This window comes from Podarcis melisellensis (genome assembly GCF_964234715.1).
Source record: "Podarcis melisellensis genome assembly, chromosome: 2".
Classification (NCBI taxonomy): Eukaryota; Metazoa; Chordata; class Lepidosauria; order Squamata; family Lacertidae; genus Podarcis; species Podarcis melisellensis.
In genome coordinates, this window is record NC_138529.1 from 84,620,922 (window position 1) to 84,693,010 (window position 72,089).

General features: G+C 42.1%; 2 long non-coding RNA genes across 2 annotated transcripts; one reads left to right on the forward strand and one right to left on the reverse strand.

Moving 5' to 3' along the window:
• The first annotated feature begins 17,282 nt into the window (after nucleotides 1-17,282).
• On the forward strand, nucleotides 17,283-34,383 carry LOC309363671. The gene is made up of 6 exons (XR_014165528.1): nucleotides 17,283-17,437; nucleotides 21,350-21,407; nucleotides 23,592-23,774; nucleotides 26,362-26,603; nucleotides 28,430-29,597; nucleotides 33,649-34,383. It is a non-coding gene; the product is annotated as an uncharacterized lncRNA (long non-coding RNA).
• On the reverse strand, nucleotides 34,321-50,647 carry LOC309363672. Its single transcript, XR_014165529.1, has 3 exons — nucleotides 50,401-50,647; nucleotides 47,700-47,806; nucleotides 34,321-34,355 (listed from the first exon to the last, which is right to left on the reverse strand). It is a non-coding gene; the product is annotated as an uncharacterized lncRNA (long non-coding RNA).
• Nucleotides 50,648-72,089: the final 21,442 nt, after the last annotated feature.

Consider the following 72,089-nt stretch of genomic DNA (forward strand, 5'->3'; position numbering starts at 1 on the left):
TATTTATGGCATTTACATACCCTATCCTTTAGCCTAAAAGGCTCTCAGAGTGGTTTACAAAAATCAGTACTGATCTTAGGAAAATACAGTAGATATACTATATGCAAATATTGGTGATGGTGCTCACCATATGTGGGGATGTCAGGGAACTGACATCAGAGCGAGAGGTGGAGGCAGGGCTCCAGAGCGATGCCGGAGAGGGGACCAGCAGGGGGGAAGGAATTCAGCGCAACACCAGTAGAGAAGGGAGGGAGATGGAGGAATTGGAGACTGGTCTCCAAGACCCTGCATCAGAGACTAGTGGAGAGAGCGCTGGCACACCCCTGCCTTCCCCTTACTTGCGCAGACGAGTTCCGCGCAGGGAAAGTAGGAGGAGACTTGGCGTCAAACAGCTCTTATGCTGGAAAAGGTTCAAGAAACGCCCACTGACAGATTCTGCAAGCGACTGATCGGCCACGGAGTGTGGGCTGTCAGCCAAGGCATGGTGAACCAGGCAATCGGACACAACTAGCAGGCAACTTACGCACAAGTAACCCCTTACAACCATTACAGGGGATGTGACAAAATTTAAAGATTGGGGTGAGAGGGAGCAGCTGCATGTTATGCTGATCACCAGGGCCTACCGAATACATTTTAGCATCTGAGGCGAACCACAAAATGGCACCTCCATCCCCACCAGAGAAGAAGGTGTGGGCAAAAATCTACACCGGGAACAAGGGAACAAAGATTTACATCGAGATCTGCTGACTCTGTGGATCCTGCTGCCTGAGTTGCTCACCTCACTTTGCCTTGTGCGTGGGCCAGCTCTGCCGATCACAATTCTGTTAAAGTCAATGCTTTTTTGATTCAGACATTTTTAAATGTTACAAGCCCTCTTCAGGCATTCTGTTTGAATGTGCAATGGGGGAATGCATGAGGTCAGCCTAACCCATCAATGGCACTATGTGTTCCAGAAACACTCCCCAGCTGATGCTTAGTCAATGTTATCCGAAAGGGGGCTGCCTTATTTGTGCGCCAGGTTTCTGACACAGCAGCAGAAAACTCGGATATTATTCTCACAAAACCTAGCCATTGTGCTGTGAAACGGAGTATAGCATTAAACTTTGTCACCAACATTTTTGGCTTAATTGTACCTGAATTTCATTCCGTATAATTTGTGCTGTGATATCTTGCATCGGTTTTGCACATGTCCAACCTCTGTTACATACACATGTTCATCGTATTTGGACACATCTAAGGAAGCACATGATTCCTTTCCTTTGAGAATGGCATTATGTTATTAAAATTAAAGTGTCCAGGGTATGAGATCCAATGCCAACATATGCTTAAAAAATTAAAGATAATGTCTTCCTTGTGACTACCAGAAAAAAACCCAGGCTTTTGACTCCGAGAATAATTACCATGAGACCCGAACAGCTTAATTCACTAGGTAATTACATGCTTATTTTTTTTTTGTTCTAGAAAAGGTAAAGAGGTAACATTTAATTTACAAGGTACTGGATAATCCTCTAATTACTCAGTAATTTCCATGTCATCACACAATAAAAGCAAGGTCTTTTCCATGGCCCAGATATGACATGATGAGAATCTAACTTCCATCAAACGTTGTCATAAAATTAACCAAGGGGGTGGATTTTATCTTCTTCATACTGACATGGAGTTCTAGGGAAAGAGGTTTTCGAAGGCTGAAATTCTGTGACCATTGTTGGTCATCTGCTTGCCAAAGGATAATGATTAAAGACGTGAGCTCAATGTGTCAGAAAAATGAGAAACCAGAAAAAACAGATACAGCAATCTCATTAAGAAATGTGTTTATTGAATTACATTTTCAAGTCATGTCAACTGCAGTTCTGGATGGACAGTATAAGAAAGTGCTAAGGGAACAGATATTAGGTATTGGTAGCCAAAACCAAGTGGCGGAGGTTCTCAAACTATTATCCATGAGCTGCATTCACCTCTGCCCTCTGTATGTAGTTTCCAGAGAGATTTTTAAAAAACTTTTGCTGACTTAAGGGAGTGTTTCCTTACAGAAACTGGCATCAATAAGAAACTGGATGAAATTTCTGTAAACTGCTGCAAAGATACAAAATAAAAAAAATCCTTCCAGTAGCACCTTAAAGACCAACTAAGTTAGTTCTTGGTATGAGCTTTCGTGTGCATGCACACTTCTTCAGATACACACGAAAGCTCATACCAAGAACTAACTTAGTTGGTCTTTAAGGTGCTACTGGAAGGAATTTTTTTATTTTGTTTTGACTATGGCAGACCAACACGGCTACCTATCTGTAACTGCAAAGATACAGAAATTGAATCTGAATAAAATTTAGTTCCTTGAGTAACCCTCAATTCCTATGATGTGGGCTTTGAAATTTTTTACTTGACTCACTTGATTGCTTGCTGCATATATTTGTCAAACCTTGGGCTAGAACAATAAAATGTGGTGGTGTTGTTTTTAGAATAGATATCCCTTGTCACTTCCAAACTTATATGGGGATTTCATAATCTCCAGATATCTGAGATTGGCAATAATGAGTGTTGCTATTTCCATCCGAAGAAGTATGCATGCACATGAAAGCTTATACCCAGAACAAACTTAGTTGGTCTCTAAGGTGCTACTGGACAATTGTTTATTTATTTATTTCGGCTATTTCCATCTTTCTTCAAATATGCTGGGCCTGAGCCTCCTGTTTTCCTCATTTTTCCTTTCCTAGCTTGCATCCTGAATATTTCAACAAGAGGGCAGATGATTTTTTAAGGTCTGTAGAGCTCCTTACCATTCCACACTGGTGTACAAAGGGGGGCGGAGTGCACTGCCCTGGGCACCATTTGGGGAAAGGGTGCCATCATGGCTGCCCCCCTGGATGCGCTCCGCACCCTCCCGGGACGCATGCCACACACTGAGCAACCCTGCGCCACTCACCACGCCCCCACAGACAACGCACCATACCCCCGTGCTGCTCGCCATGCCCCAGCCCCCCCGTTCTCTGCTTCAGGGGCCGCAGCATGTTGCTCCGCTACTGCCATTCCATTGTATATAGTACTGATAAAATAAGCCGTGCATTCCTTCAGCAAGCTGTAGACAATCACTCAAATTGCCTTTGACATCATAGCTCATCATAGGTGTAGTTTGGACACATTACTAACCCACGAGGCAAGGTCTCAGAATGCCCATGGTCATGTCAGCTACTAAGGTTCACCATTCCAATAATAAAAAAACACACAGTATTAAATATGTGATGGTTGTTCCTAGATGGGGTTCTAAGCCATGGTCACTTCACAAGACCCTGTCCTGCTCCCAAGACTGTTCTTTAGCCTGACCTTTCAATTTAGCCAGCTTGAGTAACCATATCCCTTTTCCCTACCTATTTCCCCTTCCATGCATAGTGTGTTAAATACACACACACACACACACTAGGCCTGATTTGCATTCAGTTTTGCAACTGTTGAAAAATACCTTCCATTTTCAGCAGTGGTTGATGCTTATTGTAGAACATTCACAGTGCCGCTGAAGACAACCATGGCTGGTGAAGCTCCTTGGAGAAAAGAGGGGCAGAAGGGTGAAAAGGGAGGGGGGAATCTTCCCTCAATGAACTCGTTTCTAAAGTAAGGCCACCCAACTCTCATCCTCCCAAATTCGCAGAAATATACCCTACTCCGAGATGCTCCTCTCCACGGATCATTCTATATGTATGCATGGTATTTACAAAACAGTAATTCAGTGAATGTTGCTTACAAATAATTGTTAAGTCTTTAGGAAGCTAGCAAAAAAATCCTCACATTTATGGAAGAATGGTACACTCCTTCTATCTGGGATGGTCATCCTCTTTGACTGAGTGTGCAGCTTCAGGAGGGATGCACATGGAGGGGTGAGGAAGGGACACCCACCAGCTAGATGAGCTGAATGAACCCTGGAAATCAATGCAGTGACAAATGTCACAGCCAGATCACCCTCCCCTGCCAATAAGGTTGACAGGTATCATACATCAGCACCCATTTGCAGGGTACCTTTTGTTGCTCACAGCATTGGAACATTGAAGGGCTCACACACGATCATGTTTTGAACAAATGGATGCAGTACAATGATGGAATCAGGTAGATTCTATGGCATCCCAGTTCAAGAGAGATTGTGTATTTGTGGGAAACCTGTCTCGAAGGATTTGGCACATATCCTTGAATGTATATCCTTGATTATACACAGACACCAAAGATCATTACTTAGATCCTTTTCTAAAGAACATGAAATTTTGGTATGCTAAATATAAATTAGCTTTTCTGCTACAAGAAACACTAAAAAGAAGCTGGGTGTTTTGCTATAGTGGGCCTTTGCAGGAAAGGCGGCCAGGTGTTGGAAAAAGCAAGTAGACATAATTGCTGTAAATTGGAGATTTGAAAGCATGAGAAATGCACCTCAATATAAGTTTATAATGTTTTGCACTAGGTAAGTAATGTGTGTTATTTTAAGAAAATGTTTTGATATGGTTTATCCCATAACAAATATGTTTTAGCATTATTTATCCTAATCACTAATTTTACTAATGAAATTACTATTAAATTTTAAATAGCAAGCAGTGATTTTTCCATGTAAGTTTATCTGGTTTAAATTTTGTCATCTCACTGTGCAGCTATAATCTAAGGGCTAATGCAATAAAGTTATTCTGCTCTATTTAGCAGTAAATTGGAAGAAGTGTGGTTTTGACTCAGAGAGACCACCTACAACATAGGCTGAGACCTTCCTTGCATAGCCTCTGTGATCAAGTTTTAGTCTACCTGACCTGACCAAGTTTTAGTCTACCTGATCCTCATTCAAAGTATATTAAAACTTTACAGTCTCAATGAATTTAACAGGAATATTAATAAGAAAAGGAATGTAATCATTTAGACCTTAGCCTTTGCAATATGTGATTTCTGCAACTTCAGTTGGGGTACCTGCCAATCATGAGTCTTGGGTGGACTCCCAATTTATGGCTTTAATACCGCAGAGGCCCCTTGCATTATTTATCTTTTTGTCAATTTTCACAATTAATTATGAATGCTGTAATCAAGGCCTTACCCATATTATGTATTTTCCAATAGCACAGGTCATTGGTCACTTCCCTAGGGTGTTGTGTCATCCGAGCCACCATAAATATTCTTGACAAGGTTCTCCTTTTGTTCCAGTGGGGCAAGTTAATTAACAGGGAAAATGATGAAACTTCATGATGCTCCCTAGAGAGATTTCATTGTTTTGCAGTGTTATAACATCATCACCATCATCATCACTGAAGAACATTAAATGAACCCAATAGCATCAGACTAAGGATTTTATCTAGCCTGGCATCTTTTCTTTTCAACAGAGGTCTATCAGCTTCCAGAATGGCAATGATGCAAATGACCAGCCCAATTACAATGTGTGATACAACTGCAGAAGAATTTTATTAAACACATTTTCATCATTTAAATAAGAGTTACTTTTTGGAAATATATGCAAGGTCAGGCCTTCTATTTGTGCCCAGCTTTTGAGACATTTGCATTGTTTTTGGAATCCAACAATAAACAGTATAGCTGCAAAACCTCTGTTTCTCAGACTTCACTGACATGCCAGATGAAAATATGTTGGAGATTTGACCTTTCTTTGTGGTAAAAATTTAGACCATTACCTCCTTCTCTTCCAACTCCTCTTCCCTCCCCCAGGTGATGCTTTTATATGTCCAAATATAAGGTTAAATCCAGACTAAGTTAGATCGATCAGTGAGGACAGTGGTATCAGTCACTTCTGTTTGCCTGTGAATCACCTGCATTTTGTGCCCAACAACATGATCTGCTTATGAGGCATACGAAGGAGTCAGAACTGGCAAAGGAAGGAGTCTCTTTATAACCTCTGCCCCACATATTCAACTCAGCTTGAATGATCATCAGTCCCTATTTGCCTGTTCTGTTTCTCTGTTAATAGGTCTTTTAATAGTTCACAATAGAAGTCTCTCCACACATTCAAAATGCACTCGCTTTGCACTTAATTTCAAATGATAGGTGTGATAGCACATTTTGTATTAACTCCAAGTAACGTATAAGGGTCAATTCCAAGCTCTGTTGCAGCTCAATTTCCATTTACACCACCCCCTCCCATAGTTAAAACCAGGTTTGGGGTTTTTGGTTTTTTTTTGAAAAATGGAAGCATGGAGAAACATCTGGAAGCGTTATGACTGGATCTGTTTCCCAAAAAACACTGAGTGTCCTTTTCCCTGCTTTTGTTCTGTTTTTTCCCCCTCAAGCTACTTCCAGTAATAAGACAGTAGCAACTAATGCAAACAATAACAAATGTGAGGCTTCATATCTCCTTGGTGCTTTAAATTGATCTCAGGCTGTACTAGTTATTTAAACTCATACAGGTTGCCAAGAAATTTACCAGAGAGCCACCTAACCAGAGAATGGCAGAGATGGGAGGGATAAAAAGCCAGGGTCATGCTGTGGTTAGAGTGCTGGACCTGAGAGGTTCAAATGCCCACTCACCTTGCTCTAGTCACATTTTCTCAGCCTAACCAACCTCACAATGTTGCTGGGAAGCTATAATGAAGAGGGAGAGTACTATGTATGCCATCTTGAGCTCCTTTGGAGTTTGATTTTCCTCCCAGATTTGTTTCTGAGCTATAGATATAAGGAGGCAAAGATTTCTAGCCCATCCTGGTTTCATCACAACCTCTGTTTTCTCCATTCTGCCACCGGAGGCATAGTTGTTGAAGATGCATTGCACAGCCTTCTCCACCTAGGTGCCCAGGCTTTGGAATCAGGGAGGTACAATTGGCTCTTTTCCTAATGGCCTCCAAACATATATGTTGGCTGTCTCTTCAATCTTGGCTCCAAAATTATAAATTAGGTTGTGCTACTTTCTTGTCGTGTTAGTTTTGTTGTTTTTAGACTATGGGCATGCGGGTGGCACTGTGGGTTAAACCACAGATCCTAGGACTTGCCAATCAGAATGTCGGTGGTTCGAATCCCCGCGACGGGGTGAGCTCCTGTTGCTCGGTCCCTGCTCCTGCCAACCTAGCAGTTCGAAAGCACGTCAAAGTGCAAGTAGATAAATAGGTACCCTCCAGCGGGAAGATAAACAGCATTACCATATGCTGCTCTGGTTCACTAGAAGCGGCTTGGTCATGCTGGCCACATGACCCGGAAGCTGTACGCCGGCTCCCTTGGCCAATAAAGCGAGATGAGCGCCGCAACCCCAGAGTCGGTCACGACTGGACCTAATGGTCAGGGGTCCATTTACCTTTTAGGCTTGTTTTAATTATACCATTGTTAGCCACCCTGAAACTCTCTATATGACTTGGAACGGTGGTATTTAAATGTTTTAATAAACAAGTAATAAATAGATGTCAGAGCAAATCCATATGCTGCCAAGTAAAGCAAAGTAAGTTTGGCATCATCACTATGACCTGTGGACCAATTTCCTCCCCAGCTCCATTCATAGTAGTCAGATCTAAGCACCAATAAAATCCACCCACCGAGTCATCAACAAGAAATTTTATTAAGTGTGCTTCTGTGCCTTTTGACAGCCTGACTGCACTACTTCCTGAGAACAGAAAGTTGGCTTAGCTTTCCTGAGCTCAGGCTGCAATCCTCCAAGAATGTACCTAACTTTGAAATAATCAGCCAATACTGTTTTGTTTTGGGTTGGGTTTTTTTAACCAAGCTCAGTTTGGCTCTTTTGGAAACTTTCATAGGATCAGAATCAAAATGACACTACCCCAGCCAATTAAGCCAATTAAGAAGGCAATATCATGCTGTGTGTTATTAACCAATCATGCAGCGTTTCCCAGCACAATTCAAAGTATTGGTGCTGATTCTTAAAGCCCTAAACAGCCTCAGTCCAGTATACCTGAAGGAGCGTCTCCACCCCCATTGTCCAGCCCGGACACTGAGGTCCAGTGCCGAGGGCCTTCTGGTAGTTCCCTTGCTGTGAGAAGCCAAGTTACAGGGAACCGGGCAGTGGGCCTTCTTGGTAGTGGCATCCGCCCTGTGGAACGCCCTCCCACTAGATGTCAAAGAGAAGAAAAACTACCAGACATCTGAAGGCAGCCCTGTTTAGGGAAGCTTTCAATGTTTAACAAACCACTGTATTTTAATACTTTGTTGGAAGCAGCCCAGAGTGGCTGGGGAAACCTAGCCAGATGGGCGGGGTATAAATAATGAATTATTATTATTATTATTATTATTATTATTATTATTATTATTACCCACGCATCAAACATCCCATACTTCACTCTTTCACACACACTTACCTTTTCATCATTTGGCTTAACTGCCAATGAATAATAATATTGGTCCCCAGAGCAGCAAGACACAGCAAAGTATGAAAGCTGGTGCTGTCCTTAGTGCTGAAACTGGAAACTGCTCAGCAAGCTTTAGCTATGCCGTTTTAGGAGTACTCAGTGAATAGGACAGAAATATAATATTCATGGTTTTCCTGATTTACTACAACAAGCGTGGTTTTTATGAGATATTTTCTTAATGTCTGAGGCATGAACCACATCACGTGTTCTGCAGGTTCCACTCCCCCTCTGGGTTCTTTTTATTCCCAGATGCCCAACGGGACTTTGGTTTAGACACTGGAAAGGGAAATGCAACTTGTATCTTCTTTAATATGGTCCAGACGGGATCATAAATCAGGCAAAGCCTCATTTTTTGTTCCATGTGGGTGAATGTCTGCAGCACCTGAGTAGCTGCTTGGCAGCTCTGCTGTTCCATTGATTTTATCTCATTTCTTACATCTCACTGCATACAGGGCCCCTGTAGGTACCCCACAGGCATACACCTCATGGCGGTCAGCTAGTCTGTGCCTGAACCTGCAAATGAATCGGGTGATTGTACACTTCCCAATGCATTAACAGCAACAACAGCCGAAAGGGGCCCACATATCGACTGTCTGGTTTGCATGAAGAATTTCTGATCAGATGGAGAGAAGAAGTCTGCCTGCTTAGCCAAGTGTGAGGCTGAGCAGACAAGGCCAGTCAATGCAAAGTTTCATTTAAAATAATAATAATAATAACCAGCCCAAACGTCAGGGCCCCTTAAATGAAAAAAATGCAGTAATGCGCTCCTTGTCGATAAATGCGACACCTGGCTCAAAAGAAACTTAAATATTTCAGCACTTTCAGGATCGACCCACAGTGAGCCTGAAATTCCAGGCTTTGCTTTGAAAACTCCACTCCAGCTATGTCAAAGCTTAATGAGAAATGCCACAGATTGGCTCCTCAGGAGCAGTATTAGCTTCGGCAGCCACCAGATTAATTTTACAGCATTGCTCAGGGGAGGAAGAAAAATGAAACCAACACAACTGGATACTAGTATGGAGCTCAGAAGGCAGGGCAAAAAAATATATGGGGCCTTCTTGCTGTGTTTCTCAACATTAAAACTATCAAGGACAGTTCTGGACATGCATATATACTAAGCTTGAACTTGGCATAAACACTTACTTGACAGTCAGGGCAATTCATACTTTATAGCCCACACATGGAGGCCATAAGGGAAATTGATTCCACATAGTGGCGTTCATGTTGTATGTGGTAAGCTTTATGAGGATCTTGCCTCACACACTGGATAACATTAGGCTGCATATTCCTGCCTAACTTTGCACATCTCAGCCCCTGCGGAAAACCAGTTTCAAACTATCATGACCTGGCCTCATCCAATTTATCTTGGATGGGGAGGAATCAAGCCAATCCTCAGTGTGTTGCACCAATGCTTTCTTTTGGGCTCAAGCTAGGCCATAACATTCTAGAACAGCATTGCCTTGATCACTTGCAGGAATAGCAAGTAATAAGAAGATCTGACCAAGGGCCCATCTAGTCCAACATACTGCTTCCAGCGGTGGTGAGCCAGGATGGACTGCCTGAAACCCTGGGATGCCACTGCCAATCAGTCTTTATCATAACAAACTGGATGCATCAATGTTCTGATGTGGTGTAGGGCGGCCTTGTGCTGTATGGCTCTTTTGAGTAGCTAGGTCAGGGAAATTTTGACGTCATTGGGAGATGAAGGTCACTGATTTCCAAGAAGGGTGGAAACATCAGGCTTTTGCCTTCCTTTCTGGAATCTCCTGGAGAAGAGGTGGAGGAAACCCAACCTTCAAAGCTCCACCCATCTTGGACTCCTTCCTTCCTTCCTTCCTTCCTTCCTTCCTTCCTTCCTTCCTTCCTTCCTTCCTTCCTTCCTTCCTTCCTTCAGCTCCTAGCACCTAGCGTGCTTCCTTTTCTATCCAGCAACGCTGCTTCTGCCTTTCCTTACTGAGTCCTAGTATTCAGCATGTTCTGGGACTGTGAGCTATGCTACAATAGAGAGGTGAGGTCAGTGGTGGAGCAAGCCGATTGGGCACCTGGGGCGGTGTGTGTGCCCTGCGTGTGGGGGTGGGGCCAGCCAGGGCAGGACACTCCATGGGGCCTCTAAGGGGTCTGCCTGCCTCCTCCTACTCAGCTGCTCTACAGCTGAGGGGGAGGCGGTGGGCAGACCATTTGGGGAGAGACACGTGGATTGGGTGCTCTGCAGACCCCGCGGTGTGTCGCCCAGCATTTTGTCAACCCCCTCCCAGTGGTGACACCCAGGGTGGCCTGTCCCCCCCACCTTCCTCTGCTACTGGGTGAGGTTGCCTGGGAACACATGAGCTGCACAAGTCAGTAGCTGCATTTCCAAACCAGCAGGAACATAGATATCATGAGTCAGGTTCAGAAGGGCGCTCATTATTGTTGGTAAAGCTCCAGTCAAAATAAAATAAATAGCCCTGACAGTGTTAGAGAAGCCAAGATTCTCTAAACTGCACCAAACTGTCAGCCAAAATTACTGTCAGTTCCCTGTCTCAGCCTTACCTTACCTTTCAGATAAAATCAGCACTAAGGAGATGGCAGTGGAAGCATGAATGCAAAGATGGGGGGGGGGTGAGAAAAGGCAAACTTGGAGAGAATCTCTTCCCTTTGGGTGCTGGAGTATTCCAACATCAAACCTTCTGTCCTCATTAAGAAGCGCTGTGTGTGCAGTTGTGACATCTTTATTCACACACCCCAAGACTTCAAAGCCTTCAGGAGATTTCCTTGGTGGATTTAACATAAAAAAAATATCAGGAGATGAAACGGAGCAAAAGGCAGCCCAGTGCATTCTTGCTCTAATTAGAACTTGGGTGAAAGGAAAACAGAATCAGGCAGGAACCAATGACATGAGCATTTGCTCAGGCATATCATGCAAAAAACAAACAAAAACAAAAAAAAACCTGTAACATGTGAATATCCACAATCTCTCATCCTATTTCCCCCCACCCTTGTGCATACATAAATTTAAAATATGTTGTACAGATCATGCATCTCACAGTATGGATTTTTTATTTTATTTTAAAATGAATGCATATATCAAGCAAACCTTATGGATGTAAGACCACCAAAGGTGAAATACATGCTAATATTATGCATTAAGCATTTTCTAAAATGAAGAAAATCTATAAGAAAGGAGCAAAAGAGAGAAAGATCAAACAACGCATTCCTGAAACAACACAGGAATGAAATTTGGTAACAGAAAATAGTACTGGATAAACTATTTGCCGTGAATCATTTATTTACATGAATTTAACCTCTTTTTGCTGCTTGTTTTTCATCCGAAGTTCACAATGTATGTGTGTTTAAGCACTGCTTATTCATTAGTTTAAATCATTTCTGAGTTAATTTATGTAAATGCACTTGGTCTGTAGCTTTTTCATCGCATGAAATTGCATTTGAATTAAGTGCATTTGAAATGTGCAGTTCGAGGAGCCTTGATTGGATGCACAGGTCACACTGTATGCCCTCAACTTCTGATCAGGTAATAAAGATTACTCACTGCTTACTTTAGTGCAACCCCACTGAGGTCAGTGGGAATACATTAATGCTCATGGCTAGGACGCTGGTTGCTATTCCAGGCAGATCACAGTGGGACTGGAAAAACAGACGTCTTAGGAGACTATTACATCTCAATGGCCATCAGTGGTGATAGCAAACACAAAAGAATGCAGTGATGAGGCACAGAATGTGCTCTTTACTTTAATATAGTATTATTGAGGTTTTTGAACAGAACATTATTACCAAAGATAGCTCTCTATTCCTCTTGTTCCTTTACAGAGTACCTGATTGCCAGCTTCCAGTGAACATTCGCCCCAGCTCCTGGTAATCTTTACCAGCAGAACCTTCAGGGAAAGAGAGATGCAGCACAAACAGAGGCTGGAAGTTTTCTCCACTTTTGTGGTTCAAAACATTTCCATTCTCCTTGCCATGAGACCCTTCTGCCCTGGGATAGACTTTGAGGTCAGCATTTGGACTTAGGCCAAAGAGACAAATCGACAAGGCCACTTTGGGTTCAAGTGCAGACAGCGATAACAACATAATTAATGGTGGTAATTCACAAAACAAGAAAGGACCTACCAATAAGATCCTCATCTTTGTCTGGTCTGAGCTTCATTTATTGGTCCTCATTCTATGCATTACCATACACAGGCTGTGGTTTAGCACCATCACTGCCTCACCCGAACTGGATGAAAAAGTTGGGCTTCATTTGCAATTTTTTTTTAAAAAAAGAACACTTGCCTCATGATTTATAGACCCAAGAGCCACTGTTCCAAATTGAAACACACTCAAATATAGTAACAGGAAGAGAAATTACCGTACATGGCATCCACACAGAACCAGGATTGTTCAAACTGCATTTCCTGTCCACATCTCTGTTCTTCTCAGCTGTTGGACTAGGCAGTAGCTCCCACCAAGGGAGCTCTGGGTCAAAGGAGTAGAACTGAGAAGCTGGATCTCAGTCCACAATGGAAGCAGTTGGCAGTTGGTGCAAAATGATTTGGGGGACTTAAATTGAACCAGTAGAACTTGGTGAGAACTCATAGGACAATGGTCAGGGAGCTGAAAAACATCTCCCCACCAAAAAACAGCAACTCCTGGGGTGTCAAGAGGTTGTCTAATAGGAATGGAACCATCTTAACATGATATCTCAAGTGCCCAACCCAGAAGGAAAGTACAGTATTGGAGGCAGTGAATTTCAATTGCTGGGAATCATAAGTGGGGAGAGTGCTGTTGTTCCAGTCCTGCTTGCAGGCTTCTCATAGGCATTGTTTGAGAACAAGATTCTGGAATAGATGGGCCATTGGCCTGATCCAGCAGGGCTTCTCTTACTCTTATGCAGATGGCATTGAAAGCCTGAGGAATAAACATGGTCGTATTCCCCTCTCTCTTTTCAGACATACACGTAGGTAATTCATCTTTATTAAGAACCTTGAACAGTTCAAAGAGTTTTAAAACTGGATTAGCCAACACTCTCTTTGATGGATTCCCAGATTTAATTCTTGGAACAAGTTCCCAGCAGAGTGTTCCATTATTGCCATGTTGTAATCTTCCTCCATAACATGTGAAAGTGGCCGTTGTCAGAAAAAAAAGTTAAGTGGTTCTTAAATTGTGATCTACCAGTGGACTCTGGTGCACTTTCAAGGGAACTCTCTGGAGGCTACCAGGAAAAGAAGGGAGAATGCTACCAAAATACAAGCAGCTTCTTGATATTTCCATTCCTTGCTGAATAAGCACACCACTTTCGATTCTGATTTATTACAACTGAAATGGGGGGGAAAACCAACACCTTTCTTTTCAGCAGCCTGCTCACTTCACCCTGCCATTCTGATCTTTCTACTTCTATGGTCAAGTTGCACTCTTCCTGAAGGAACAGGTTCACAATATGGCACAATATGTTGTCCCTGGAGGTTCAGGTAGCCTCTGTGTCTAGAAGTGTATTTTTCCAATTGCAATTGGTATGACAGTTATGATCTTTCCTGGGATGGGAAAGCTTGGCCATAGTTCATGCACTGCTTACTTCAGGACTGGATTATTGCATTGTGCTGTATGCAGGGCTTCCTTTGCACATGATCTGGAAGCTGCAGTAAGTGCCTAATGCTGCAGCACATTTGCTGACAGCAGTGAGACCTTGTTAGCACATAACACCTGTGCTGAGGTTACCAGCACATGAATGACAGTGGTCAAGCTATCCTGGTGCAGAAACAGCTGTAGTTGACTTACCAGCCCAAGCTGGTAAAAAGCATTCCTCAACCACTGAGGTTACCTATACCTCTAGTAACAAAGATTGCTCCAGGAGCACCACCAGACTATGAACCTGCTCTTTCAGGGGTAGCATAATCTCTTCCAAAGCAGGCAATTGACCAGTTCTCCAGACTTGGTAACTACCCACCCACCCATAGTGCCTCTGTCTTGCCAGGATTCAGAGTGAGTTGTCATGTCTTCACCCAAATAATTATTGCAACTGTAGTTTACCCCTTAAAGGTAAAGGTAGAGGTACCCCTGATTGTTAGGTCCAGTCGTGGCCGACTCTGGGGTTGCGGCGCTCATCTCGCTTTATTGGCCGAGGGAGCCGGCATGCAGCTTCCTGGTCATGTGGCCAGCATAACTAAGCCGCTTCTGGTGAACCAGAGCAGTGCACAGAAACACAGTTTACCTTCCTGCTGGAAGGTATTTCCACTGCTGCTACCTATTTATCTACTTGCACTGCATGCTTTCGAACTGCTAGGTTGGCAGGAGCAGGGACCGAGCAACAGGAGCTCATCCGGTTGTGGGGATTCGAACCACCGACCTTCTGATCGGTAAGTCCTAGGCTCTGTGGTTTAACCCACAGCACTACCTGCGTCTCTAGTTTACCCCTTGTTGTTGTTGTTGTTTAGTCATTTAGGCGTGTCCGACTCTTCATGACCCCATGGACCAAAGCATGCCAGGCACTCCTGTCTTCCACTGCCTCCCGCAGTTTGGTCAAACTCATGCTGCTAGCTTCGAGAACACTATCCAACCATCTCGTCCTCTGTCGTCCCCTTCTCCTTGTGCCCTCCATCTTTCCCAACATCAGGGTCTTTTCCAGGGAGTTTACCCCTTACATAGCTTCAATTCCTAGTACCCTCAACAAACGACAGTTCCCAGGATTATTTCGGGGGGAGACACACACTCTAACTGCATGGCTAGCTCAGTGGATAGAGCATGAGACTCTTAATCTCAGGGCTGTAGGTTTAGCCTGAAGTTGGACAAAGGATTCCTGCATTGCAGGGGGTAGTATTAGATGACTCTTGTGGTCCGTTCCAACTCTACAATTCTATAATTTTATTAAATTCAAGATGTGGATGTGAATCCTGCATGATGGGTTTGGCTTGAGGAAGATGAAATGCTACTCTAAGGAAACCTGCCTCAAGGGATACCAAAAGCATGAAGTGGTTATTCCCCTTGCACAAAATAGGATTTAAATTCAAGAAATGGCATGGTTCTTCATCAAGAGTGGATTCAACTTAATAATATAACCACTTGGCAGCTAATAGGAATTTAATTGGATTCACGTGTATGTCTACAACATAGCCTATGGCATCAAGCCAATACAAGAGCGTGTGTATTGATTTGATTATCCTGTATGTCCACACAGATTTAATATTTTCAGTTGTTTTTCCCTGATCAAATGAAGTGTTTTCCACTGATTAATTAATTTTAATTTGTTTTCACTTCAAGCACAAGATTTGTTTTTTATTGATAGTAAAGTATCCATACTTGTGATATGCTGCAATTAACTTGCTCTCCCTTGCCGTTAAAACCTAAAGTGCTCCAGCTTCAATAAAATAATTTATGCCCATTGACCCATTGACTTGAATCTTTCTTATTAAAATGTTGGTTTGACTTGGAAAACAAAAACAAAAAATGCTGCATTAGCTTCATATCCTAAGTTATATACCATTATTTGGTTTCTAATTAAGAAACCCCTTGCCATATGCTTGCTTTTGCTCCCTGCACAAAGCATTTTCAAGAAACATCAGCTCCTATAAAGATAAAAGAAAGTGAAGCTTCCCCAAATATATCCCCCAGAGTCTTACAGCTGTGAATAATTGGTTCCCACAACTATGAATAATTGGTTCCTACTTATGGAGAACCATTTTGCTCCGTTGCACCCAAATGGAGATGTATTGCTTTGCAGCTCAGGACAATAGTTTGCAGCTAGTTTGGAAAATAGACTGTCCTTTCACTTCCCAGGAAAGCATATCAAGGTCTGACTGTATCATTAGTGCAACTACAGCTGTATTTAGTGTAACAATTGAGTGTTATCAAAAATTGATCTGAGTGAACTTGGAACTCCTGCTATACATCAAGCTTAGTTGGGCCCACCAAACTTCTCACGCCCAGTCTGGTTGTGTCTTTTTAAATCAGGGCTGAGCCACAGCCACACTTTCCACCTCCTCGGGAATTTTATCCAAGTAGTACAGAACCAACCAGGTAAAGGGTTATGTGGATCTAAACCAACTTTATTTGCCAGAGTCAAACGGGGTGGGGGTGGGGAGGGGGGTTCCTTAAGCCATTTCCCACCAATGGGACTACAAATGAACAAGCCATTTGCCCCTTTTACAGACTAGTTCACAACTGCACTATACATTTAAAACAATCCCATTCCACTTTAAGAGGTATGGCTTCCCACAAGGAATTCTGAGAACTGTAGTTTGTTAGGGGAATGGAGAGTTGTTGGGAGACCATCAACAAACTACAGCTTCCCAGGATTCTTTGCAGGAAGCCATAACTGAGACCTGGGAGACCAGGGTTCAATGTCCAATCAAGAGTGAAATTCACTGGGTGACCTTGGGCCAGGCGCTGTCTCTCAGCCTAACCTACCACACAGGCTTGTTACGAGGATATGATTTGGAGGGGAATAACAATGTGGGCTTCTTGGAAGAAAGGTGGGCTATAATAAATGTAATCAACAAAAATTGCCAGGGGGATCTGCCAGAGCAAACAAGAACAGAGGCACTGTAGGGACAACAAACCATCCGTTTCTGAGGTCCAGTCGTTAGGACATCAGAGGCTGGAGAAAATACAATTTCCCAGATTTTGGGGGCATTACAGTTTCATTTAGGGTTTAAGCCTTGATCCCTACCCTGAAACTAGTTAGACACATAACTCCTCAGGCCAGCTCTGAAAATATTCCTTAGCTCTTGCCAGAGTTTTTTTTTTCCTTTTTCCTTTAATGACCTAGTAATTTTCTCTTCTTTGAGCACTAGATGTTGTATCCAAGGTGAGAAAGCACCATGTTACACACAAGAGGAAAGGCTCCCAATAATTCCAGGCACACCTTTTTAACGTGCTCATTTGAAGTTCTTTCATGAACTCTGTCGCTTAGAGGTCACACTGATGCCATTTCGGAATAATCTTCAGAGAAGCGCCTCTCTCTGAACAAAGCCCCCTCAGATGGCTCAGCTTCCCACCAAGTCCTGCTTACGGTGGAATCTAGCTATGGCCTTGCTGTGTGGTAAGCCCACATTGCCATAGCAACCCAGTGTTGCTCCACACCTTCAGAACAGACTACCGTGGCTTGCAAAGCACAGTGAGATGAATGAAGCCTGTTTAAAAGAAGGAAAGAGGAGAAGGGCAGGGTAAGACACAAGTCAGATTAATGGCTGGAATACAATCAAAAACAAAAGTTAAAATGAAAATGTTAATCATTTAAAAGAGGGCCTTGGTGGAATTGCTTGCTTTATGGCTTAGAATAAAAAATAGAAGCAGGGAAAGAAGTAGAAGTCTCTATAAGAATAATTTAGTGTCTGGTGTAATGAGCTTCCTTCTTCTTTGGTAGTTCACTGTGCTGCCTTATCACTTACCCGGTGATTGACTGAGTCCTCTCCTTGCTTGTTCCTGCTAAGCAGCAATTCACCATCTGGCAGTCATAATTTCTTTTTTATCCTATATTCTTTTGTAATTAGGAAATAAGTTACGTCCCACCCTGCTTGGGAAGGAAGAAACATGTCTGGCATATTATTTACAGATGACACTCTAAGGAGGTGGAGCCATTTTGATAATGATGGGTGGCAGTGCTCTTTTTCTAGAAAAAGAGGTGCCAGAACTCACCGTGAACATCTCCCTTGTTCTGTTAGAATGGCAATGGTGACCACCTGAGAGGTGACAGAACCCATCTGAGAGGTGCCGGATCTGAGTTTCTGCAAGTTCTAGCTGAAAAAAGCCCTGATTTGTGGGGAGTTTGAGCCCTGTCCTCAACAATGACCCATACCCTAAAGAAACATACATTCCTATCTAGCTTCTAGGAAAAGTATTTATATGTGATTTTAATTAACACCTAAGTTTTGATTAATTGTTACTGCTTTTTTTTTTAAAAAGGTACAGTGTGGTTTTAATCTGTGCTTTTATATGGCATTATATTTTGCTGTTATTCTCTTACACACTGCCATGTGAGGGTGACATTCCATGAAGAGCAGTTTTGAAATAGTTTAATAAATTAATTTATTTCTCCTTATTTAAAACAATTATACGGGTCACCTTTAGGAGTGAAATTAACACAAAGGATATCTTCTCAAGTGGCCCCCAAAGTTACGAATTGATGCTACTGCTACTTACTATAAGTATTTAACATTTAATAATAATAAAAAATGCATGCAGCTGAATAAAACATGGAAGCAGAAGAGGGCTATAACTCAGTGGCAGAGGACATCCTTTGCAGGCAACAGGCTTCAGTTTCAAATTTTGGCATCTCCAGGCATGGCAGAAGAACTCTGGAGACGCACTGCCAGTCAGTTTAGGCAAGGCCAGCCAAAGATATTGGCACCTGAGATGGACCCCAACATGGTGACCCCTTCCCCACGGGGTGAGGAAAGAACTACATCAGGAACAAGGGGGAAAGAAAGTTTGATATTGGGATCTGCTGTCCTAGTGGATCCTGCCACCTGATGCAGCTGCCTCACTTGGCCTCATGGGTGGGCCGGCCCTGAGTGTAGGCAACACTGTGTTAGATGGATCAAAGGTCTGACTCAGTATAATACAGCTTCTTACATTCCTACTAATCATGGTCTCTGCTCCTTGTATGATTGTTATCAGAGGTTCTTCACACATTATAGGAGATAAAAGCATATTATTAAACATTACTTGTTTATTTATAAGATTTCTTACCTGCCCTTCACCATAACGTCCCAAGGTGGATTACAGTCATAAAATAGACAACAGGAAGAACCGATAAAGGTGTTAGCAATTATGAAACAAGTATAACACCATTTGAAATGGAACAGAACAGTATGAATTTTACCAAAAGAAGTGGGTCCCACAAAATAAAAGACATTAACTGTCAACAGGGCTGTCTTAAGCATATGTGGCGCCAGGGTGCAAAGATCCATCTGGCGCCCCCCCAAGTTGCCCAATCCCAGCCGTGCAGGAGGGGGGAGCTGGCCGGCCACCTCAGCGTCTCGCTGGCTCAGTCACCCCTGAACTTGTGGCGCAGAGCCGCCCACAGAAGAGCCGCCTGCCACAGCGCTCCAACCAACGGGCAGGCACTTCCCCGGACACAACTCTCAGCTCCGGACTCTCGGCCTGGCGCCCCTGAGAGCCCAGTGCCCGGGTACCCCGCACCCCTAGCATCTATGCGTAAGACAGCCCTGACTGTCAAAGGCCAGCATGTGGTGAAAACTGTACAAGGAAGGTGCAAGATGCAACTGTGTGGGTTGGGGGGAGTTGCACAATTTAGCAGCTGCCACAGAGAAAGCCCTTTCCTGAGCCATTGTTCCCCACATTTGTGAGGGTGGCGGAATACCAAGAGAGCCCCTTTGCAGATCTTAACATCCAAGAAAGCCAATAGGGATGGAGATGATCTTTCAGACATGAGAATGTGGCAGAACTAACTAGTGGACTCTTGAAGCACATGCAGAACTCATGTTCTACCATATATTTCTCCCCATCTAGAAATACCGATTGATGCACCCTTTCTTCTGTCACCTCTTTTGCTGAAATTTGTCAGTGGCAGCACCCATGATATGGAATTCCCTTCCCAGAGACATCTCTTTGGCTCCTTCGCTTGCTATTTCACAAAGAATTAAAGATACTTTTTTCAGGTGGCCTTTTCTCCTGCCAAACAACTTTTTTGTGTACATATTTTGAAATCTTGGCAGATGGTTTTTAATTGGTTTTAACTGTTGCAATGTTGCTTTTTGCACACTTTGTATTCCCCCCCGTGTTTTCAGCGTTTCTCACTTGTTCTACCATGAGGTTTTACAGTTTTATTCTTGTTCAATCATATGTTGTCTTGAATATACTGTTGAAAAATATATCAATAGGTGAAATCAGTGTACTTGCACACATGTTTTCTTCCCTTTTATAGACGTGTAATGTGGAGGTGGAAGAAAGGATTTGAAAAAGGAACAGAGATGAATGGGTTAATTACAGCATGGTTAACTGTGCTGACAGGTATGGCTAAAGCAAAGTAAAAAAAAAGAAGTGAGTGAAACTCAAGAAGGAAGATTTTAAAAGAGGTATCCTAAGGGATAAAGATGAGGAGGCCATTGTAGGCATAGAGAACAGTGGCAGAAGACAAAAATCAAAAGTAAAAGCAGGAAGCAAGGGAGGTGGTGGCTAATTAATTCCTGGGCTTATCTTGGGCCCTAAAAGAAGCCAAACTCAGAACACCAGAAGCTCTTCTCTGGATATGTCCTGAATTATAATGCTGTGATTTGTGGCGCATATGTAATGCGGCTGAGAATCCATTTATTTGGGGTATGAGCTCAAGAGACTCACATTGAAGTTAAATTTCAGAGGCAATTCTCAACAAGTTAAGAACCAAACTATAAGTGACTTATTGGTAAATATGAGTAAATATTAGGAATGTTGGAAAATTACTATGAGAACAGAAACAGGAGTGGAAATTGATGGTATTCCCTTGTTCGTCCCATCTCCGAAATGGAAATCAGTCCAGTGAATACAACTGGCGTTTGTTGCTGCTGTTGCTTCTAGTGTACAAATGATACACAACTAATTATGTTTGCCTCCCATTGGCTTTGCATGGAAATGAATGGGGCGGAATCACATAATGACCCAAGGTATGACATCAGTGTAAATTATGAAATAGATTACGTAAATTACATTATTTTGTCACGGTGGAAAGCGAGATGAATAACATAGCTTCTGAAGTAAGGCCCCTAGTAAATGTAAATGCAAAAGTCTTAACTGTTAAAAGCATACTGTGCATTAGCCTTACATAAAGGAACAGCAACAAGGTCAGGATATCTGCCTGGAGATATTCAGACTATTTTAGAATCAGAAGTGGTCCAAGGTGAAGCAGGCTAGCTCTGAGCGTTGAAGCTGCTTTAGCACTTGGGAGGACTTTGGTACCTGTTCCCCCCCAACCACCACCACTGTTTATACATTTTTGCAACATCCCCCCAATTCTCCATAAATAGAAATTTCCAGGCAGAGAGGAAAGGGGAATCCTGAAGAGGAGTATGGTTCTTTGATGGACAACTCTGACGGACAGGATTACTTCATTAAGACTGCCCTTTTGTTTCAAATCACAGTGCTTTGGGGAGGATGTAGAAAGACTTTGAATTCAGTACAGACTGAGCAGAAAACAAAGTAAGTTTTTTTCAAAAGCTTCAATTACACTTTTTAAAATTTACCACTCCCTAAACCCTGCTTCTACCCTCCTGAAATTTTGCACAGAACCTACCTAAAGGCACCTCTGTATTGTATGTCCCTACTCATGCAAATTCTGAGAGCTCCCATGCAGAGCTACAATTCCAACAGTTCCTTGGGTAGAACAATTAATAGATAAAATACTTTGAGAAGTGTCGCTGTGTGAGGGGACTTGGAGTCTCCTAATAACTCTAAGCACCCTTAACAAACTACAGTTCCAATGATTCTTTTGTCATGCACGACTGTTAGAGGTAGAATAGCGCTTTGAAGGTTTGGTGCGGTTGTAGCCTAAGAGTGCGGAATAAATTTGTGACCCACCACATTAGGATGTGAGTTTGGTGGGAACAGAGGACAGGCCTTTGTCTGTAGGAGCCCTGCCCTCCATTGCTGCCTACTTTTAGAACAGCAGTAAAAATGCTTGGCTCTGCATATCTTTCAATCATTTCAACGATTCTTTTAATTTTGCTCCTCCTGGCTCTAAGATATTTTCCGGTCTGTCCTTTATCTGGCTTATTGTGTAAAAATGGCTTTCTTCTTCAAGTATTTCAACTATTTATGTTCAACTTTTCATTGGGGGGAAAACCCACCCAAGTAGTTTACAAGCAAATCAAAAGTAAACACTGTGTAGAAAACAATAAAACTGATAGTGTATCAAAATCCATACAATGGGATTCTATTCTTCAATACCTGCACAAGTTCAACACCTACTAAGGCACCCATCCCTCAATCAGGCTACACCTGCGCACATTCATCCACTTAAACCCACCCACACCCATAAACACAATTTCCCTCACTCTTAACAGTTGCCTTTAACGTCTTCACTTTTACGCATTGCCTTGAGGGGCTTTGTTAAGACCAAAAGATGGTTTATAAATATTTTTTTATAAACGAATAAATGCATTTAAAAAACTAAAGCAAGGATGACAAGAAATGTAATACATTTAAGAACACACACACACCCGTTTTAAGCTACCTTCTCTCAGAGAACAAAGCAACTCCCTAGAAATTCATGGCTTTTGTGACAGAAACTGTAAGTAGGTGGCAGGGGAGGGGGAAAAAAGAATTCTAAAGAGGGAAATAGCTTTGTCTTGTCTCTTCAGTTACTGCAGAAAGAAACATTTCAGAGTCGGATCTCTGTTACACGTAGCTCACAGAACCAAAATTCCTGGATAGCTGAAATTTCCTACGTGACCTCTACATCCTTCCATGATCAATGTTAGCCTATCTTGGCATCTGATTATCCAAATGTTTTGGCTCTCCCTAGGGCCGTTTAGTTAAATGAGGCAGCACAGTATTTAAAAATGTACAACAGTGGAAGGAAATGCCAAACTGGTTAAAAAAAGCTAATAAACACCCACTCAACCATCCCACATCATCATCTTCTGCTACACTTCACCTCCAGTCATAACAGTGTGTTTTACGCTTACGCCTACAGCTCCCAGTTGGGGACACCAGCTGTAGCTTGCGTGCGCTCCTCTAAGCCACAAAGCAGAGAGGCCCCGGCACAGCCGCGCAGAGCGCATTCTCCATAGCCCCGAGAATTACAACTGCCAATCTGTGACAGAACGGGGTTCGTGCGCCGTGAAGAATAAATGAAATAATTACAAGGCACCCACAGCACGGGAGGATTCCCAACTGTTAAGTCACTGTACAAACGAGCTGTTTGGGGCTCACTGCTTTCCAGCAAGCCTTCAGTGTGTGGGGCAGGGATTATGTTCTTGTTGAAATCTCTGCAGTACAGTAGGGAACCCATAAGGTGTGTGGTGTATAGAGGCTCTAGACCACCCACCAAATCTGCAATACCATCCTATACGATAATTTTGTCATGCATTCTGTTTTCTCTGACAGATATGTGCCATGTCTGAATTTCCCAGAGACACACACTGACATAGTGTTATCGGTTTTGCATGTCCTATGCATCCTGACTTCCTGCTATGTTTGGAGTGCTTCTGGCTGCTTCGCCATGAAGAGCCCTCATCGCCAGTTGTAGACTTTCCTGTGCTAGCTACTGTTTGTTCTCCCTCCCTCCCTCCCTCCCTCAGCACTTCAGTTGTTTATGTTTAAGAGAAGAGTGGTAATGTAAAGGCTCTCCTACTGCTGGTGTGCACTTTTGGTTTATTACAGTTTGTCGAATGATTGCTCTCCAAAGTGGAACTTTGTGGATGTTTCCAGAAACATGGGCTTGCCATATATAAATGTCACTGTTAGGAGAGCGGACCAAGGTGACAGATGGAATTGCTTTGCTTTGTGTGCGCTCCCTCTCGTCCACATCTGTTTGGGATATTCGCTGGATGTAAGATTTAAGTGGTAAGCTTACATAAGGAACTGCATCATATGGCATTATTACTAGCTTTTTAATTTTTTTTTATCTTGCTGCATTATGGCAGGTAATGTAAAAAAGCATGTGTGGGAGCAGGGCCACAAAGCATAAAAAGAAAGCAGAGACTGAAAGGCAAATGGCTAAACTGGGAGAGCCCCACAAAATGTATTTTGCACAAGGCCCTACAACGAAGAATGGCTGCCATTGCTGCATTGGGTGTTAATGGATCATTCAGGCACTCCTGTTGTAAGCCACATCTGAACCAGAAATTTAAAGCACTATTATGCCACTTCAACAGTCATGGCTCCCTCCAATGAATCTTGGGAACTGTAGTTTGGGAAGAGTGTCGAGATTTGTTAGGAGGCCCCTATTCCCCTCACAAAGCTGCAAAGCTGGGTTTCCTGTGAAAAGAGAGTTACTATTGAACCACTGTGAGAGCTATATAGTGCGGATGTGGCCTTAGAAAGGAAGAGAAAGTATTTTCTCTCAGAAGCGGCTGCGTGTTGTCCGGGGCCTTACACTGAAGCACCTTAAACTTAGGTGATGGAGTGACGGTTGAAGCTGGTTGGAGCAGTGAGGAACAGCAGCGTGCACACAGCACTTGCACACAACGCCACTCGAGAAAGCGCACACACAGACATAGAGGTTGGGTTCTTGCATTGATAATTGTCATACTGTGTCACATAGGTGCCAACTCCCTGGGTAAGCACCCACAAAATTCTCCAAGAAGAGGCTGGGCACCCACAAATTTCAGTGCCAGAGACACGGCCCTAGGCACCCATGGTTGCGGGGACAAGCTGGCACTCCTGCTGTGTCATTTTGTAATGGGTGGAGGTAAATACTTCCAGAGCTACTGTTTGGCTTAGAAGGGGAACTGCTAGCTATAGCCCTCCACAACTTCCCTCCTGAGGAAATAGCAGCTTTAGGGAGGGGAGGGGTGTTGGAAAAACAGTTTGAAGAGAAAAGTCAATCCCACTTCCCTGTGCTGTAGTCTCAAACTGGATAGGGAGCTCCTGGAATCCACCCCCCCCCCCAAAAAAAAAATTAAATGAATCCAAATGTGATCATGCATTTCACATGTTGCCCTTAAAGTAAATCATCTCAGATGTAGGAGTGAAGTGTGCCTCTGGGAAAGAAATGTGCTTCACCCAACACTATCTCTGAACAAGGAAGACAGAAAGCTGTTAGCTAGAGTAACTGGAATGCTACTCTTTAATGTGGACAAATGCTCTTTTGCCTTTAATGGCTCACTGGCCCAGGAGTATAGCCTTTTCTGTCCATTGATAAGTACAACCAGTGTGACGTCCAACCTGGACTGGCAGGAGAGAGAAGCCAGTGTGACGTCCAACCTGGACTGGCAGGAGAGAGAAGCCATGCCATGAAGCTCTGTAAGCAACCTTGGAGCAGAAACCACTTCATTTCCTAGCAGAGCATTCCCAAATAAAGGAAGCTGGTCAAGTTTACACCAGTTTAAGTTGCAGTGATGTAAATTACCCTATTCCAAACTCCATTTGGGAGCAGTGTACTGCTTGCTGAGGCAACCTGAGCCTGGCAGAAGGGAAGCAAGGCTCTGAAACAGAATTTGACTTACACCACCTTTTTTTACTAGCATAAATTCCCCCGAGTTACCAGGTCATGTGCCTGAACTGAAATTGGTTTGGAATAGGTGTACATCTCCTACCTCCTGCATACCCAGCTTCTGGACTTAAGTGAAAGTTCTTCTGGGTGAGACAGCATAACCCGGTTGAGATAGCTACACTGGTCTAGCCCCAGCTGAACCAAGACAACCCAAGACCTGCCTATTCCAAGCTCTCTCACCCCAGTGATTCTTTGGTTTGAATTGTGCTGTAACCTACTTCAAAAAAACACTGTTAAGATAACAGCATAATTTCCACATGTACCACCCAAGAACCTTGGATGCAAATATGATAGATAAATAAAACATACACCTCCTGTATTTATTCCATCAAATAACTAGTAGAAGAGAGTCTTTCCCACTTGGAACGATACAAAAAAATTGCCCATGTGCAAAAATTGTGCATTTTCTTTTTCCTGCTTCTGCGTCCTGTTTCCAGATTAATTTTATGCAGAGTTAATTGAAATTAGTGGGCTTAGGTGCACCTAATTCTCCATAGGATGGCAGCCTTAATAGGGTATTTATGAGCATCAGTTCATCTGCACTTTCTGAAAGAGCAAATGAAAGAGTTATTTCTACATATAAGTGTGTGCATATCATTTTTTTGATCTATGAAAGGACAAGTAGCATATCATAGGAAGCAGGGCATCTGCTTGATATGGGGACCAAATAAGAATATGCAGAGACATAGAGAGAATTTATTACAGAGTTAAAATGAGAAAGTGTCAAAATAAAGAAAGGAAAGAAATCCATATTTTGAATCTGAGAACATTTGAGTTCTGACTGAGTTTGTTTTAGGGGGGGTGTTTTAACCGTTGTGTGTAACACACACACTCATACCAGTCAACCTTTGAAAAATCAAATGCATAAATTTTGAATTCTGCAATCTGATATGCTAATCTGACATGCTCAGTGCTCTTCCTTGCCTCTTTTAACAGGCAGCAGCCTATAGGACACCAGCCATTTACCAGCAACCGAACCAAGGAGTAACGGATTCATAGGACCGATCAAATCATAATAATCCCATCACAGTTAAGAATCTAAGCGCCCTGCTGGATGAGACCCAAGGGCTATCTAGTTCAGCATCCTATTTCCCATAGTGGCCTCTGAAAGAACCAAGCAAGATAGGAAGGCAATAGCCCTTCTGCTGCTCTCATTTCCCAACAGATGGCATTGAGAGGTATGTGGCCCCTGATCCTGGCCATTGAGGGGTATATCCTGGGGAGAGGTGGTGTGATTGGCATATAGCCTGGGGAGAGTCTCAAAGGCCAGTCAAGGAGACCTGGAGGCCAATAGACCCCTCCAGGTCTCTGAGGTTCCTCACCCCTTGAACGATGTGGTGTATGAAGAAGTACTTCCTTCCCTCTGTCCTGAACCTCCCATCAATCATCTTTATTGGATGAGCTCAGCTTCCAGTACTATGAGAGAGGGAGAAAAACCTCTCTGGAGGAAATGAAATAGGTTCATTCACACCATTAAGGAATATTTTCAAGCTGATGTCAAGTTGTAGACTAGCACAACTTTAGCAAAGTGTTACTGGAATTAGATTTGCATGATTTGGTATATTTATATTTTAAAACTAGTATTATATTACTTCATAGAAACAGTACATTGAACCATTTAGGTATACACAATCATTTATTTATATTATTATTATTATTATTATTATTATTATTATTATTATTATTAATAATAATAATTGATAATAATAAAAATTTATTATTTATACCCCACCTATCTGGCTGCGTTTCCCATATAAATGCCTGTCCCATATCTGTTTCTACAGGCCCAGCAGGTGCTGTAACTCCCTAATGGTGAGAAACTCTGGAAACTCTGTGACATCCCTAGTTGTTTTATTTCAAACGTTTATGAGCAGTTTTGTCAATAAAAATAATATACCAAGTGACATACCCAAAATAACAAATAAAGGTAGCAGGAACGAGAAATAATTACCACCTCGTAAAATGTCATAAAATTTAAGAGCAGAAGTAAAACACATTTTAAAATAATAAAATACAATTAAATAGCGCTAAGACAATAAAATTAAAGAACTATTAAGAGCCATTTAAGGCACCAGTGAGCAAATCCGTTTTATGAAAGTCTATGGAATGCTGAATGAGTTGGTGTCTCCCAGGACACTCTTCAAAGAGTGACAAGGTCTTCTCTTTGGTCACCACCTGCCTGGTTTCACCTGACAAAGGAAACCTGAAGGATCTCTGGTGCAGATCTTAAACTCCAAGCAAGTTCATAGAGGAGAATGCTGTGTTCCAAGGTCTGCAAATCTTAGCAGGATCTGGACTCACACTACACTTAGTAGAGCTATAGGTTTATTTCAGAGTTTCTTCCTTGCATAGGAGTACTCTTTTAAGTTTTTCTGTACAGTCATATTTATACAGTCTAACACTTTCTCCCAAAACTTAGTGAGAATTGGACACTGTAAGAATGTATGTTTCAAAGAGGCATCATCCTTATTACATCTCCAACAATGAGCTGCGTTAGACAGTCCTTCTCTATACAAATTCAAAGGAGTTGTCCAATAGATTCCAAATATTATTTTCTGTTGTGTAAGTCTTAGTTTGAGATCCATTGATACCTTTGCTACGGAAGCTAAGAGACTGTTCCACTGTCTAGGTAGTAGAGAACATCCAATTCTTTATTCCAGTCCTTTCTTAAAGTTTGCATATCAAAGTTACTAATTAATAACAAATAGGAAATGATTGCTTTTTTTTCTTTCCAAAGATTTGACCAATTGTTCTAATATCTCCTGTGTCTCAGAAGCTGAGAATGTAGGAAAAGCATGGAAGCCAAATTTGATTAATAGAATACCTGGCCTCTAGTGGGCGGGGCTTTTATGCTGTACTCTAGAATTGGCCCCTCCCTTCAGGTTGTCAGTTAAAAAAGGATAACTGTCACTCAAGATGTTTCATTTCTCTTAGTATGTTACTATGTTACATTTTTCTACTATTAAAGCTTTGGTGTGTGTGTGTGTGTGTGTTTACTTCACAGGATGAAAAGACAAACTCTGCTAAAGAAGGAGAAGGTGGAATATCTTACACTGGATCAGTGAGGAGATATTTCCCTGACAGGAGGACTGATTTTTAGTCACCCCCCCACCCACAAGAGAGAAAGTTGCTGGTCCAAACACTGTTGTTACAAGATGTTGTAGCTGCAGTTATTGCCATTGGGATGCATCTGATCATGATATTTATTTCTTAAAACACTGTACATATAAAATTCATCTTCCTCATTTATCAGTTGATCCAAAGTCAATATGCCTGCTTCCACCCAATTTTTCCATATTACCATCTTTTCCCGCAGTTTTAAAAATTGGATTTCTCCACTAAGTTAATTTAGTGTGGGGAAATGATTCAAATTTGTTTCTATTAGGCATTATATTCCATATCTTTCTAATGGACTTGTTTCAAGAGTCTCCCAAATTCTCAAATATTTTGATCCTAATCTTTGGTCCAACCAACCAAAGGTGTTGTATGTGTATATTCTAAAGTTGCCCAAGTTGGATAGTTAGCATCAGATATAGGTTTCCAATATTTTATACTTGACAATAAGTAAACATGATGGTTTGGCTCAAAATTTGAAATACCAAATTCATCTTCATTCATTTGTAGTTGCATTTTTTTAGCAGGGTATTTTTGGAGTCATTGAACGCCAAAGAAATTTCCTGAACAAACAAACAATATTTTTTTTTTAAAAAATGCTTTTTTGCAATGCTGCCTTTAATTACAATGACAATATTATAAAATAATTAGAAGAATAAAACCCAGCAGCCCAGTTTATTCATTATAAATTAGGAGGAATAATAAGCCCTCTGACTAGACAGCATCTCAGTACTATAGGTTGAGGAGTATGACTTGTAAGCCATGCATGTGGTCTGAGCCGAGAGCAATCAAGTCCTGACCTCCATTACACAAAGATTTCACACAGTAGACTAAGTGTTTCCAAATTATTTGTATAGAAACACAAATATGGATTTGCTAAAGCCACACTTGGAGCAATCTCCCAGACATCCTTCCTGCTTGGTTACATGGTGGAAAAGAGAGAGAGTTTTTATATAACTCGCTTGCTGGATGAACTCAGAGGTGTGAAAACGAACGAAGGATTAACATTGGATTGATTTATGGGAACCACCTGGAATGATTAAGAAAGCAGTGCAAATGTGAGATTATGGCGATCCTCCGACCTCAGAGCATGGGAAGTCAAATAAAGATTTATGATTTGGCTTAATATTTGGACTGTTTGATTATTTTACAATTCAGAATGTCTTTAATGTGGCCTTTATTGGATTGTTAAACTGGAAAACTTAATAAATATTATTTTTTAAAAAAAGAAAAGGAGAGAGAGAGAGAGAGGAGAAGCAAAGAAACTTCCTTCCTTCCTTCTAAGGTGAGGGATGTGACCTAGTTAAGTCTAGGAAAACAGCTTCTCTATGGTCTTAACTCCTTCATGCATTAACTAGAACTAAGCATGCTGGTTATATGAGGCTGATTTATCTCACAACTAAGTGGTGACATGATAGAAGTGCATAACATGCATAGCACAGAGAAAGTGGATAGAGAGAAGTTATGCTCTCTTATAACTCATGGACATCCAATGAAGCTGAATATTGGAAGATTCAGGATAGATAAAAGAAAGCATTTCTTCATGTAGTGCAGGCTTCCTCAAACTCAGCCCTCCAGATGTTTTGAGACTACAGTTCCCACCATCCCTGACCACTGGTCCTGCTAGCTAGGGTGATGATGGCTGTGTTCTGCCTCCACTATCAGAGACAATATGGTTCTGAATACTAGTTGCTGGAAACCCTGGGAGGGCAGAGTGCCCTTACACTCAGGTTGTGCTAGTGGACTTCTCTAGGAACTAGATGGGTCATTGTCCTGATCCAGTAGGCTCTTCTTATGTTTTTATGTGTGTATTGTGTATGTCTTCCAACTTGGATATCTTCATACCACAATAACTTTGCAAATATATGCACAGCTTCAAATTTCTGATTATTGCATTTTGAAAGTGGATCTGTGTCGTACAGTGGTACCTCAGGTTAAGTACTTAATTCGTTCTGGAGGTCCGTTCTTAACCTGAAACTGTTCTTAGCCTGAAGCACCACTTTAGTTAATGGGGCCTCCTGCTGCTGCCTGTTGGAATTCTGCCTCGGTCAGAGGTACGTGCCACAACGTAGGCACCGGCAGGAATTCCTTGTTGACCTCCCCGCTGCGACTCCCGGCAGATAAACAGGCGAGGTCTCGGCAATCCTTCCCAGATGTGAGAAGAACACACCGTTCCTTCTCTCTCCCCTTTGGTATCCCCAGGGAGGGGAAAGAAGCAGACAGAAATCTATTTACATTCTTTTATTTCTCTCTCTTACAGCAGTACAGAGAAACATGTCTGCACTCAACAGCAGTAAGAATAAACTCTACCCATGTACTTCCAGTACGGGTCACATGACACACACTGAGCTAACATCCGGTGCTCAGTACAGAATGGACTGCCCCTTTCTTCCCATGGCAACAGTCACAAACATCCTGTCTGGCTTTCCAGCCACCAGCAGCTGACGAAGCTGCTAAAGCCTTTGCTTGCTGCCGTATTGGTCCTTTTTGGTAACACTGCCATGCCACCAGAGCACGATTTCTGTTCTCATCCTGAAGCAAAGTTCTTAACCCGAGGTACTATTTCTGGGTTAGCGGAGTCTGTAACCTGAAGTGTATGTAACCTGAAGTGTATGTAACCTGAGGTACCACTGTACTCTGCAAAATACCCAAGTGCGGGGCATTTGTGGAGGGCAGTTGGCTGGCCACCAAATCCTATATAAACAGCTGGTCCCCCCTCTCCCTGCTTGCTTTCTGCAGTATTCTGAGGAACTGATCTTTCATGAAGAAGCAAAGCACATGTCAAAGGTTGTGTAACTGTACATGTAGGGCATCGTGATATTGTTTACGATTTAGCTGGCATCTTTATAGATCAGAAATATGGCTGGTCTTTCATACCCTTCATGAAGCAGAAGCCAGAAGACGTATGATGCTTTTAGAACGATGACAATGAGAAGGCATCTGTAAGAAGATTCACAGACAGGAAAAACAAGCAACAGGCAACCAGCCCCAGCATGGAGTCTCTAGATAAGTAGTTTAATTGCCAGACTGCATTGCTTGGAAGGAGAAGGAAATCTAAGCTAAATTAAAAGATTAGAGAGAGACATTTTTTTCATCAAGTGGCAACAAATAGAAGAAATGGTCGTCTGCTCAGGAGAAAATAAGAAGAAAGGAGCTGTGAATGTTGCAAAAATACATCCATTAGGCCTGTGTTATCAAAACGTGCCTGTGCCCCTGTATCCAGCCGTACATTTCCATAGCAACAAGGCCTTGTCAACGGAGAAGAAAGTGTTTTTGTCAGGGATAGGCCCAAACGCATAAAAGCCATTTCTATCTGGGAGCAGTACAATCCTCTTAAATCAATACAGCACACGTAGTAATTGCACTCACCATTTCTCCCATAAATCTTCACTTTTACCCCTTTCATTTCCTGCAACTTGTCATCATATGAACTGGAGCTGGTTTTACCTGCTTTCTGCAGTTTTGATTGCCCCTTACCATCTTCCATAGAAAACAGGTTCTACATTTGGAAGATAAGCCATTTCCTCCATGCCTAGATAGAAATGTTGTGTAGAATAGTTCCAAGCTGGAGGTCTTCACTTTATTGTCTTCCTGGTGTTTCTTTCAAGACCAATGGCACCATTCTAGCTACTAAAAGTGCTAGTGGTGGAACTCTTCTCTAGGGAAATCAATAACTGAAAATTCAAAAACAAGGAGAACCCGTCTCCTGTGTAGATGCAATGGATGATACTTGAAAACGTTTGCTCCTTTCATTGGACCACAAACTCAACCTGTACTGGAATGCAAGTACCGACTTGGGGATGCCACAGGGGGACACCACAATGATGATCTAGAATAGAGCATGAGAGGCAGAGGGGCACTGAATTTTGGTGCCACACAGATTCCAAGGTCTGCCACAGTCCTCTGACCAAAAAGGTACAATTTAGTTTCCAATGAAGGTTTCAGATGAAGGTTTCTTGAGAAACATATCCTATTGATATGAAAACCAGTAATAAGACACTTCTTACTTTGAGGGCCCTAATATATATATAGGAAATTTCTGATGTGTTGCAAATAACATAAATACCATAAGATCCAAACCTGGTTGCTTCCGCTGGGAGCTTAAAAAGTCTGTTTTGAAGTATCTGATATTTAATCAGATTTCCCCTAGAATGGTGGCTGTTGTTTTGAGACTTGGATCAGTTATTATCAGCTTTTCAGCATTCAGTACCATTGGCAGCTTGTAAAGGGTAAGAATTAGAGGAGATATAATGATTATGACAGGAACACTAACAAGACAATATCTTGCATCTCAGAGAGCCCCACATTTTGACAGATGGAAATGAAAATGTTAATTTGGAAGTGAAGTAGAAAGAAATAATTCCTAACACACATACTCAGTGTGGTTCAAAGAGAATGAGAAGCGGGGGAAGGACACATTGTTCTAACCGACAATGGGGTTTTTTTGGGGGGGGGACTGCCGGCCCACAAATGTATCATTCCTACCACTGACTTATTCCTGTGTCAGGGCAACCTCAGCATCAGATATTATGAAAATGCGGTGGAAGAGGAAGGATTAGAAGTATGTACTGAGTGAAAGGCGTAATTGATTAGTAGGACTCATGCTTTGCATGTAAAAGGTATAGTGCCTTCTACGTGTGCCCACTGTGGTAGTTAAATGCACCAGAAACACATAGCTCATTCCCTTTGGTGAGATGGCCTCAAGATTGCCTGCGGCTAATTAGCGTGGAGAAGGTACTAAAAAATGAGGGCCCTATCCTGCTGAACAAGGAGAATCCCATCCCTTGAAACATAACATGGAAATTACTGAGAGATTAAAGAATATAGCCGTATAAAATGCCACTGTAATGATGAGATCATCTCATTATCGTTCCCAATTTTGAAAGTTATATATACAGGGCTTCCCCCACCCAGCAGGAACTCAGTTCCGGTACCTCATCTTTCCCTCGTTCCCATCCTTCAGTCACCTTTTGTTTCCTTGGGTCCTTATAGTGGCATCACCCATCTGTTTCTTGTCTTTTAGTTGACATGTTTGAAAGCTGTTGCATATAAAACAGAAGTTGCTCTTTATAGGTCTACAGAATTAAAGTGTACCTCTGTTCCCTTTAGGAAAACACAGAACTACTTGGAACATAACTTTCAATTATTGGCCCTAAAACGCACTGCATCTGGAGAAAGGTTACAGCAAGATTATGATTTTCGGAAGAGAACCCAGCAGTCTTTTGTGGGAATGACAAAAACGCCCATCTGTTTTGAAGCTCGCAGAAGGTTTGGTACATTGTTAATGGGTATTCTTTATTTGAATTTTATTTAGCAAAATGTGTGAACTGCATAATCAAAAGATAAAATAATTATCAATAATAATTATTATCAATTAACAACAAAAAACCCAAAACAAGTATGCATAGCTACTTGTTGTCTGGGTAGGCTTGCTGAAATGAAGCAGTTTTTTTTTCTTTTTTAGCAGGCATCTAAAAAAATGGTGCCTGTCAAAGGGAGGGCAGGGCGTTCCAAAGCATAGGTGCTGCCACACTGAGAGATCAAGTCTTCACAGATGTGGAACAAATGTGGCATTTGTAAAAGTGCAAATTCTATAGATCAAAGCAATTGAGTAGGTATGTAAGGGGCAAAGTGATCATTCAAATAAACTGGTCTGAGGCCACAGGATACAGTGTTTGCATTAAAGTTTCACAGGGAAATGGTTGGACCCACTGATCACCAATTTAAACTATTGAACACTTGAAAGCAAAACCAATATGACTGTGATGAGATGATTATTTACCTGTTATTTGTTGTCCTCACTAGAAGGTTTTGCTCTGTGAATAAATAAAATAAATGAAAATATCAAAAGTTTTTTTTTTTAAAAAAACTGGAACTCCTCCTAGAGGTTATATTAATATTTCTGTGTTTGATGGATATGTGAATTATTGATACTGTTCTGTTTTCATCAAACACCATAGCTAACCCAAACTAAACTTGCAAAACAAGCCTGCAAATGGTCAATTATTAATCGTTTGATTATTTGTAATTTCCCAACAAATTTTGCTCTACGGTTTCGATAGGCTTTTCTTTGAGGAGCCAAATCTGGACACTATGATATCAACATGGATTCGCAAAAGGAACTGCATAGCGTAGAATTTGGGGGCATGTGGAAGGGCTGCAGGGAACTCTAGAGGAAGGAAAGGCCCTGTTGCACAAGCTGCAGTAGATAAAAACATAAGATGAGCCCTGCTGGATCAGATTAAAGGCCCATCCTGTTCTCACAGTGGCCAACCAGATACCTCTGAGAAGCCCACAAGACACTGATATTAGGTCAAACATGCCCACTGCTTTATTGATTATGGTCTTAATAAAGGTTAGTGCTACCACAGAGCATGGATTCTGCAGAGGGCAGCCTGTCTTTTGGCTGAAACTTCATGCTCAGCCTATTGGCTGGGCACTGGAAGTTGCTGGGTATTAGGGTTCCACCCCAGCATAGACCATTCCAGTGGACCCTGCATAGAAACTGTGTCTGTGGTGACCAACTTCAGCTCTTTGAGATAGAGCTGGGGCTGTGCCAGGGAGGCTAACTCTCCGGGGCCAAGCTGTCTTCGGCCCACTCAATATCTGTTGGGAGGGGACCAGTCCCCCTCAATGTTGAGGGGGTGGAGGAGGGTGAGGGCAGAGCTGAGCGTGGAGCAACTTCAGTGGCCAGCTTCTCATGAGCACAAGAGAGGAGGAGCCGCCGGGCATTGAAGCTGCCCCATGCTGGGCTCCACACTTGACCTTCTTCCAATGATGCAGTGTCGCTCATGTGTCGCGTGCTGGGCGCATTGTGTCAAACACACGCTATGCATGATGCATGCATTATGTCACACACACACATGCCACCACATGCAGCGGCAGAGGAAGCTGCTTGGGCGCCAAGGGGCGGCGCGCCCCGCGGGGCCTCTGGAGTCTGCCTCCCTCCTCCCACTCAGCTGCCCTACAGCTGAGGGGGAGAAAGCAGGTGGACCGTTTGGGCAGCGCAGAGCCTGCATGCACTCCAGCCACTGTGTCTCTCCTAGGAGAGACGTGTGGCTTGGGTGCGCTGCAGGCCCCGCGGTGAGTGCCACCCAGCATTTTGTCACCCCCCCAGTGGTGACATCCAGGGCGGACCGCACCTACCGCACCCCCCTTCCTCTGCCCCTGGCCACATGCTGGGCCCTCACAATCTTGGGTGAATGTTGGTGCTTCTGGGCCATTATGGGTTTCTCCCTGTTTGACTATAGATCCTGTCCAATATTCCTGCTCTACCAACACCTAAAGTTGCAACAGAACAATAACTTGAGAACAGAACTTGACAGAACTGTTAACCAGTGACTCTGCAGTTAGGCCATTTTTAACTGAGGGTGAGTAGGTGAAGTAATCACAAACAATGATATGGCGCTGGGGGAATGGTCCTTAATTTCTGCCCGTGGGATGGGGGAGAGAGAGAGAGAGAGAGAGAGAGAGAGAGAGTTCTCTCTCGGACCTACTCTGAAGTTGAAGTTGCACCCCTTTCACTCTGGCCAGAGCCTGGGATTGGCTCCACTTCTTGATCATCCAGTCCTCTTCCTCCTGCCTTCCCTATTTCAGTGTTTAGCTTTGAGCTAGTCTCAATGCAAGAGAATATCTTCATGTACATAAACGTGGGGATTAATTAGTGCATGCAAAGTGCTTTGGAGTTGTTGATTGAAGGGAGAGATATAAAAGCAAAGTAGTGTATCATGCTCAGTAGCCTTCACCAATTTGGGAAAAGGCACCTGGCCATTAATCAGACAGTTTTAAACCTGTACCCATAGCCGCTTATGAATAAATATATGCTTCATATTCACACCTCAGAGTGGCTAGAGACCCTGTCCCTCCCGTCCATCATTAACTCCCTATGTGCTTATCCTCCTCTGATGTATTCATGGTGTCAAGGGCATGGAGGTAACTTTATATCTTTGGTGTGCACATATAAAAACTCAATGGTGGGTGGCATTATGAGTTTTATTGCCAAGCATGTAATGACTGCCTCTCTTTTGCATGAATGAATTCAGTGGGTGACAGGTATGTAATTCATAGCTTTGTAAAAAGCTTTGAGAGTAAGTGTAAGAAATGTACTATATAAATGTCAATATAATGCACATTTTAAAGACTATGGTTTGAATCACAGAGAGGTAAGTTTGTCGACTGGGGGGGGACTGTGATGGTGGGTGGGAAGAGAGAGAAAAGAAACATAAATAGAAAAGGAACAGCAGGGTTTTTTTCTGGGTAATGATGACTGGGGATTTGTGCTGCAGTTCCATAAATGCATCTGCTCTGTCTAGAGCACTTCTATGGGCCTCATTACTGGGATATCTGAGTGATTCACAAACATGAAGAAATGTATATCTGCACAAAACAGTAGGGAAGTCTATTACCCTGATTTTACAGAAGAGTCTCTGGGGCACAAAGAGATTAAAGAAGCTCTCTGTTGCATTCACAGACAGCAGGCCACAAAGGTGTGGTGTGAACTACATCCCCTGGTTTCGGGCCCAGCACCTTGATCAGAGCAAATGGCATGTATATGTTTTGGTCCCCCAGGGAAGAGGAAAAAAGACTATGAAATTCATCCTGCTATGAGCCATTCATGGTCCAGCTCTTTCTCCCCTACCACACAAAATGACCTTTGCAGTCACTTGGCAATGGAATCTCTGTGGAGCTGTTGGCCAATTCACGTGACAACCTCCACCCCAAAATGAATTGTAATCATGGGCACCTTTAGGAAACAAGGCTTGTGAAATTCCAAATAACTGAAAATATTTTTGTGCACACCCCAATGTCCAAGATCCTCCAGTGACCCAGGGTTTGGTTTTCTTGAAATGAAGGTCAAGGGAGACTGTGGTGCCATTAGGATATATAACTTTATTTACACATACATGGAACCTGCACATAGGACTCACCATGAACACCTCTCTTCTTCTCCTCTTATAATAGCAATGGCACCTGTCTGAGAGGTGAGTTCTGGCTGAAAAAAGCCCTGTATAACAGTATCTAGGAAGGCATGTCAGCTCCAGGGAATTCTGGGCCATGCCTCCCTCCCCACCATGCTCCTGTGTCCCACACATCATTTGCGGTGTTGACTTAGATCAGGGGTAGGCAACCTAAGGCCCGGGGGCTGGATGTGGCTCAATCACATTCTAAATCCAGCCCACAGACGGTCCTGGAATCAACATGTTTTTACATGAGTAGAATGTGTGCTTTTAGTTCAGATGCATCTCTGGGTTATTTGTGGGGCATAGGAATTTGTTCATTCCCCCCCAAAGAGATATAGTCTGGCCCACCACATGGTCTGAGATACAGTGGACTGGCCCATGGCTGAAAAAGGTTCCTGACCCCTGACTAAGATAGTAGCAACTGTGTTATCATCAATTGTTCTGTGTATGTGAAGAAGCCTAATGATGCAACTCAGTGCTGTGCTGATCATTGACAGATACATATGGAACCTTCCAGAAGCATAGCTGTATAGGTCTGGGGTAGCAAACACAACTGAGCCTCAGAGACTAAGGATGAAATTCTTAGCTTGTCATGGCAGCAGTGGGGATTAACAGAGCAGTGAAACTTAGGCCAGCTAGGGTGGAAGTGAGTGGGGAAAGAAAAATATATTTTATTTCTATTATGCCAGCTCAGTGGTCTGGGCCCTTCATCTCAACCTGCCAGCAGCAGGGCTGGCTTAGGATCCAGACATGCCTTCACTAGCGCAGCTCTGCCCCTTTGTCACTCCAGAATGGCACATTTGGGGGATTATGCTAGCAACCACCAGCAGGGATACCATCAATTGTAGCTTCCACCCACAGTTTTGGGCAGGGGCATGAAGGGGCAGAGACAGCCCCTCCCCTTGCCAGTGGCCACTGGGCAGAGCTGGGTGGAGGGACACCTCAGTCTCATCCAAACTCACTTTGCAATGGTAAGTCAGGGCTTGGAATTATTCTGTTAATATATTTATTATTATATAAGCTTTCATGAACCACACTTCACTTCATCAGGTGTATGAAGTGTAATCCTAGATTGGGTGAGGAATGCAGCAACGTGAGATCAGATACCCCTCTAAGCTCACTCCTCTATAGCAACCAAAGAGCATCCTGAGGAAGTGGCTCCCATGTGGCCTGGTCTCTGTCAGAATTGCTGCTTCTTTTGCCCCACATTTAGTCCCCCTTCACACATACAGTTTTCATTAGCCACAGTTACACCACCCTTCCCCTGTGCTGACTGGCTTCTCTTCTGTTAAATGCCCTTTCCTTCCCAGTTTAACAGTTTTACTGCTTCTACTACTGGAAGAACAAAGTGATCAACAATACAAGGATGTCTCTATTAGATGTGTTGAAGAGCCACCTGTAATGCAAATATTTATAGCACTCAGACACCAGAGAAGGCTTCGCAGTGCTGGCTGAGATCATGACATGCCAAAACCTGGGCAAATGACTGTAATTAAGTCTGGAGGAATCATGTTCTGCTTTTTATAAACAACTCAGCATGTGATAAGGCAGTTCTTGTGTGTCTGTGGTGCGAATACAACAGAGTGGGAAGGAATGGGGGATTAGTTTGTCTAAGCAAGATAGGTTAGAGCTTCAGACTTTTCAAGGCACATGGAAACACAACCTATAAATAATGTGCAGCTCTGGGAACTAATTAAAAGGAGAGATTAAATCAGAGCCCAGCCAAGGAAAGCTTAGAGTAATTTGTGGGTGTCCTGTTGTTATTACTTAGTATAGGGATGGGAATCTAGAACTCATGAATCTCTTATCCAGTTTTTGTAATTCCATTTGTATTCTCAGCTTTTGGATTTTATTTTTTAAAAGACACTTTGGGTTGAATCAGGTGAAGTTATCACATCATGAAAGGAACAACGTCTGCTCATGTGACTAAACTTCTCCTCCTTTTCCTCCACCCCCCCCCCCAAATCTGCTCTGGAGGGTTAGGAGAACCCCAAAAATTTTTTGGTGGAAGGCTATTTGCCATGCAGGGAGAGGAGAGGGGTGGAACGTTTAATTGTACATGAGATGTCCTTCTACCCACACATGGTTGTTTGAAACAATTTCCTGTTGGATACAGGTCCATAGTTTGGAAAATGATAAATCTCCCCTGCCAACACACATCTCTGATTGTGTATGTGTGTGAACATGGTTGGTTTCTAAGAACACTGGAGGGCAGGGGTGCCAACCTCACCTCAGGATTGTGGGTGCCTGTTGCTGCAAGATGGACATCTCTGCAGCCAGGAAGGCACCCTTTTCCACAGGGAGGGGCTCAGACTCAAGGGCAGAGAGACTCTGCTTCTGTGTCTGAGCCCCACCCCCCAAAAAGGGGAAACCTAAAAATAATCTGGGCCCATCTTGCCTCACCTAGGTTGTTAGTTAATCAAGAGAAGTGCAGGCTTCAATACATTGCAGAGGCCTTGAATTAGCTTCAACCACTTAGGAAAGAGATGATACAGTGTGAAAAGGGTTGTGATTTTTTTTTTTTACTGATTTCTTACAGATAATTTTTATTTTTTTATTTTTGTAAACCACCTTGAGATTTTATTGCAATCAAGTGGCATATAAATGTTGTGAAACAAACAAATAAATAAGTACAAATGGCATCTAAAAATAACCGATAACAACAAACTTAAATTGTTAGGGCAGGATTGGAACAGCTTCCTGATGAAGACTGGCAGACATTTCCATTATTATCAATTATTATTATTATTATTATTATTATTATTATTATTATTATTATTATCATCATTATCATTTATTATTATTATTATTTATTATCAATTATTATCAATTATTATCTATTATTATTATTATTATTATTATTATTATTATTATTATTATTATTATTATTATTGAAATGAGAGAAATGGTTCACATTTTACTGCAATCGTACCTAACCTATGCTTCCTGAAACAATACCAACGTGATATGCAGGAAATATTTGCACTTCTCTGAATTTTGCGATGCAGTTCTACAACCCAAAAATATGTACAGAAAAGTGTACATGTCAGGGACTAGACAGAAGAGGAATGGTAGAGATTGCCTCCCCACCCTGACCCTTCCAGGGAGGAGGAAGAGGAAGACAGCATAGACTTACAACAGTGGTTTGCGGGAGGTCACAGCTCAGAGGCAGATGAAGGGCAAAGTTGGGAAATAATAGGAGTGGAGGAGGAAGCAAGGTGATAGCTGATGGACACGGTGTCATTGGAAAGCCTTCCAGACCCCTCCCCCGAACCCAGCGAGCCTTGAAAGTAAGATAGCAAAGAGCTAGAAGACAGAGGGCATATAACAGCACCCGTAGAAGTGATGAATGAGGAAGTGGGAGAGACGGGGGGTGGGTGGAGATTCACTTGGGACAACACCATTATCCATGAGGCTGGGTTCTATAGCCTCTCTCTGTAATGACTGGATAAAAAGGGACAATAAGAAACCTTCCCTTATGTTTATACTTTCCTGGGAGCCGCTGACAGCATCCTGACAGTGTATTAGGTGGGAATGTAAAAATAAATAAATGCACATATTAGTGAAAATAACATCTTGACTTTTGTGTGTTGAACTCAGTGGCCATGAGATGCCAATCTCATCCAGAAAACAGTTTTGTATGTATGCATGCCCATGTATCTAAATAAGTTGTCCATGCCACCACCACCAATTCATTATACAGTAGCTGTTTCTTACAGAGCAGATTGCTAGTTTTTCACCAAAGAAGTAACATGCTCGGGGAGGGGGTGCATTCTCTTGTTTTTGATCAGTTGAACACAGTTTCCATCTTTCAGCAGAAGGGATTTCTGCTAATGCAATGAGACTTCCCCCTTCCTCCTCCCCCTGTATAACTCTAAATCTGCTCCAGAGGATTGAGGGGACCCTCCAGAGCAAAGCTGTGATCCTTAATAGAGGAGAAGGGGAGAGAGAAGTCCCATTGCATGAGTAGAGGTTCACTCCCACAATGTTGGAGATTCCCTAGTAGGTTCTATCACACCCCCCCATCATGGCCTGCACCCACTCTCTCTCTCTCAAATACCTAAAATGTTAGCAGACAAGACACATATAAATGGGACTTTTGTTGTTGTTTTTAAAGTTGAATGTGCTTTTCTTAACACTGTTTTTTCACCCTTCATTGAATTTAAACACTGGCAATTCCAGTAAAGCCATTGGAAGGGGAATTGTCGGTATCCATTAAGATGCTGAGATTTCTGCCCTTTCATATTGGCCCTATTTCTTAATTTCCAAAGTAAGAGGCGGTGGGGTTCAAGAGTTCTGGGTCATTTCCTGACAGGAGATGCATAGAGGGTGCTTTGTGATGACCCAGTCGTGAAGGAAAGCTACTTTTCAGGTGCTCTGCAACACCCTCCTACGTTAGCTCTAGGAAGACGGGTCTCAAATGAAGTTCTGCCTCTGGGTAGAGGACTACACACTTTAGCTGGCAGCAGCAGACTTTTGTAATTACTATAAAATATTTTTCTTTGAGGGGGAACAAATATTCGAGAAGCTTCGGTTTACCTGTGATGCAAAACCTTTCCGCTTTATTTTCCTCCCTGCCTTCCTTTCTGAAATTCAGTTTTGTTTCCCCTTCTTCCCCCCCCCCTCTCTCTCTCTCTCTCTGGCCACTGGATTTATGTCTTTTCTCTCTTGTTGCCCTCCCAGCGCTTCATTACTGTCATCTTTTTTCCCAGCCACTGAACCCTTGATGTTGTTCTAATTGACAGACGGGGTTTAAAAGCACATTTGAAAGCGCCTGTCTTTTTAAATAGACTCCTGTCTCATCAAAAGATGTACAGCAACATTCCATTAGAGCAAATCATTTGAAAATAGATTGGGCTTTTAGTAACTGTGGTTGTGTTTTTATAGTTGGGCTATTCAGCAAGGTTCTTCCGTTGCCCTCTATTCCTCATTCTCTTCCATTCTAGGGGGGGGGGGGGAAGGAAGCAAGAAGAAGAGATACATTAAAGAAAGATTAGGGACTATTTCTGTTGTTTGGATTCTCCCCCACCCCACTCCCCTTTTCAACTTCTCAAGCAGCTTATTTCTACTATTCATTCTTCATTGCCGAGGCATGAAAGTTTTTGAAATGAAAGTGGTGATGAAAAATGCAAACACGCACACGTTGGAACGGAACAGGGAATAGAAGGGGAAAATAGCATTACTCTGCCCACCGTTCTGCCTGGCAAGACCAATTTCCATTGCCTTCACAATTTATCTATTGACAGCTAACCTTTGGCTTCGCTACAAGCGCCGCGTGTGGAGTGGTGCTTTGATGCACTGTCCCAGGAAGGCACTGAGCAACAGGCTGGTGCCCAAAAGAACCACAATAAAATCTTCTGGTTTGTTGATTTTATTTATTGAAAAGGTTTATTTCATCAAATAAATAAATGTTGAGGGAGCCTTACAGCAGGGGTCAGCAAACTTTTTCTGGAGGGGGCCAGTCCACTGTCCCTCAGACCTTGGGGGGGGGGCTGGACTATATTTTGAAGGGGGGGAATGAACAAATTCCTATGCCCCACAAATAACCCAGAGGTGAATTTTAAATAAAAGGACACATTCTACTCATGTAAAAACACGTGATTCCCAGACTGTCCATGGGCCGGATTTAGAAGACGATTGGACCGGATCCGGCCTCTGGGCCTTAGTTTGCCTACCCATGCCTTACAGCATCTAAGGAACAAGCCCAGAAGCAATCCTATCACTACCTTGAGGCTGTTTTTAGGAAGGTCCTCAGGAAGCCATGGAAGTTACCACTCCACTGGTGGGGAGGGAGGACTACTAGCAGGGCAACTCATATGCAACCAGTTTCCTCAGCACGTGGACAGAGAGCTTGGCTGCTGTGCATGTTCCATCAGTGCATGTTCCATCCATTTTCCAGCGATTGGAATGTTAAGTATGACTGTTTAATTGAAACTGAAATGAAAAATTGCTAAAGGTTTATTGCAGAAAGTTTAACATGCTGCTTTCCCATGAGGCTGTATTAAAGCCAAGTAGAGCACACTGAGCTCTTTCTCAGTTGATGATTAAGTAACTGATTGTTGTTCTCTGGTAGTTAACATGTGAGTGTTGTAACTTTAGATCATGTGATGAAGGTATAAAGTTGCAAATCTCCATTTTGAAAGGGACTTGCCTTTAGTCTTTGTCTCCCAATCTCAATCAAGTGAAACTCTCCTGAAGGGAGAGTAAACCTCGTAAGGCCAATGAAGGCAGGAATGCAGGCTGTGCATAGAGAGACAGAGACCTTTCAAACTTTCTAAGATGCTGAGCCTGTGCTGGACAGCACAAGTCATTGTACAGGTATTTTTATGTACATTTGATATTTTCATTCTGTTATGAAGAAAGTTTGCTAGTAAAATTTGAATAATATCTTTATGGGCCTGGAAAATGCTTTATTTCCTAAAGGAGTCAGTTCTTATGCTTCCAGTTGCTCCAAACTGCACAATATTAATATCTGCAACAGGTGACAGGTAAAACTGAGTGTGTTGAAGGAGTGTTATGGGTAGGCCTCCATGTTTCCATGACACATCCTCTGGAATGGCACAGAGATATATGCCAGCATTAGGATGGTGCAGAGGCAGGAGGGAAGAAGGAATGGCTGCCCGCTCACCTCCCACCCTGGCTGCAGCAAACTGGTGGGGCAATGGATGTGGCCGTGGCTCTACCAGCAGCTCTTCCTTCACCACAGTGACTCTTAGGCACACTCTGCCCACCTAATAACCCATCTTTAAAATGCAGAGAAGAAACATGCCACAGAAGATAAAAGAGACTCAAATCAAGGGATTGGTAAAACATCTATGCTCAGCAGGTTGAAAGCCTAGCTGAAAAATAATGTCCTTGAGGAGGCTTTTAATCACATAAGCAAAGAGGGGGCACTTCTATATTCCCTGCCTATTGATGGCAGGCAGGCAGCCACCTAACTCTTTTTGGTGCCGATTCAAAACATCTTTGTTTAGGCAAGCCTATTCAGACATATAGAAGCTGCCAAATGCTTTCATCAGGTTTTGGCTTATTGCTGATTTTAATTATTGTTGATTATTTTAATTTTTTTTATGTTTTTACTGATAATTTTATTTATTCATAATTCTATTTATTTACTGCATTTATATACCACTTCTCTCTCTCTCCAAAGGGGCTCTACATGGTCCTCCACCTCCTCATTTAATCCCCACAATAACCTTGTGAGGTAGGTTAGGCTGAGAAGCAATGACTGGTCCAAAGTCACCCAGTGAGCCTCAGGGCCAAGTGGGGATTTGAAGCCTGGTCCCCCAGGTCCTAGTCTGACACTGCGCCACACTTTCTGTAAGCTGCTCTGACCATCCAGGTTAGGGCTGGGAGGTGCCATATTGTGTGGAGACAGGGCCTTCATGTCATCTTTACCTTTTCCTGATTCACATTTAAGGGAAACATAGTAGCCCTTAGATAGTTTCCCCACTTCCTCTTGTTCCTGCACATATTGTAAGCATACAGGCAGAGGTCCCAAGGAATTCTGTTATTTTTCCATGCAGATGTAAGATTGCTAGGATCATATGGGAAAGGGGTGCTATTCTATCTTTAATAATTACCTTAAAGGAACATTAAAATAGGTGTGGCTCTTTCACCCCTGCACTGTGACGGGAAAGCCATGCCTAATGTATTTCTCAATTCTATGCAACTCTGAAAAATACAGGATATCTAAAGGTTACAACATTGCAATTTGTCTCCATTTAAATCAAAATCAGGAGAGAAATTTATTTTTCCCCTCATAGTTGGCAGCAAGGCCTCCCAGGTGCATGCCAGATGTCCCTAATTTAATTACTTCCTGATTTTAAAGGACTGCTGCCCCCCCCAGAAGAGTCTATCTCCACAGGAGGCTACTACAGCTTCCTATAAACTCTAGGACAATATACTATAGCTCTACAGTGTTTCTAACATTTGAATTCTTTTTCTAGAAAGCTGAGAGAAACCTGTCATATGTTTCTGAGAGCTGTCAGTGAAGATTTCGAGTCAAGTGATGCTACCACTGGTTTCCCGTTGAGGAGTTGATTGATCAAGTGGGAATCAGGGTTCACATTTGGAGAAGTGGGTACCTTGTGCTGAGAGTTAAGGTGAATCATTGGCACATGACAGCATAGGTATACTTAATTGGATGTCTTTCAGAAAGTGTGAAGAGATGAAGAAACTTTCAGTAGATGTTCTTCCTCAAGGTGGCTTAATGAGGATTTCTGCTGGCAGGCAGCAGGTTAGGGTATCTTATTAGTGTGAGGAAACGTGAGATGATTTCAATCTCAGAAGGAAAGGGTCAGCCATTTTCAGTTTTGTTCAGTCCACCCACTCAATGCCCCAGCACCCTTCCAAGGAGAGAGATAGCTGTCAGTGGGTCAAGTAGACAGTCAAGTAGACATGTTCTGTCAAGTGATGTCAGAATTGGGAGTGCTCTCTCTGTCTTTTTTGTTGCAGCTTCCCTAGTTTTCTAGCTGTGGAAATGAGAACTGGTCCCAGAAACCTCATGACAAAATGACGCTGACATTGGTGTGGTAGATCCATGAGGGTTTTCTTTCCTGGGGGTAGGGGGTAACAGAATCTTCATTTGAATGAATTATAAACAAGTAGCGGACATCAAAAACGGGGCAAGACTCAACAGTATAGAATCACAGAATCATAGAAGTAGGATCGTCTCATCTAACCCTATGCAGTTCAGGAATCACAGCTAAAGAATCTCTGACAGATTCAGGGCAAGTCACATAACACATAGATATTTTCTCCAACACCTTACCATTGATCCTCAGTGGCCCCACCCCCTGCAACTGCCCCCTTATTCTGCTTTGCTTTGGTAGTGGCAAACATCAGGTGGAAGTACCTTCCAAGAGTAGAGACCTCCATGCATGGAGGGCCATTGCCTGTTTTGGAGCATTTATTGCAGCTTCTGTGCCCTATCCCATGCTGCTCTGGAGAAGCTTTGGGGTCATGGAAGGGACTGTCAGTGGTGGGGCTTGCAAGGAGAGGAGAGCATGGGGATGCTCCCCTTTGCCAAGTTTATTTCTGGTCACGGTTCCTTGTATCCAACTTGTCAACACTGTGGTGGTTATTCTTTTTGTAAAATGTTTTCATGGTCCCATAGGACCCCACTATTTTTATAAGAATGTAGGCTATACACAACAACCCTTTAAGATCTTTTTTTAATCATCTGAATCCTCTTCACCCAAGATATGCAACCACTGGGTATGCTTATGTTCCTGCCATATAGCAGAACCAACTACATATATTTAACTCCCACAGATCACACATTTCAGAGCACAATGGTGACACAATAAGCAAGAGGGAAGCAACAGCAGATAACACAAGACATTGAGCCAACCTGAAGAGCACAAGTCGAATCACAGACATACAACATATCAGTGATGAATCAATACATTCCTGTACCCATTTTAACAAAGAAACAAACTCCTCAAAGAACCACATGCCAACAATCTGAAAACAGACAGAAACTGAAACGGTATCTCTCGAGTATGGCACAAAGGAGACAATTGAAGCAAGAGCAAATACACAGCATTTAAATGCTATTTAAATATTTCAAGATGGATTTAAAAAATATTTACAGATTAATGTGAAAATGGAGCCAAACAGAATATGAAAAAACTTGCAAAAGTACTGTAAAAAATAGGCAGATCTGCCCATCCGAGTTTCATTTAGTTACTAAAGCTAAGACCCTTTGATAGAGCTGTGCTTCAAGAATGTGTTTCGCCCTTTTGTGAAACTATCTAGCTTGCTAGCTATCACTATCAGATCTTGGGGAAGTGGATTCCATAAACTGATTATGCATCGTGTGTCCTGAACCTGCTGCCACTCAATTTTATTTGGTGACCCTATATTCTAGCATTATGAGAGAAGGAGAACAAATGTAGAGGGGGCAGGAAGGTTGTTTTGACAGCTCTAGTGTCAATATGCATTTCATATCTTAGTATTTTATGGATGAAAGCAATGTCTTTCAACTTTGAGCAAGGAAATATCAAAGAAACAGAAGATTTGAGAGTTCCCAAGTGTGGAAGAAGCACAATTAGGAGCAGCATTAGAGTCTCTTACCTGCTAACAACTCTGGAAACTCTTACCTTTCCTCTTTCATTTGCCGATATTTTCTTCAGAAATACCATATCAATGTAATTATGACACTTCTAAAACCACCGAAGCTCAACTGCGACGTACCTAGTAATCATGTCATGAGAAGCTTTGCCTCTTCATTCTCCATAGCGTTACACAACAAAAGGTTCAGTCCAGCCAATTACCACTGAGAAAATCGGGTGAGACTTCTCCTAGATTTAAATGAAACCTTTATTCATACACTTGTGGTCAAATTTATTGTCCAAATGTTGATGGACTACAAGTCCCATGACCCCCACTCACCTGGGGGTGCCACATTTTAATGTGAAGCTACACACCTTCACTTTCCATAAAAACACGTAAACCGAAAAGCAGCCATTCATTAATGTTCACACTGCTGTGAATTTTGCGATGCAGTTTCCCAACCAAAGAATGTGTGCAAAGGAGTATAAATGCATATTTTGGTGAAAATAACATGGAAAAATACATTCTATTAAGGAAAATTGCTTCTAAAATGAGTATATTAGGCAACACTGCATACAAAAAAAGGTGTGTATTAGGAGAAACATACACTAAAAGGGTTAGCAATATTGCAAAACAATATAGAAATGTGGAGGACTGAACTTGGATAAATGACAAATTCATCCATTCCTAACCCCAATCAACATGGCCAGTGATCAGGGATGATGGGAGTTGGAGCCCAGCAACATATGGATGACACCAGGCTGGATGACACTAGTCTGGCATAATGTTATGATATTGCTATAATTTACTTTGATCTTCAGTCACAAATCAGGACCTTGTAAGTGGTGTGTGGATGTGTGTGTAGGTTACCAAGCTGTTGTGTTGTAACTTTCCCATTCCTGTGACAGAAAGAAATGCTTCCCTTTCTGAAATCTTTAGCCATCAGGAATTGGGAAGAAATTATGCCCTCCCCAAAATCTTTATTTCCACTCCCTCGGTGTTGCAATTAAGTCTGAGAAAGGGGCCAAGGCAGCACACTCAGACCTTCCCAAGAGAACCTCTCTGTGCTCTTTTCTTGCTTTCCGTGTCCTGGCTCCTTGTGTCGTAGCGATAATCTCTGTCGCTTTGTTGAATCTTCACAATAAATGGCCTTTGAGATTGATTAAAAACCCTCTGCTCAGTTCTGGCTCAGCATCGATTTCAACCGTTGCTGCTTCTAGCTTTATGTGCTGTACATCATAGAAATCAGAGATGGAAAAGACCTATTAGGTCCCATCTGGTTCGCCTCCCTTCCCTCCTCCTCTCTGCATGGGCCAGCAGTTTCTCCTTGCCCTGCCTGATAAATTCAACCCATCTCTCTCTAGTCTATCCTGAGCTGCCGTTTGTGGACATTATTCCAAACCCGTAAGGAAATGTCTGCATTGGTGGGCAGATTTGCTTTTGTGCTGCTATTTCTGGTGTCTTTGTTTATTTATATTTTGTTTCTCACAGGAAAGTTGAGCGCCTCCTTGTTGCCAAGCTGGCTCCAGCTACAGATATGAAAGGTGCCTTCCCCCACTTCTTGCAGAGTGTTGAAGGATGCAAGGGAGGGGCATTTCTGTTCATGAGTGCGAATAAATCCTTTACCTACTACCACATCTGCTAAAACAGATTTTTGCAGGTTCATGCTGTGATTCAAAAACCTGCCAACACTGTTGGGTCAGAGATGACAGTGTTACCCAGAAGCATAAAAGGAAAGTATCCAAACTGGGGATCGGAAGATGGCTGAAGGTCCCGGTCCAAAGTGGCTTGTGCTGGTAGTAGGGCTTTCACTTCAACAGCATCCAGCCATCATGTTGGCTTCCCCAAAATGGGGTCCATGGGGTGGCTACTTGCACATCCTGAGAAGCAATTAAGCAGTAAATAACAAGTTAAAATTTAACTAAAAAGTGGACACAGATTTGTGTATCCTGATTTTTATGCATGAATCCAAATTCAGATAAATATAGGTTACGCTTCACTTTTTTCCATTCTGACGTCTTAAATAGCCCTACACAAGATTATCAAAAATACAGGAAATTCTTCTAAACGTTAGGGACTAGCATCACCCTGGGCAGCAGATCCTTACCTTAATGAATTTACTTAAATTCACTCTTACATGGACATCTGCTTGGCTGACTTCAGTCATTTTAATAGCTTGTTCACAGATGCCAGAGCAGAGGTTACTCATCTCTTGGGGAGCAAATTTGACCCCCCCAATCCTTTGCCTCTTTACTTGGATGGAAGTACTACTTGGTCCAGTGGGGCTTACTCCCTGGTAAGCATGCATAAGATTTCAGTGTTAATGTGTGAATATAGAATATAGTTAGTTCTCATTCTGGGACAAATTTGGTTTTGCGTGCATCAACTGTGTGGATTTCAAAATAACTAATGCTGATTTATACGAATCTTGTCAAGATGGGCATCCATTCTGTAGCACGGGAAATTAGCAGGAGCAAATATAAAATGCTGCATGGGGTAAGTTTTATAACTGAGCTCAGAGGAAAGGATGCAAAAACTCAGCACCGGGTGGCAAGAATTCAGCATTCAATAACCCAAATTGGAAACAGACTGATATCTTCCAACATTTGATAGAAGGAAATTGGTGCACTTGGTTGTTAAATGAGCAAACCGTTTGTACATTAGTGAGAGAGCAAAGCGAACAAACAGGTTTTCCCCCAGGTGTTGAAGGCAAGGGAAAGAAACATCCGCAAGACAGAGGATTATTAAAATGTCAGCCTAAAAGTACAAATAGGATCCCTCTGACACATGATCTTTAAGATCAACCAAGTGCGGCTTAATGACGTACGTACTGTCAACTCACCATGCTTCTTGGAGGTGTAAGATGTAATCTTTACATGCAGGATGGTGATCAAATTGTTTAATTGAGAACAAACTCTAACACAGAAAAGCCCAAGCGAAAACTGCAGCTGCTCCCCACCCACACACCTAGGCTCCTGAGCTCCCAAGTTTTGTGAAAGTCCTGGCCTGGAACTGCTCTGTTTAAAATATGGAGCAGAATCCCTAATGTTATAATATCTACAGGAAATATGTACGCCCTTTCTGTTAGTTCTGATATTTGTTGGATGACTATGGGTATATAAAAATTGTCACTTTAAGCTTAGCACATTTTATAGCATAGATGCATTATGTTAAATCTCTGTTTCCCCTTCCTGCAATAGTTTGGAGCATACATCTAAAATAATTAAATAGATGTTGTTACATCCAAGATGCAAGCAGGTTGTTTTATGCAAACTGCTTAAAGATGTTAACAATTAAGCAGTATACAAATCATGTGAAGTAAAAACAAAAATAAAGTAAATGAATTCCTTAAAGAGAAGGAACAGACTTAGGATCAGAACTTCAGCATTTAATTATTGGCTGGGTCTTTTGAGCTGTGTTGAATTTGAGGCTGGTAGGCGAAGGACTGTGGTTCAGTGGCAGAGCTCTGCTTTGCATGCAAAAGGTCACAGGTTCAATCCCTGGCAACTCCCGGTAGAGCTGGGAGAGATTCCTGTCTGAAATGCCGTAGGGCTGCTGCCAGTCAGTGCAGAGACCATACTGAGGCAGATCGATCAGTGGTCTGGCTCAGTCTAATACAACTTCCTGTGTTCTAGGGACTAAGTGAGGACTTCCAATCAATACAACAACAAAAGTGATTCTTTTTGTTAATGCTTAGTATTGTCTACACTGACTGGCAGGGGTCTTTTCAAGCCCTTCCTAGTGATGCTGGAGATTTAACCTGGAACCTCAATAATAATAATAATAACAGTAATAATAATAATTTATTATTATTATTATTATTATTATTATTATTATTATTATTATTATTATTATTTATACCCCGCCCATCTGACTATGTTTCCCCAGCCACTCAGCTCCCAACAGAATATTAAAAGCATAATAAAACATAATGATATTGGGAATAAACAACAGAGAAAAATGCAGGAACAAGAATAAAATATTTCCTCCCTTTGGCCAGAACATGGGAAGTCCTCTTTAAATTATTTAATTTGAAATGTATAATTGGCTTTATTATTGGTGTTATGCTGTGGTATGATTTGATATGTTATTAACTGGAATATTATTAATGAAAAATTAATAAAAATAATTTTAAAAACATGATAAAACATCAGATATTAAAAACTTCCCTAAACAGGGCTGCCTTCAGATGTCTTTTAAAAGTCAGTTGTTTGTTTCCTTGACATCTGATGGGAGGGCGTTCCACAGAGCGGGTGGCACTACCGAGAAGGCCCTCTGCCTGGTTCCCTGTAGCTTTGCTTCTAGCAGTGAGGGAACCGTCAGAAGGCCCTCGGTGCTGGACCTCAGTGTCTGGGCAGAATGATGGGGGTTGAGATGCCCCTTCAGGTACACTGGGCCAAGGCCGTTTAGGGCTTTAAAGGTCAGCACCAACACTTTGAATTGTGCTCGGAAATGTACTGGGAGCCAATGTAGGTCTTTCAGGGCCAGTGTTATGTGGTCTCAGCAGCCACTCCCAGTCACCAGTCTAGCCGCTGCATTCTGGATTACTTGTAGTTTCTGGGTCATCTTCAAAGGCAGCCCCATGTAAGGTGCATTGCAGAAGTCCAAGCAGGAGATAACCAGAGCATGCACCACTCTGGCGAGACAGTCTGTGAGCTGGTAGGGTCTCAGCTGGCGGAAAGCAGATGCTCTGCCATTGGGCACAAGAATATCTTAGATCCATAATATGCATTATCAAGTTGGCTTGTTTTGCAGTGTTTCATTCATGTGTCCATGCACATCCAGAAACAAAGGGGGGTAGGGGGGTGGGAATGATCTGAAGGAATGGACAGCTGCAGCATGCTATTCTACTGGTATAATTAAATCAAGGAAGTTGTTGTTGTTGTTAAATTTCTAACCTGCCCATCTGACTGGGTTGCCCCAGCCACTCTGGGTGTCTTCCAACAAATATAGTTAAAACTGGAATGTAGGAGGAATGGCTGGAGGAATAGAATGGGAAAAATCTGCTCATCCCTGAATTATTGGCTTTCATTTTCACATGGAGTTATGAAGAGAACCTTGTTTCAGGCTAACATATTGGCTGAAGATCCAATGCTGTTTTTATTAGCAGCCTGTGAAATGCTTTCCAGAATTACCAAGTCTGGATGTGACATTTTTCTTCTTCTTCATTTACATGGCATTATAACAGATTCAACTTAATAAATTAAATTTGACAGATGATTAGTCCATAATGTGGTGCAATCACTTCTGGTATTTGAAAGAAAAATGGAAAATGGACAGGGTATTTAACTCTGACAGATCTGCTGTGTGTATGATGGGCAGTGTCTTTAGCCTCAAAGACATTAGGACATCAGGAAGGATGCACAGAATAATTATATCTCCATTCCCAGATAAGGGTCTAGTGAACAAAGCTGGTGGCTGGAACGGTAAAAAAGAGACCTGGAGCAGATTCTTCTGAAAGAATATTCTTATGAGGGTGTGGTTGTGGGTTGATCCTGATGTTCCTAATCAAGTCCTGATTCCCAACATCTTGTGAATAATATTAATTTTCAAAGGACTTTTTACTTTACAGGAATGTACATTTGTTCTAAGATTTATATATGCATTTTTTTTAAAAAAGCTACCCAAGCAGCATATATCATTCTACTTTGGGATGAGAACCAGACTATTATACTAATAACTAGTCTTAAGCTAAAACACCGCAATGTTGTCTGGAACACACTAGAAACAGAAATGGAAGAATCAAAAATTTACATGGGTTTAACCATTGTGGTGTAGTGGTTAGAATGTATGGTTAGGACCTTGGAGACCAGAGTTCAAATACTTGCTCAGCCATGAAGCTCCCTGGATGACCTTGGGCCTGTCACCATATCTCGAGTTCCTTGGAGGAAAAGGTGGGATAGAAATGTAACAATAAATAAATAAAATTGCGGTAAATTACTGTGTAGCAGGTGCAGTACTGTCACTGTGGCTATGGGAGAAGCACTACTTAATGATGTGAAGCCCTCCATCACAGGCTCAGGTGTGTGTGTGTATGTAAATAAACCATATATCCTAAAGACACCACAGTCTCCACTCTGCCTCATTCCAAAAGGAACCGTGAACCCTGGGCAAGCGCCTGGAACCCCTAGAATCTTGCGCAGCTTGGAGATTGGGGCAGTGCGCAAAATTATTTTATTGGTTTTTTTTTATGACATTGGTTGCAAATCATTTTATGAACCGAAAGAACAGAAGAAGAGTCCTGTTGGATCAGGTCACTGGCCCATCTAGTCCAGTAGTGGCCCATGGGAAGTCTGCCAGCAGAACCTGAGTGCAACAGCACTCGATCCACCTGCAGTCCCCAGCAGCTGGTTTTCAGAGGTATACTGACTCCAGCCATGGGTGCAGAATACAACCGTCATGGCTGGTAGCTATTGAAAGCCTTATCCTCTATGAATTTGTCTAATCCTCTTTTAAAGCCATCCATCACTACCTCTTGTGGGGGCAAATTCCATAGTTTAACTATGAGCCCATTGGGTGTCTCTTGATCCAATTCCCCCATGCCATTCTGAATGTTATGCTTGTCCATCGTGTCCCCTCTTACTTTTTTCCCCTCAGCTAAAAAGTCCCAAATGTTCTAACCTTTCTTCATAGGGCAATGGCTCCATCCCCTTGATCATTTCGGGTTCCGTGCCCTTTCCCAAACCTTTCAAAAACAATCCATCTCTATTTGGATGTAATATTTGGGGTATGAGTACTTCTTATAAACTATAAATAAAGACTCTGTCTCTCAGCTACCCACCTCCCTAAGCAATTGCCTAGTCACTTCCATGGAAACATTGCTTCTCCATATATCCATGCATGCATGGTGGCATGCATTCAAAATCTGGATGAATACAAACTGTAAACTCGCAAATAGCTCCTAATAATAATTAAAAAATACTTATTCGATTCCTCTCCCCTTTAGATGAGTCTAGTTTTAGAAGAAACAATACAGACCATTTCTTTCCCAAAACAACCGAGTAAGGTTATTGTGTTAAGGCACGACCGGACACATCACCCATTGGTGCACCATGGTTATTTATGAACCCATTGATCAGTATTTTGAAAGCACAGTCTTGGAATAGTAGGAACTTTGAGCTTATGACTCCCAAGGAACATCAATATTGAACTTCTTTTACAGGATTCGGGGAAAGGTTGGTGGTTGTGACAGCTGCTTTGGGGTTGGCAGGGAGAGTAAAAACAAGTGAAAGAACTTAGGTTTCTTTAGTTTCAAGTTGTTATTTAATGACTATTTCTAGCCTACTTGATCAGGATGCTGTCTATGAACATTTAATAATGAAACATTCAGTTTTGCTGCCAGAATGTCTATTGATTTGTAGAAAAATCCAAGAAACTGAATAAATAAGAAAAGGTTGATCAACATAAACTTTGCTGATTCCCAGTCTCTTCTCCAGAGAGTAAAGAACATCTAAATTTAAAGCATCAGATCTTTGTATATGTTGTACAAATTCCTTCCTTAACCTTACACTAAACACTTTGGCAGACAGAAGACTCTTGTAAGAATTCTGAGTGTCAACACTTGTTTATCAGATATGCTTAAAAAACAAACCAAAGCATGGCAAAACTAAGAAAGAAAATGGCAAAAACAATGTAGAGATTTGATCCCATACTCCTGAGGAGTACGGCTGAATCTGAACTCCCTTCGAGTCAGGCTGGATCAGTCAGAGGTGTCCCTCCCCCATACCTTCTGTCCTCCACCTGTGGAGTGCTGTCATTGCCACTCCACAAGTGTAATACTACCCATTCTGCCGGCCAAACATGTGGGCAGAAGTACTGCCGACAGTAGGCTGAGGAAAGCCTCCAAATCAGGTGTTCCTGGTGTGGGGAGAGAGAGGGGTGAGCTAGCCTGGGATTCACTGGACCCTGAGCCAGCCACACTGCTGTCATTTAACATCATCAGACTCAACTGGGACTTGAACACTGCACCAGCTCCAGGCTGGCATAGTGACTTGCCTGCACCCACCTTCCACTCATAGCATGAGCAACCTGGGATAACTCCACCACGCCATCATACCCCACCAATGCCCAGCAACTTGTCTAAGCAGAGGCATGCTACACTGGCCCTTAAGGGACTGCACTGACTGTCAATACATTTCCTGTCTGAATTGCAGGTCTTGCTGATAACTTACAATACCCTAAATTTCTTACAGCTTAAATACTGGAAGGAGTGCCTGGGAGTTGAGATCTGTCAGGGAGACCCTTCTTAGCATGTCACCATGGACCGGTCATTCTCTCCAATAGCAAAAAGATAAGTTAGAGGGAATCAGGTAGAGGGCCTTCTCAGTAGTGGTGCCCACCCTGTAGAGCACTCTCATATCAAATGTATCTATACAACCTTTAGAAGAAATCTGAAGACAGCCCTCTATAGGGAAGTTATTTTAATGTTTAATGTTTTATTATGTTTTTATATATGTTGGGAGCCGCCCAGAATGGCTGGGCAACCCAGTCAGATGAGAGGGGTAAAAATAAAATAAAATAAAATAAAATAAAATAAAATGTAAAGTAAAGTACCTTATTATCTTGGCTATAAACACCCTCCCCTCAGAAATTCTGCTGCCACCTGTGTTTTTCTGTTTGCCTCAAAAAACAACTTGGGGGTTTGCAAGCATTCTTTGTGAGTGATGACAAAACAGTGAGAAGACAAAACAGTTTGCAAAGAACATTTGAAACTCACACCACCTGCAAGAATTTTGCCCCTTCTCAGGCAAAGGAAAAACACAAAAGCCCACCCTGACCTTTGTTTGCAAGGAAAGAGATGGCTAGAAATGGGAGAGAGCTCAGTTCTCTAACAGGCAGGCCTGTTAGCCTAGGCACTAGACATTATGGTGTCTTCACTTTCACCTCAGCAGCCAAGAAGCAGGCAGCATGGAGAGCTCCCTAGACAGAGAGCTGCAGCTCATTATCACAGCACATGCTTTGCATAGAAAAGGTTCCATGTTCAGTCCTTGGCATCTTCAGCTAGGGAAAGACCCATTCCTGACACCTTGGAAAGCCACTGCCAGTCACTGCTGATAATATTGAGCTAGATTGACCCATGGTCTGATCTGGTGTAAGGTAACTTCCTATGTTTCCATTCGCTGATGGTCACTCCCCTCCCTTTTTGGAGCTTGTGAAGAGGGTTGGGGGAGCAGTCCAACTTGGACTCAAGAGCCTTGGGCTTGAAATTTGGTGCAAATGTGCAGGGGTGTATATGTCACAAGCCTGCCCCCCTACCACCGCTTTTGGCACACTCAGTGCATACTCAGGCGACTCAACATCCTCACAGGGCAACGTCACATGCAGAGGCATTTGCAGCTTGTGAACACCCCATCTGCAAATAACACCACACCCTTTTACAAAGGGATGTAAGGAAGCATCATTTTCCATTCTGCCCTGTGTTCACACTGCTTGCCGCACTGTTTCCATTCCACTGCGATTCATTTGCCAGCAAAGACTATGCAATTTGTCTCACTGTCCGCTGTGTCAAAATTGCATAACTTATGTAATTTACGTAACTAATTACATAGGCTACATAAAGTACCTTATCATTCCGTTATTCCACTCCATTCATTTCAATAGAAAGGGACCACAATGCTGATGTGGGGGACCTTAATCAATTACATATTGACTGAAAGCAACAGCAGCAGCAGAAAATACTGACCATATTCACTGGATTGATTTCTGTCTCAGATGTGGGACAAAAAAGCAAACATCGAAAATTTCTGCTCCTGTTTCCATTTCTGTCAGAATTCTCTGACATCCCTCCTTATAACTTTCTCCTTTCCAAAAAAGAGAAAGCATTCAGGTAAATACTGTGGCCCTTCATAATAATAATAATAATAATAATAATAATAATAATAATAATAATTTATTTATTTATTTATTTATTTATTTATGCCCCACCCATCTGGCTGGGTTTCCCCAGCCACTCTGGGCGGCTTCCAACAAAGTATTAAAATACAGTAATCTGTTAAACATTAAAAGCTTCCCTAAAGAGGGCTGCCTTAAATGATCAACAGCCCAGACCTTCTTTTCAGGAAAGAAAGTTGGAGCAAGGCCTGCCTTCTCTCCACCCCAGCTTTTCATGAAAGCAAAGCTGCTCCTATCTCTGAGTTCCCTGGCTCTCTCCACTATCTCCTGGCCTGTCGTCGCTCTGAGATTCCTTGCACGTAAAGGTTTTGCTTGAAGAGTTTGAAGGAGAGAGAGAGACAGAGAGACAGAGAAGAGAAACCACATTGCACAGTCCCTGTTGATAAGGTTCAAAGCAGCCGGAGATGCCTCAGAAGCACATATGGCCGCTCTCTCTTCCCCCTCCTCCCTATCCCCCAGAAAGCATGCCGTTCTGTGGCAGACTAGACTGCACACCCTCTTGCCACAGTTATCTGCTCCCTCCACATGAGCTAGAGGCAGGAGGAGGACCAGAAAATGCCCTGTGTTGTTTAAGCATTTCTAACTCTCCTCAAAATGTCAGCTGTAATCTCCCTTTACTCACACCCAAATTCCAAAACGTGTGGTAGATTGTTCTTATTAAAGCCATCAAAAACTACAAGGAAACTAGGAGATGGAGGACCTTACTCCATATTTCTGCTATGACTCCCCCACTCGCCACACTGTGTAAAGCTCACTTTTCAACACCCCTTAATACACATTTCCCATTATTCTTTTTCTTTCTTTCTTAGCCTCATGCTGGAATGACAAATGAATGATGCTAAGAAACCTTGGACGTTTCATGAAAATCAATGAAATTTATTTTCATGGAAGTATTAGGATCAGGGTACAATTACAGCACCATTTTATTTTGACAAGAAATCTCGCTCAGATTGGCTTAGCGCACCGAAAAGAAACCAAAGTAAAATACAGAGCTAGCAACACAACTGTTTCCCAGAGAGCTAAGGGAGGAAATACAGCACAATAGAAGAGTGAAAATAGTCAAGTAATGCTATCAGCAATGTCTCTCTGGCTTTTTTGTTTTATTTCATAAAAAACAGCATTTTTAATTAATAACAAGTGCAGTATATACAAACAACATATGCAGCTTTATGCACAGATGAGTGTGCATGTTTTTGATAATATAATGTGTTTGTATGTGTGTGAAGTGATGTAAGTTGAGCAGTTAATGGCCATTGTGAGCATTCGCCAAATCTCACCAAGAATGTACACATATCTGTCTATGAAGTGGGAATTGGGCATGGTTCTCAGTCTATATACATAATCCCCAGAAGGCATTGGATTCAGCTCCCAGGATTGTTGGGGGGAAGCCACAACGGTTTAAATCCACATCATAGTGCTTTTAATAGATGTGTCCTTCATTTAATACAGCTAGCCTGTGGTTCCCTGCAACAAATTGACACAGATTTTATTCATGTTTCAGATTTATGCAGTTTAAGGAGGAGGATGTTCATAAGTGTTGCTGTGTGTGAATCAGCACACTAGGTGGAAAGAGTGGGAACCCAGAGCCTCAAAGGGGGCAGCAGGGTTTTCTGTAGGAATCAGTTCTGAAACATTTAAGATTTTGCCTAGTACCTATTTGGGACAGAAGCACCGTTTTTCACCAAACCAGTTTCTGACAAGAGGAAGTCCATGTGTGTTCTCACATATTAAATAATGGTGGGAGGGAAAGACAATGGTGAGCTCTTTCCCTGACAATTACTTTTATTACTTTTAATTAATTTTTGGAGGCTCAAACTGTTTTTATCTTGGTCTGGGAAGGTTCACACTGCTGGACTGCGAGAATCATTGTGTTATGAAGATCATAAAGGTACGAGCTCCCCTTTAATATTGCAGTCCTTTGCTAACGGCTTTTCATTTTAATTAATGTGAAGACGTGTTCTTCAGGTGTGGATAGAGGCACACTATAAATTCTCCAAGGTAACCGACTTATAAAATGAATTCATATTAATCCATGGTGCTCATAAAGCCTCATTTGTAAGGACCCCTATAATTTGGAAACAAAGTGTAAAATTCTTTACAATTTTTATCTTGTTCACTGAGATCCTTCCTATTCATGTTTTATAGATGGTGGCTACAAAGTTACCCCGAAATATGATCAATTTGCAATTCGGAGTCACAGAAAGCTGGGTGTGAGGAAGAGACTGTCCCAACCCTTCAGTATTAGGGAATGCCTCCATGCTCACAGAGCATCTTCTGAGATGGGAGTCAGATGCCCCCTTCTCACAAAGTTTTCAATGCATAATGTGTCAGAGTCTCGCATTGAACTATGGCCGACCAGTTGCTCAAGGCCAGCCAGTGTGGGTGCTTCTCAGAGAAAGGATATGAATCCATACCTCAAAGAATAAAATTCCACCCAGGAGACCACATTGACTGTGTAACACGTCTTGTGTACTGCAAATGCATCTAGAATATAAGAAATGTTTCCGCATTTGATTGATGATGGCATTTTATGACTCAATATTTGCAAGACATACTCTACAGCTTTATTTTGTTTGTGTATTTTAGCAAAAATATATAGAATCTAGTGTTGCAATCTTGATACTTTTGAGTTCATAAATACCACTGTGTCAATGGGATTTATGAGCTTGTAAGTAAGTTCCACAATTGCAACCAAAATCTAAAAACTCACCCCCATCCCCACTGCCCATTCTTCATTTCCAGGATCTCAAATCCATCTTTCATCACCAGAAACATTGTTTGATTCATAAATAAGCTTGGCTTCTAATAACTTACATGTAGCAGAATTGAACACACAGGAAACTGTGATTAATATTACTTAGCACCTTAGATGTTGCCACCTCTCCCTCTCCTTTCCACCAGTGTGAAACTTAAAACAAATGTGTTAATGAATTATACATAATTCTTCACATCTTATGAAAGAGATGGAGGGGGAGCAAAACAAGCTACAAATCCACATAACAGTAACTTTGTCAAGCTTACATTTTACCAGCTTCTCTGCAAGAATATCATGGGGGACTTTGTCAAAAACCTTACTGAAATCAAGATACACTACATTCATAGCATTCCTCTGATCCACCAAGCTTGTAACACTATCAAAAAGTGAGATTCATCTGGCATGGGCTTTGAGAAACCCATGCTAGGTCTTAGTAATCACAGCATCCTTTTCAAAGTGTTCACAGACCAACTGCTTAATTATTTGTTCTAGACCTTTCCAGGTATTGTCACCAAGTTGATTGATCAGTAGTTACCTGTGACTTCTTCTTTCCCATTTTGGAGATGGGGATAACATTTGCTTGCCTCCAGTGTGCAGAGACCTCACATGTTCTCCAAGAATTCCCAAAGATTATAGATAGAGGCTCTGAGATTACACCTGCAATTTCCTTTGGTACCCTTGGGTGCAGCTCATCAGGCCCTAGAGATTTGAATTCATAGGTGTTCCCTTACCACTTTTTTCCTATCTTGATATGCATCTCCCTCCTTGCATCATTTATTCTGTTTTCGCCAAGTTGGGCCCTGCTTTCCTTTTAGGTGATACAACAAAGAAATCTCATGGCTTTGTTCAAGTATAAGACTATTCAAGGAACATGGTAGGAGAACAAGCATGGGGATAGATCATTTTGTCTGCCAAAGGTCCTCCACTTACCCATCCTATCAAGTCTCTAGATTTGTTTTCTGTAGCTCCAGAGAGCAGGACTAGAACTGATGGGTGGAAATTGCAAGCAAGCAGATTTCATTCAAACACAGGAGAAACTTGGTAAGGGATGCATGGTAAGGGATGTTTGACAGTGGGACAAACTGCTTGGGGAGATGGTGGACTCTCCTTCACCGTCATGGATGCTGCAGTTGCATCTTGCATCATAGATTCCTCATTGAGCAAAGTGTTGGACTCCAAGATCCCTTCCAACTCTAAAATCCCACAATTCACCATCCATTTTTTAAGGATGCATCGAGTGATAGGGCCCTCTCCTTTTTTTTAAAGATAGTCGACTTTTGGGCCATACAGTGTGTCATGTTAAAATTTCTGGAGAGACTAGCCATCTGCCCCCACCCTTTAAGTCTTATTTACTTGGGCTAGGATGGGCCACTGATCTGACTCTGTTTGAGACAGCCTTCTATGTTCTATGAGCAACAATGCAAAGAAAGAAACTTGCAATGAATCCAACTGAATACATGTCAGAGTTTTTCACAGAGGATTATTCGCAACAGTGATGGCAGTGAAGAAAGCATACAGCTCTACCACCACCATTGCATCTGCACTGTGCCTTCCAAGAGGAATGAGTGAATCTTTCAGTTTTGGTATTTAAGAACACACACACACACACACACACACACACTTCCTTATTTTTCCACTCTGAAATATAACTCTCCATATTTCCACACCATTTAACTTTTTTTTTTTAGTCCTCATGAAAATTCATCAGCATTTTAGTGTGAATTTCTTCTATTACACACATTTATGAAAAGCAATTTCCCTTAATATAGGTATTTTTTTGCAAAGCAATCTTCCCTAATATCATTTTTTGAATTCTTTCTTAAAAAAGAAATTTTTTAATGTGTGGTGTACACTGTGTACAATGTAAAAAACAATATCCATTAAAACAAAAATACAACCCAAGGCCAATGAAAGAATATGAAAATACACAAAAGGCTAAGCAGGTAAAACAGAGATTTTGTAAATAATGCAATTTTAAATGCTATTTTCACTAACATATCCATTATTCATGCACTTTGCCCCAGCCTAGCACATGCATTGTATACACATTATTTGGCTGGTGAACTACATTACAAAATGTGGAGAAGTGTGGATTTTGAAGGATGACTGTGACATAGGTAGGTTCCCCTTCCAATGCAAACTGAAATGAATTTCTCCTCCACCCCTCCTCTAACCTCTGTCCATGCATTTTTTTTTTAAAAAATGGTATATAATTTTTTATTAAATTTCCTGTTTTACACTTTAGAATATTCATTTAAACAACCTTAAAATGTTAATAACTTCCCTTCTTCTCTTTCAATGGTTCATTTTGCACAGCCTAAATCCCTGCATATTTTACATAAACTAAACCATTCAGTATTCCATTATTACATCCATCAAAGCTTGTTTACACTGTTGAATTTATCTTACTGCTGCCAACATTTTCAAGTGTACACAACCCCCCCATATAGTCAATAAACATTTTCCAATCTTCTTTAAACATATGTTCTTCTTGTTCTCTTATTCTCTATGTTAGGTCTGCAAGCTGCACATATTCTGTCAGTTTAAGTTGCCATTCTTCTTTAGTTGGGACCTCACTTGTTTTCCATGCTAACAAAACACGGGCTGCAGTGGTGGTATACATAAATAGCCTTTTTTGACACCTGGGAATTTCTGTCTGACTTATCCCCCCCCAAAAAAAAGTCCTTTTAAACATTCCCCCCCAGTTCATTATGAATGATTTCCCAATTCTCTTTTACAGGGCCAACATATATGAAAGAATGAACATATGAAAGAACGAAGCAAATATTTTAATGCTGACTTAGTTAGGTTTCTCTTATCTGAGAGCTAGTTGTTGACATCAGATGTCATGTAACTGAGCAACTAGCATGGCAAATGTGTGTCTTCTTCCTCCATTGCACTTTAAAAAGTATGCACATGTATACATATACACAATGCCCCTCTAGAATGACATTTCCATATGTGAAGTAAAAGTTTAGAAGTTTCACTGCGGATTTACAAATATTATGATAAGACATTTTATGTTTTAGATGCATGGATTCAAGCTTACAAGAAAGGAGATTCTGACTAAGCATCTGGAAGAACTTTCCAACAGTAAGTATGGTTTGGCAGTGGAATGGGTTCCCTCTGGAGGTGGTGGACTCTCCTTCATTGGAGATTTTCAAGCAGAGGCTGGATGGCCATCTGTCATAGATACTTTAGTTGAGATTCTTGCATTGCAGGCAGTTGGACTAGATGAACCTTGTGGTCCATTCCAACTCTACAATTCTATGGTTCTATTATTGTTGTACAGTTCTCACAAGAGGCTCAACTGTCCTTCCTCAATATACTCCTTCCACGTTGGGGTGATTGTTTTTCTACCAGCTGGAATGTTGAGAAGAACAGGGCCTCTCCAGCTTGTGTGTGATTTTTGGCACAGATCAGAGCCTTGCAGAACTCTGGACCAAAGCCCATGTTTGGAGGATCTACAATTTCTGCTTTCATCAATTAATACTTGACTAAAGATGGGGGAGAAATTCAGTCTGGCTCCAATTTGTACTTCATGAAAGAATATGCAAACCAAACCAAAGCTATTCTTTAGAGTTCTCTGAATTTTGTGACACAGATCTTCAACATAATAATGTGTGCCAAAATGTGCATGTTAGGGGAAAGTCTGCACAAGTTGCATATATTAGTGGAAATAATTTACGGAGATCATTTGTATTATGGAAAGCAGCTGCAGAAATGCGCACAACAGGCAACATTGCATACCGATGTTTTATATTAGGAGAAATTCATATTAAAATGTGGCTGAAGTTACACGAGGCCTTTAAAAAATTGCAAACTGATGCAAAAATGTGAGGAACTGAACTTAATATTTTATTTTAAAAAATGAGATTCTGAGATTGACAGATTCCTCTGTCCCTCTTCTTGACATACGTTAAAACTCTTCTAGCGTTATGGCCTACTCACATCAATCCACAAGTCAATGCTCCCTTTGTTCACACAAATGTAAAATGTTCTTATTTATCCGAAATTTAATCCTTGCTCTTCGCGGGTAGAGAATATATTAGGACTGACCGGTATTTTGAATTATCATACTTGGTGCTTATCTGAGCTTACAGAAAATGATTGAAATTCCCGCCGTTTCTGGGGACATATGCAAAAAATATGTTGTGTGTATGTATTTACCTTTCTTCCCCCGCTTGCCATTCTTCACTCAATAAAAGAGAAAGTGTTGCTCTTGGGAGCACCCCTCACTCATATGTTGGTGGTTAAGTAAAGTAGGTCAAATACTTAATTAGCCTGACTCTTCAAAGTGTTTTGAATAAAACATTCTGCATACTTTTCACTACGAGCCGTGTTCTATACATATCCCCAATCAGGAGTATTTAAAACCCCTTGATTTCAAGGAGACATGGACTGACTGATTGCTAGACAGGCAGATACTTAAATGTGCATACAAATAAATGCTGGGTCCTTGGGGCTTTTGCTGCTTCCAAGGCCAGCTTGCGATTCCTCTGGCTCCATGTACTTAACAATAAATTGAGTTGCTCTTAGGTGAGAAGCAAAGGCAAGCAGGATTATTGAGAGTTATGCAATTAATTAGAAAAGAGGCAATAAAAACTGTTTGGTCTTTTTCAATCATTAGTCCTTTAGTGACTAAGATTATACGTTATTAGCAGGGCTACCTAAACATCCTGTACCTAAATGGAACATGTACCTAAACACCACACTCTAATGTTTGGGTGCTTGTCTCCACACTGATCTGCATGCTGTTAAACCAAAACAAAACCTCTCTTAATCTGCCCAGTTTTGTCTTATTTCTGTATCACATGTGAAGTGAGCTCCACAAAGAAGACACCACAATCAAACAAGACCTTTTCCTTCAGAGTCAGCTGGTGTAGTGCCCTGGAGAAAGATCTTACTTTATGGTCCCAAGGTGTTGTTCAGAGGCAGAGGAGGCTGCCATCTTGCTGCAGTTAAGCTGGTCTAAGTCCAGTCAGCACCTGGACGGGAAATCTCCTGGGAACCCCATGCAGGCCCATCTTACCCATAGAGGCTAGTGGTGTGGGGTGCCAGGGTGCCATGTTCTGGAAGGCACCAGGTGAGAGTCCGGAGAACACCGAACGAGTGTGTTGAGTGAGCAAGGGTGTGTGCATTGCTCCCGCCGAGTGTTCCCCCCCCCTTTAGCCTGCAGACGCCAAATTCTGCAGGGCACCAAAAGGCTGAAAGGGAAAAAACCGAGCCAACGCTCAGAGGGAGTGGTGCACGTGCCCTCACTCGCTCAGCACAGGCTCGCTCGCTCGGTGTGCTGCCTGCTGTGGCCACTGTGGCACGAAGTGGCCAGCTGAGCCAGGAGACACCTCGTCCAGCCTCCGCCTCTTCCCTGCCAGAGGATCTGCCCTCCAGCCCTACAAAAAGGACAACAACTATGGGAAAGGGGGGGCGCCAGAAGGATCTTTGCACGACGGCACCAGATATGCTTAAGATGGCTCTGACCCCATGTATGCTACTTTGGGTTATGTGATGCCCCAATCGATTTAAGGTGTTAAACTTTTGAATTTTGCTCAGAAGTGGGCAAGAAGCCAGTGGTGATATCAGCGACTGGTCCCAGTTTGCAGTGTAGAGGCCAGCTGCAATTTCTAGGCAGCAGTCTTCAAAGGCAGCCACATGTGAGATGCATGGTTGTAGTCCTTTTCCGTCTCCTTCACTATCAGATGACTTTCTTAATTTAAAACAAATTGTTTCCATGCTGGGTTAGAGCTAACAGCATGCTAGTGGTGGTGTTGGGGAGGCAGGGCGGCATTACTCCAAAGAAATTGGCCTCCGTAGACAAATGTGTGAATAGCTTATACTGGTGAATGACTTCCCGCTCTGTCCAGTCATGCAACATTTTTATGGAGCCGCCATTACAATGTGAGCAAAGCGCACACCTGGAAAGGCCATTTAATTTGCGTTACTATGTTCTTCCTTTCATATATATATATATATATATATATATATATATATATATATATATGCACTGTTCAAGAACAGATTGACTCCAGTAGTAATTTGTCATGTCACCTTCAATAAAATTTCAAACGAAAACATGGAAGATTAATGGGGAAGCAAGCGCGCCACATCTTTTATGCATTTTAGATGGCAAAATATAAATCAAAATCGTGACCTGTTTGTAGGGTGATGCCCAAAAAAGAGAAGTAATACACAACTGCTGTAATAAAGTTGGATGTGCCCCTGTCAGTTCCGCTGGCAGTACTTGTAGAGTTTAACTCTCTCTCTCGTTTTAATTGTGCAGTGATTTATCTCATTTATATCTACAGTAACCGCAGTAGATTGAAAAATGAAGAAGAAGAAGACAAAGACAACAACTTTTTCTGATAGAAAGGCAGCAGCCTGCTGATCAGAAGTATGTATTTTCCACAGTAATTGGTTTAGGCCAGCAAGGACATCCTTGCGTTGTCACTCATTCGCTGTGCTAAAGCTGGTTTTTCTAAGCAGATATAATAGGTTCTTTTAAAACTCATGACGAAGCAGCCCAAATTGTCTGGCAATGCTTCAGTAAAGCCCCACGGACATCAGTGACAGTATTTTCTACCTCCTCTCTCCTTAAATGGCCTGGAATAAGAGTTAGCTGGAACTAATTTGAGTAGCCTAGCCTCATTGGCCACAACCTCCCAGCAATCTTTGAAAAATGTTCCTAAAACGAATCCACACAGCAAGGATAAGATAGCATAAATGTACTGGACATGTTGTGTGTTGAAACATGGGGTCCTTGTTACATGTTTTGTATGCATAGGATCAATCTAACTGAAAGAAAATATTTGTTTACAGGGTCATTAAGCAATCATGTAGAAACCATCTTGTGTGTGGGAATGTCTTACTATTTTCTAGGTGGGCTTTTCTTGTGGGAAATCTGCCCAAATTTTCTCATGCTGGGCTTGAAGGTCAGCCATTGTTCTACACTTCTTTAAATCGAGAAGAGTTTGATGAGATCATGCAGTCACAGGAGAACTCATTTGTACAACAAATCCAGCCATGACCTCCTTTCTAATGTTTTCCTGTCTTTCTCTATTTGTGTGTGTGTGTGTGTGTGTGTGTGAACTGTTGGTTTTGTGTTTGTTTTGAAGAACCAAAGTGCTTTTCTGTCAATATTCAAGGACAACCTCAGCTGTTTGGGCAAATCTGTCAAACCCAGACAAGCACACACACAAGCACACACACACACACACACACACACACACACAGTGTGTATCTCTGAACCTGTAACTCCTTATAAGACTTCAAAACATTTGCTTTTGGACTAAGTCTTGTGCTTTGTGTCTCTGGGCAAGATGTTGCGTTTTTGCAAATGTTGGCCCAGAATACAGACCCAAGCGACCAAGTTCTGATCCTAATCCAAAGCTAAGTGTGAAATAATTTCAACTTCTTACTGCCATGCATTCAATTTGAATATGTGTGAGATCTTTGTTACGTAATTTGCTATGTTGGTCATATAATATTTGCTTTATGATTTGGTGTGATTTTTTTTTAATGCTGAGTCTTTAATTAATTAGTTTTAATTAAGAGGAGGCTATAATAATACTAAATAAATATTGCACAATTGGTCAGTGCATCTGGCTGTTTACAAGGGACAGTTGTGGGCAGGATTCTGACATTGCAGGGGGTTGGTCTAGATGACTGTTGGGATCCCTTCCAACACTAGAATTCTAAGATTCTCTATCCTGTCAACAAAACACAGGGGGATGCACATGGCCTCTCCATCTTTGATGACCATACCAACCCTATGAGCACAAGGAAAGCTTTTGTCAGCTGTGTCCCATTGCTGACAGAGGGGAAGAGCTTGGAGAGACAAGAGGAGGTAATTAGGCAGGAATGCAGAACGAGGGAGGAGCAGCCAAGTTGCAGTAGAAGCCTGAGTTCTGAGAACAAGGAGAAGGAAGGAGGGAGTTCCAAGGAGAAGACACAGACTGACAGTTTAAGATCGGGCTCAGTGGGAGGGCCACCGGAAATAGCCTATCCCAAGACTCGTAGGCACGCAAGAATTAATGAGAGGTGTGAGCAGGAAAGGAAGTGTAAGTGGGACTTTAAAAGTGGGAAGAGGAAGGGACGGAATTCAGACTCGGCAACAGCTGATTTGGAAGCAGGAACTGAGCGACTGAGCTCCAGAACGATTTGTGTGTTTTGAGAAATTGTATGAAATAAATACATACATAAAATAGCACTAGTCCTACTCTAGCACCTATGCCACCTTGCTCTGGCTTAAAAAGGATAAGAGAGAACTGACCTAGCTAGTCATTTCTCTGCTTGGCATGCAGCCTTGCTGCTATTTCACCCAAAGATTTATTTAGCACTACATGTCAGTTAGTAGTGGCCTGCTGAAGTGGCTTCCCAGGTCCATTCTGTACTCACAAGCTTGTCTAAGGTGTTATAAGAAAAACTGCTCTTCTTTCCTTTACAGGATTTTCAAGCAAAAAGACAATGGGAAGGCTTTCCCCATTTGCTTCCCTTACTGCAGAGGAATAGTTGAGGTCATTGGGAGAGTCAAAATGGCTTTAGGATTGCTTTCCCATACTATTGCAGACACATAGTTCATATATTTAGATATGTGTGCATTTATGAATATTAATTTTATATTTGAGACCTTAACATTCTTATAATAAAGGGATGCCTCTTTCTTCATTCCAACATTTTAAGCTAGGACAGCTCCATGAGCACAATATCAAAGAATCTGTTATGTACTGAAGTTCTCACCCTGGGCCAGCAGGGAGATACTGTAGATAGTTCAGGTCCACATATGCAAATAAGGGATCGAAAGTGACATTCAGTGATTGGATAGTTACAGAAAATGGTTACTGTTGCGTTCTAGTGGAGCTGTATATAAGCAAGCTGGCTAAACCCTTCAGTTCAGTTCTGTTCTGGCCTGTGAATAAACAAGAGCTGTTTGAAGAATCGCTGTGTCGTCTGATATGTTCACCCACAACTTAACAGAATCTCTCTTTAAATGCTCCTTGGAAGAGGGCTGCACGTCATGACCTGTACATCTTCCTTTCCTTGGTTATCTCTCCCATTGTTAAATTTCAGATTGTAAGTTCCTGGGGACATCGCCTTGTCTTTTCTGCTGTAGTTGTTTGCTTTGTAAAGCAGCAAACACATTGATACTGCTACATCATTATCAATTGTTGCTGTTGTTGCTATTTTTATTGGGAAGAGGGACATTTTTTTTGTTAGGAAAAGGACTTCCTAATTACAATGAGGTAATTAAAATAAATAATCCTCCCTCCTGCATTCTCTGCCTGAATTTGATTAGTTTCTTTTCAAAAGAACTTTTTTTCTTTTGGTGGGGGGTTATTTAATCTTTGATCATAAAAAGATCAATCCGCAAATGTACAAACACTCTTAAAAGAAGCATTTGCCAACTGTTACAAACAACATGATGCGCTGTGTTCTTTAAAGGCTTCCAGAAGAAGGCAGAAATGGGGCTGTGAAAAGATAGATGGGTCTAGCTAGGAAATTTTAAGGAGAGATTTGAAAAGAGCAGCTGCTGCTTTTCCCTGATTAGTTCTATAGCTCACCATCAAACTGGTTTCAAAAGAAGATAAGAACTAGGATTTTATAAAAAATTTTTTGAAAAAAATAGAGGTGTCTAATGAGAAACAGACAAACAGCTGCTGCTAGTAACATCACTGCTTTCACTTCTGCCCTGATTATGCAGAGAGAATGATAGGGACTTGTGCCTTCCTCCCTGTTCCACAAGACTTTTCTGAGCTCTTTCTAATTTTGCAGGTTTGGAAATAGATGTTTTCCCTGTACTAGCTAATGCTTCCAAAGCTGATAAGCAGGAGATGCTTGCTGCTTGATATACTTAGCACCATCCTGCTCATCCTTTTACGGTGTACTGCAAATATTTAGCGGAGAGAGAAAATAAAGCAATAGCTAAGTTGTATAAACTTTTGTAAAACTCCATGGACATTGAAGGTGGCTTAGATCATTTGATTCTTGCAATGTTATGGCTGAGCAAGGGGCATCTTAAAAAGCAATAATAAGTTACTGTGCATCAAAGATTCAGGGACATTCAAAGTATGGTAGGGCTGCTATTAAATGACTGATAGCACACAACACCACTGTCATAATCTCTTTCTGTTTTCAAATAGCTGTAGAATGAACCAGTTTGGCCCCATAAGCAAGTGGGACCCCCTGACTGACAAAAAGAACTCATTGTACAACTCAAGTGAAGAAAATAGCCAGACACATCTGTGTCTGTCTGGAGTGGGGATGTGTTTCAGCAGAAATATCCAGCTCATCTTGGACCCCACACATGACGTAATTACAGTCTATCCTGGTCCAATGCAATTGCAAGGGAAGATATTGTTAGGAATCTCAGGTGAGCTATCCATGCAGTGGAAGTTTTCCCCAGTACAAGTCACCACACAGAAGCAGAGAAAGGTTCACATAGTTTACTGTTGCAGAAGATAAGGCTCAGAAAACAGTTTGGGGCATAGAGATATATTGCTTGTAGGCTTTTGCAGTTACAGGTTTATATAGATACCTACAAATACAAAGTATCTCCGTTGCTCTAAATAAGTTCAGCAATTTAAGACGTAACACTGGACAAGTAACACTGACTGGCAAACAGACTAACAGACTGGCATTACTGAGCTGACATGCATTCATTACAGATATAGTGTGGGCACTGGACCGTTACCATAGCAACTGGCTTGGCTGACCCTACACCTGTGATTAGCTCATCCTTGAGGTGATTTAAATTCATGAAGGAAATTAACTCCTTCTCATGTCCAGTTACTCTAACAGAAATCCAGAGAAATGTGTGTGTGTGTGTGTGTGTGTTTGAGCACAAAAAAATACATACAGTATTTTGAACATATGTATAGTACTTTTTCCTGCCAACCTAGCAGTTCGAAAGCACGTCAAAGTGCAAGTAGATAAATAGGTACCGCTCCGGCGGGAAGGTAAACGGTGTTTCCATGCGCTGCTCTGGTTTGCCAGAAGTGGCTTAGTCATGCTGGCCACATGACCCGGAAGCTGTACGCCGGCTCCCTCGGCCTATAGAGTGAGATGAGCGCTGCAACCCCAGAGTCGGCCACAACTGGACCTAACGGTCAGGAGGTACCTTTACCTTTATAGTACTTTTTTTAAAAAAACACCAAACCACTTATGAGGTAGTCTGAGTTCTGAACTTGCAGACCTATGTTGACATCGATCAAGAAGTACCCAAATAATTATTGGTCCCTGCTTCACCCTGCCTCTGGCATTCTAAAATCTGGATGAGATGGGTTAAGGATCCTATTCACTTACCCAGGGTTAATCATGATAGAAGCTAATGGGGCTTGCTTCTGATATGTTTGATAGGACTGCACTTCAAGCCATTCAAATACATGTGGTGGTAGAGGATCCTGGCTCAAAACATGGAGTTGGATGCACTGACATTCAGATCTCCTTGAACTATGATTCTGAGACAACGGCCATTTTGCATCCTCTGCAGATAATGAGAAAAGTTTCTCATTGATGTTAACGGTGGGACATTTCATCTTGCCATCTGCTACAGCTGCTATGCATGTGTTTGTGATCATGATATCATTAACTATTCCATCACACATTGGCACCATGTCCTGGCATGCATCACTGGAAGCTGGCTGGATGCTGCTGTAGATCAGCACTGCTGGTCCCACCCTTATTCACAACAGCCCAGCAGCCTAGTGTCAAATGAAACTGTGGATGAGAAAGTAGGGAGCTCTGCTTATACACAGACACAGTATCTTTGAAACACTTGCCTATGGTCTGTGTTATTGGGAGAAAATTCAAAATGTATGGTCCTGCTAGATAACTTGTCCAAAAATGTTTATTTGGAGCTGGTGGAAGTGGAATACTTTCTACTTAAGTGC